We start from the raw sequence: 72089 nt of genomic DNA on the forward strand, positions 1-72089 counted from the left end.
CGTGTGTCTCCCGCCCGACCTGGCGGTGAGCAAAGCTGCCACATCAGCCAGCGTCTCAGCTCACCTGCGTCGCGCGTGTGGCGGGACACACGGACGCTCCCTGCCACCCAGAGCCGGGCGCGGTGCGGGCCCCTGCTAACCAACCAGGTGCTCAACGTGGACGTTGCTCTGTCAGCTGTCACTAAGGCCACCAACGCACCCGCAGCGACCCGGTGGCTACAAAGGTCGTCACTCCTTTCTGCCCCTTGTGCTGGGACTAGGCCGGACTCGGGCGGTCTGGGGCGGACGGTCTTCATGCTGTGGCCTGGGTCCAGGTCTGGCCAGTTTGTCTCGCTCTCCTGGGGCTAAGGGCAAAGCATGGCCTTTCCCGGGGCCGGCGGGAGGACGAAGGGCAGGTGTCAGCAACGGGCACGTGCTGAGCGCGGGTGGCATGCGTCTGCCGCAGGCCCTGGCCACGGAGCCCACGGCCGAATGGAAGGGAACCTCTCTGCCCACCGCCAGGATGGGGCAAGGCCGTGCCCCTGCGCGGGGCTGGGGGAGCCTCCGGATTCACTGGGAACGGAACTCGCAGCCTGAAGTATCTGCGGGGTGGGGAGACAGGCGAAGTCCCTAAGAAGGTGGGGTGACCGTCCTCTCCCGCCATGTGTTCCCCGTCACTCTCCATGGGACCACCTATGGTCCAAACAGCTCCCGCGTATTACAATCTCAGGGCTTCAAACCCCACCCGGCTTGTATTTTTAATTCCTGTGGAGGTCAGAGGCACATTTCTCGGCCCTCATATGCTCACTAGTTATGGGGGCGGGCTCTCCAGTTGCCGTGGTGAGGTACCCTCTGTTTCCAGAATGTTCCAAATGTTCCATCTCCATGGTGTTGCCCAGGGAGCTGTTTGAGGGACTTCTCCCCTCGGATGGGTTGACATTCCAAACAAATACTGATCGTAGCGATGTTGGGCACACAAGCTCCAGGGGTGTGTAAACTAAATGTTTCGTGGTTTTCGTCCCTCTGACGTGACCAGACCGACCTCTCCCTGCCTGCTCGCTGCTCCCTGCGCACACCCCACACTCCGCTCGAACCCCGTCTCTGCGACCAGGCTCGATCTAGAGTTGATCGCTCCTGTCCCCCTCATCTCCTCATGCCGTGTTCTTCCCCAGAAACCCCTCCTCATTTCCTGGTCGAATCCCTTCATCGCCTCGACGTCTGTCCACAGAGTCATCTGGTCGTCGGAGCCTCTGAGAAATCACGCCACCCCGCCAGGAAGATGCTGCCTGTCCTTGGTCTGAGCCCAGGACACCTTCTGTGTGTTTCTATGGCTCAGTGAATCCAGGTTTAACTACCAAGGAGTTGGACGGTATGGATCTGATTTCCTCATTTCTGAACGTCGGCTTCCCCACCTCAAAGCAGGGCCACGGACGCCAAGCACGGGTGTCGTGGAGAATTAGTGCAGTGATCACTGAAGATCCTCTCCCAGGGAGGGCGCCCAAGCTTCGTTAGCTCCTCCCCATCCCGCCACGTCCCCAGACTAACCTTCTCCAAAGGTGGCCAGTCTGTCTGATTTTAGGAGGCTCAACACATAGGAGCTCTCAATAAGTTTATATTAAGGAATTTAATTAAAATGTCCCCACAAAGATGTATTTGAGTCTATTAGTCTTTTAAGCATGCCTCAGGTAGGCAGGGCTTTGCCCCCTGCACCCCCGAGACTCTCCCAGGTGCCCACCCCCCACTTTATGGTCGCGTGTCCTCTGTGGTGGTGAACAAGACGAAAATAAAAAATCACAGAAAAATGCTGAACTTCCAGGGCAGTGATATAAAAGAAACATGACTAATCCATTCCTCTGTGTTTGCCTTTTCCTTTACCAATCCATTTACTTACTTTTAAAGGTTATCACCTGTTTCTCTCTGGCTAAAAATAAATTAATGAAAAATTTTGTCCAGAAGGATTTCTTTGAACACGCTAAAGTGGCCGTCAGTTATGCCTGGAATTTGGGGGGTTTGAAGCGGAATACCGGCCAGAGAAAGCAGGTGTGGGGTGAAGGGTGAGGAGGAGGGGTGTCACACTCCTGTCTCGGCAGCAAAGTCACGTTCTAATCACCACACTGACCGCTGCTCGGATTCCCATGCGAGTGACAATGAGGCCGGGCGGAGTCCGTTGTCCCTGTGTTCTTTGTTTCCTTATCATTCCCACAGACTCAGGTGTTTGGAAAGAAAGCAAACAACCGAGGTTTGAGGCATGCACACATGCATGCATGCATATATGTATACACATGTATGTTTTGTAGCGTTCTCGCAGCTCTGTCCACACAGGACATGCATTACGACAAAGGTGATGTCATGGGGCTCATGAGACCTCACGTGTTTGCTGACTCCTCCCCATCGGCTGTGATCCTCTCTCCAGCTCCCACGCACCCCTACCCGATGCACAGCACCCCTGCAGCGCCCGCAGCAGCATGGTCCCCACCCCCTGCAGGGAGACTCGTGTCCGCAGCTGTGAGCCAGCAGGGAGCTCAGGGCAGGAGGGTCCGGAAGTAGAAAGGAAGGAACGTGGCCCGTAGCCTTGGTTTTCTGGGTGATGCAAGCAGACGGTGGCAGTCGGAAGCTCTCTGGGATTTGCCGAATCGTCTCTGCACCCGAGGGATGCGTGAGGCACCAGGAGACGGGAGCCCGCTCTCCATCCGTCAGTAGGGGGCCCGCAGGGCAGAACCCGCAGGAAGAGACGGAGCAGGCAGGGCCTGAGGGGTGGGCAGCGGGAGTGTGGGACACGGGCGGGCCAGGACGGGCTCCTGTCCTGGCAACAGGCAGAGACAATGAGGCTGACCCGGTACCTCTCCCTGTCAGCACCGCCGGGACCGGACATTCTAGAATCAGTGATGGCAGACTCTTCCCTGCACCCACAGACAAACATTTCGGTTCAAGTTTCAGAAAACCGCTGTGATTCCTGGTGAGTTCTAAGTACACACACACATACACACACACATCTCATACACACACACACCACATACACACACATACACACACCTCATACACACACATCTCATATACATACATACCACACACACACACATCCCATACGCACACACCACATGCACACACACACACAAATACAAACACATCTCATACACACACACCACATACACGCACACACAACATACACACACATCTCATACACACACCACACACACATTACATGCACATACACACATCTCATGCACACACACACCACATACACACACATCTCATACACACACACACCACATACACACACACCTCATACACACACACCACACACACACATCTCATACACACACATACACACACATCTCATATACACACATACCATATATACCATATACACACACATCTCATACACATACATCCCATACGCCCACACCACATGCACACACACACATACACACACATACACACATCTCATACACACACACCACATGCACACACACATACACACACAAATACACACACATCTCATACACACACACCACATGCACACACACACAACACACACACATGTCCCATACACACACACATACACCACATACATACATGTCCCATACACACATACATATTTGCTTCAAATCAGCACACTTTTATTATTAATCTGAAGCCTTGCATCCCAAATGAAGGTCAAGTCCTAGGATTCTCAGTTACTGAGTCAAACCTGACACACACAGACTCAAGGGCATGGGTGTGTCTCCAGAGCAAATCTGTCCAGAAGTCGTCGGAGCTTGCCCTGGACAGTGTGCTGGCACCCCCGGGCAGCAGCTCTTTCCACATTAGAACAGGGGTTCAAGGCGAACAGGGCTAGCTCAGGGGTTGCAAAGACCATGAGAAGTAAGTTAGTGCCCCGTCCCTCTAAAACCACCCCCTCATTCCCGCCGGGACGGGTGTGGTCTACAACAGAACAGCACGCCCGCTAGTGCCCTGTCCCTCTAAAACCACCCCCTCATTCCCGCCGGGACGGGTGTGGTCTACAACAGAACAGCACGCCCGCTAGTGCCCCGTCCCTATAAAACCACCCCGTCATTCCCGCCGGGACGAGTGCGGTCTATAACAGAACAGCACGCCCGCTAGTGCCCCGTCCCTCTAAAACCACCCCCTCATTCCCGCCGGGACGGGTGCGTCTATAACAGAACAGCACGCCCGCTAGTGCCCCGTCCCTCTAAAACCACCCATCATTCCCACCGGGACGGGTGCGGTCTATAGCAGAACAGCACGCCCGCTAGTGCCCCGTCCCTCTAAAACCACCCATCATTCCCGCCGGGACGGGTGTGGTCTACAACAGAACAGCACGCCCGCTAGTGCCCCGTCCCTCTAAAACCACCCATCATTCCCGCCGGGACGGGTGCGGTCTATAGCAGAACAGCACGCCCGCTAGTGCCCCGTCCCTCTAAAACCACCCCGTCATTCCCGCCGGGACGGGTGCGGTCTATAGCAGAACAGCACGCCCGCTAGTGCCCCGTCCCTCTAAAACCACCCCGTCATTCCCGCCGGGACGGGTGCGGTCTATAGCAGAACAGCACGCCCGCTAGTGCCCCGTCCCTCTAAAACCACCCCATCATTCCCGCCGGGACGGGTGCGGTCTATAACAGAACAGCACACCTGCTAGTGCCCCGTCCCTCTAAAACCACCCCATCATTCCCGCCGGGACGGGTGCGGTCTATAACAGAACAGCACGCCCGCTAGTGCCCCGTCCCTCTAAAACCACCCCGTCATTCCCACCGGGACGGGTGCGGTCTATAACAGAACAGCACACCTGCTAGTGCCCCATCCCTCTAAAACCACCCCGTCATTCCCGCCGGGACGGGTGCGGTCTATAACAGAACAGCACACCTGCTAGTGCCCCGTCCCTCTAAAACCACCCCGTCATTCCCGCCGGGACGGGTGCGGTCTATAGCAGAACAGCACGCCCGCTAGTGCCCGTCCCTCTAAAACCACCCCATCATTCCCGCCGGGACGGGTGCGTCTATAACAGAACAGCACGCCCGCTAGTGCCCGTCCCTCTAAAACCACCCCATCATCCCGCCGGGACGGGTGCGTCTATAACAGAACAGCACGCCCGCTGGTGCCCATCCCTCTAAAACCACCCCGTCATTCCCGCCGGGACGGGTGCGTCTATAACAGAACAGCACGCCTGCGGGCATTCTCTCCCGACGGTGCTGCCGTCCTTGTCCCAGTCAGGACCAGCTCATTTATGCTGCAGCAACAAGTAGCCCCCACCCAGGCACTTAGCAAAGCAGAGTTCACTATTTACACCCACGGCTGACTGGAACTTCCTCATGATACAAAAAGATAAAAAAAAAAATGTGAGAAGCAAGAAAAAGTGAAGGGAAGGAGAAAAAAGCCCACTGGCCTGCAACGCTCTGTTGCTGAAGTGACTCTCACAGGCTCTGTTCATGTTATTGGGCAAGTCGGGCCACGTGACTGCCTAGTAGCACCGGGGATGGGGAAAGCACCCCAACTCCGCCGCTGTGAGCAGCCCTCATTCCCGGGACAACCCCCTTGCCTTCCAGCCGCGGGGCTCCCTGCCGCACACCAAAGGCAAGGACAGGCAGTAACACATCCTTCGAGTTTTCCAGCCACCAAACATCACAGAAAAAAAAAAAAATTTAGAGCAGCAACCTCCATGTATACAACAAACGTCTGAGTTCTTAGGTTAACAGTACGTCGCAATGTAGCAAACCCTTTCTGGTTTCCACAGCCCATTCCATATGCTGGGAATTATTATTTTAACAATTTAAAAGTATAGATGTTTTACCTGCTCCCCACGTGGTCAGACTCCTTCTCTTTGATGCCAATATCATACGGCCCGTAACGTGTCCACTGATAGTCAGAGCTGAACGCGCGAGGCCAGGGGGCCTAGCGAGGTGGACGTGGTAACAGCACTTCCCTTAATCAAGTTTTCTGTTTTTTGCTCTGTTGATGCATCATCCATCCATGGCTTCTTAAGCTTGAGAATCTGCTGACACCATGATACTGAGTCGAGAAAATGCTACTGATGGAACAAAGCTGGGGCTTGGGAAGGGGGGACCACGGTGAGCAGGAGCCGGGGCTCCCAGGGTCCAACCACCTGGATACGAGGGCGGCGTGGGGGCAGCAGGGCTGGAGGCGGGACCCTCGGCGGTCTGCAGCAGGGGTCTGCGGAGAAGCAGGGCCATGCCCACACCGTGGGTGTGCCCGCACCTGGGGGCGAGGGGGATGGGACAGAAGCAACAGCACCTCCCCTTCTGAGGCTGCAGCCTCCCCTGAAGACACACAGGCTGTTATCTGAGCGAGGAGGTGGGGACATTGGGAAGACAGAAGGAAGATGAGGACAAGGTACCTGACCTCTTATCACTTTCTGCGCCTGTTAATCTAGGATGTCCTCCCTCCCTCCCTCCTCCTCCCTTCTCCCTCCCTCCTCCTTCTCTCTCTATTTCAACTGATATTTCAAACACTGACTACATGCAGACTGTTTTGGGGCCTGAGCCCCAGCACCGAGCACAGTACGAAGCATTGCCCTCAGGGAGATGCTCCTATATGCGTATAGCATCCCCATACATGTGTGAGAGAGACAGAGAGAGAGAGAGAGAGAGCGCACACACATGTTCTAGTCTCAGTGACATCCCTGTGAGGGACAGGATCGCAGACAGGAGCTGACGGAGAGGGGGTGGCTTTGTCGCTATGCATGCCGTGAGATCGGGGAAGCGTGCTTTGGCGGGGGGAGAGGAACAGACACCTCAGTGAAGGACTAAACCACCATTTTCCTGGGGATGTTCTGGGGAAGGAGGTTCCAGGCAGAGAGAACACCGAGGCGTGCAGGGGGCATGACCTTCACGTGCTCACGGGGCAGTGACCTGTCCAGGCTGTCCTAGGGATCCGGGCAGGAGAGGAGGGGCCGCCGGGACCAGGCTGTGGAGCAGGGCTCTGGGGGTTTGGGGACATGCTCCAACGTGACGGGAAGGCTTTGGGGAACTGGGAACAGGAGCGTGATAGGACTTTCTGGGTGCTCGGTGGGCCGGGTCATGAAGATAGAACTGGACAGTTCTGGAAAACACTGCGCACCTGGTGGGTACTCAAGGGACATTGGATGAAAAAAATCATTAAATGGAGAACATATTTCTGTCTCTGATTTTCGCCCCTGATGGTGTGAAAAGACGAAGTGCATTTATGCAGGGGGAGCCGCCGTGGTCCCGGGTGGCTGGCTGACCCTGCCACACTCCTCCAATCAGGTCCTCTGTTGGGAGCTGCAGTCCGGAGGCCATGAGACTGGGGCGGGGCAATCGGAAGCCTTGGGGTGGAGGCACGTGGCCCAGACCAAGCCAAGGGGATGCCCTTTGCCCATCCCCAGAACCTGGCTCCAGGACAGTGTGCGCCGGCTCTAGTTCCCCTTCCCTGGAGCTTGGTAGGAAATGTCCATCCTCCAAAGATACTGTAGCGCATAGTACGGCCACGGCCATTTCTCTTCCTGTCCTTGCACCAAGTCTGCGCGCATCCCTCGTGTTTGCAGGATGTACTAGCTGACCGTTCCTGGACTTTCCAAGGAAGTGCCTGCGAGTTGTGAGTTTTAGTTCCTCCCACTATCCACCTCCTCCCACCCACATACACGCAGTGTCCTCCGTGACGGGCCGGCATGATGTAGAGGAGAGCACAGGAGTCTGTCCTTCGAGAAACCCGACGCCGCGGGGTGAGCGCACTGCAGAGCCCCCGGGGCCAGCTGAGTCCAGGCTTCTGAAACTGCCCCCGCGTGGGTTGTTCCCACTTCCTTCCCACGTTCCCACCACCCCCTCACTGTGCTCTCCAGACCTTAGAAACACAACACTACAAGGCACCCCATTATGGATGAATATCAGCTCAATAGCAGGTTTCCTTTGGTTTGTTGTTTCTATTCATTTTTAGTCTAAGTCTGTCCAGTGTGAGGTGGAGACCCAGTTACGCCAAGATCTTACTTGTTGCTTATAGCAAATCCAAACGCACCTGGGCGTCCATTATTGATGTGGGAACCCTACTGCGCACCCTTTCGTGCAAAAGTTACCTCCATCCGCGCCCTTACCTCAAGGTCCGCTCCCGGGAACACCTCGTCGAAAACAGCTGCAGCCCCCTTGTGCTGCTACAACTGGTGAGCCCGAGCGAGGCCCACCTCCCCCGACTCCGGAGCCGGGCAGCCAGGACACGTCTAACCTCGGCACGCCTGGGGTACCGGCCACCGCAGATTCTGCGCTGCGTGGTACCTGTTGGTCTGTCCAGATCCGGTGTCTACCTTCCTCCGCTTCTCGGAGGCTTCGCTGCGTGTTTATAACATCCGTTTTCTATGTATAATACGTATCTATCTTCTATCTTCAGATATACATTTAAGTAAATAAGCATCTATTTTATATGCTCCCTAGGAAAAGCCTAACCCGCGGAGAACGCCTAGCGGATAACTGAGGAAACAGGGAGCTGTTGGAACAATTCCGCAGCGTGACAACCGGTGGCTTCGGAAGGCTTCCCTTCATGGAAGGTTCCGCTTCCCATGTACCGCTCCGTGAGCAGCGTTCTGGCTGGATCACGTGCTCCCTGGGGGCAGAGCTTGCCCCTCCCCGTTAAATTATTAAGTCCGGAGCCCTGCAGAGTACAGGCACATGGTGGATTTGCAATAAATCAATTACGAGCTAATGGGCTCGCGAAAGCCTGTGGGGTGCAGAAGTACACTCGTTTGCTTTCCAAAGCCCAGAGATGGCACCCCTGAGAGGCGCTCGGAAGGATGAGGACTTGCCTGCTTCGGGAGAGAGGAAACTGCGAGTCAAGCGATACCAACATCTGATAGACCATCGCGTGGGAGTCACGAACTCAGGGTCGTGGCCACCGGAGAGCCCTCTGTAAGGACGAACGGGTCCTGCCGACACCCTGTGGATTGACGCTCCCACCACCGCGAGTCCCTGGCACCACCTCAAGCAGAGATGTATCGAACTTAACCGACCAGAATATTATCACCCAGAGAACTGCCCCGGAGCCGCAACCAAAGGGCTCAGCTGTCCATCAGCTTCACTCGTTCCCTGAACACTTCATCATTTCCCGTCACTGCTGTTTCGTCAGAACCAGACTGGGCTGGGCCACTGGGCAGGGACACACGGCTGTGACAGTGGCTCTGGTCACGGGGTGGGGAGCTCAGAGGCCTCAGGACGACCATGCTGTTTTTTGGTTGGTTGCTTGTTTGGAGTTTGTTCGCCTGTCTGTTTTTGGTACAAATTTCCGTTTGCGCTTGGGGAAAATCGGAGTAGTCACTGAGCGACTCCCGACGTCCTCCCTCTTACCGTCCCGCCGTGTTCTGGTTCCAGCAGCTTCTGTGGGGTTATGTCCAATGACTTACATGCAAGGAGAAGCCATGAAGGGGACAGCGAGTAGGACCCAGTAGCTGAGGACCCAAGGACGCCTCAGTACGCCCTTCAGCCAACCCTGCGGCACAGGGGAGCCAAGCACATTGGAAGCCTGCATGTGGAAGTCAGAGCGGCAATACATCCTCGGCGCAGGGTGAGCCCGAGCAGAACTTGAGTACGCTGCGCGCGCCCATGAGGAGCCCTCCTGCATTTGATGGGCCTTCTGTAAGTTCGATTCCACTTAACCCCATCATCTGAAGTCACCCTCACGATTGCTGTAAAGATGTATTTCTCTTTCTTGACTTATCCAACGCTACTGTGAGAGTCACACTGGGATTCTACGAAACCCGTAAGATTTTGCAATCTCTCTCTTCCTCTCTCTCCCTTTCTCTCTCCCTCTTCCGTTCTCTCTCTCTCTCTCTCTCTCTCTCTCTCTCTGCTGTGGCTTTTTTAAAAAATGTTTGTATAATGTAAAAGCCAATTAGCCAGATTAGACAATAGACATAACTATCCCCCCCACAAATTGTGATTAATGCCACCCCTTCTGTTGTTTCACTAGAACAAGATTAGTTACAAGGGAACTAGTTTGGTGCAGGAGAATAAATGTGTAAAATGACTGCTTTCTGCCAGTGCAACATGTCCCGGTAGACTCTCAGGACTGGCCAGTCCCAGACCGGCACCAGCAGAACAGCCCCCCCAAGCAGCCGGCACGCGCTGAGGGAAGACGCGTGTGCGCTGAGGGAAGACGCGTGTGCGCTGAGGGAAGACGCGTGTGCGCTGAGGGAAGACGCGTGTGCACTGAGGGAAGACGCGTGTGCGCTGCCATTCGATTCTCCCCGGGGCCATGGGAGAGTCCGGCACAAGATTTACCCGTACGCCGAGAAAGAGCTTCTGTGTCTCCAGGCTTCTGAATTTTTGTTTGTCACTTGGCGCGGAGGTTGTCTCACGTTCCCCCCCATCTAGGTCAGGGAAGAGCCCACGTGCTCCCAGTAGTAACACAAGAAAGGAGATTCCCTTGAGGTTACCAGAGGGTGAGTTAGCAGATACTGGGCAGCAAAAACAACGTTAGCTAGTAGAGTTAATGCCCACCCCCTGCATCCTCATACCTATTAAATCCTGTGACACGCAGAGCTCTCTGCTGAGTCAGGCCAGGGGGAGCAGGAGGTTCCTGGGGCCCCGCCAGCTCACACCTGAGCACTGACGCCCATGCAGCTGCCTGCCAGCAGGGGGCGCAGTGCGGCCCTCGCTGAAGCCCCATTCTCACTAGGAGGGCGGCTGAGCAGCACAGCCCGAAAAGAAGATGAAACCAAACTTCTGGGGTCTCCAGGGGGCAAGTATCCATGGCCCAGAAGACAGGTGGGGGCGCGCACATTTGGGGAATAGCAGAATTACAGGACTTTTCCGCTCGTATGAATTGCCCTGTTTCCCTGAAGGGTCCTCTTGCATTGTAGTTATTGCATATAACCACCCTGATAGTTACATAAAACGCTAGCAGTAGTGATTGCACCCCGGAGTCTCCCCTTTGGACAGGGATTGGGGGGCAGGCCATCCTGCCGCACCTGGCCTCCTCTGGGGCTGGGGCTGGAGGCCGGACCCTCCTGCTTCTCTCCAACGTGCCGTTTCACTCAGTCACACTTTTAACCCAGCGGCTCCCAGCTCCAAAGCCAGATTCAAGAGCATCCGAAAGCGGGGAGGTAGCGGGCGCATTTCTAAGGCAGCCTCTGCGCTGCCTCGCTCGCTCCCTCCGTCCCGCAGGGCCAAGAAGGTCGGCCAGATTCGAGGGAAAGGGAATGAGACTTGACCATTTGGGGGGGGTGCTCACAGAACTCGGAGGTCCGTGTTGAAACCAGCGCGCCGTGACTCTGAAGTGCTGAGACCCTGCGATGCACAGCTTCATGGCTCTTGCCTGACCTTTGCACACGCCCCAGAACCTATTCTTTCAGGGTACGATTTCCCGTTAGTGAGCCATGTTGCAAACCACCTGCAGGGGTGGCGCGTTGCTGTATTAAAACTGTGTATCCTCTAGCCGTTCTGTGTAGGAACCCCAATACTAGGATCACTGGGAGGTCACAGTGTGGAGGGGAAAAAGGCACCAGGAGAACACACCAGGCCACCATTCTTTAGCACACTTGTTCATCAAAAACGTGTAAATGTAGCGCAATATATGTAAATAACGCATATGTAAGTAATCTTGAGATGGGTATGTTATTGAAAAAAACAGTGTCCATTTTATTTATTATTTTAAAAAATATTATTGAAAAAAATAGTGTCCATTTTATTTATTGTTTTTTAAAATATTATTGAAAAAAATAGTGTCCATTTTATTTATTATTTTTTAAAATATGTTTTTATTGATTTTTTTGAGAGAGAGAAACATTGATATGAGAGAGAAACTTCAATCGGCCGCCTCCTGCAAGCCCCCCACTGGGGATCGAGCCCACAACCCTGGGCATGTGCCGTGACCAGAAATCAAACCAGGACCTCTCAGTCCAGGGGATGACACTCAGTCCACTGAGCCACACCGGCTGGGCCAGAATAGGGTCTATTTTAGAATACTCGCACGAAATAATCCTTAGATGGTTGCCAAGCACAAGAGGTGTATGTGGGCACACTCAGAACACTGGTGCTGGTGGGATGTTGCCATCCTCTCAAGATACCTCTGTGAGGCTCGCTGTGGCTCAGTGGATTGAGCACTGTCCCATGGACTGAGAGGTCCCGGTTCGATTCCCGGTCAGGGCGCATGCCTGGGTTGCGGGCTTGATCCCCAGTGGGGGGCATGCAGGAGGCAGCCCATTGACGTGTCTCTCTCACATTGATGTTTCTCTCTCTATAAAAAAAAAATCAATAAAATGTATTTATTTTTTAAAGATACCTCTCTGCGGCATGTAGCAGCTGATACTTGCTGCGAGCTTCCTGTGAGCCAGGCATGGCGCATAAGGAAGGACCCAACACATCGTTTTAATTGAAAAGAAACACATGACAAAGCAAATAACCCAAATATTACCGTCACCTCTTGACCTTCCTAGAGCCCACCAGATGGGGTCTGAAGCACAACACTGAGGAGGGGCGATTCTTTGGTGGGAGATAAACATCCAGTCACCAGGAAATGCAAAGGGGTCAAGCAGAGGGGAATGCCACCCCCCACCCCGCACGGACCCGCCTACCGTCCTAGGGACGCCCAGGTCACAGCGGGAAAACCGCGCAGAGAAGGTAAATGATCTCATGTCTCAGAACTAGCTGATGGGGTGGCAAGGTTTGCCCCACACAGTCTGAGTCAAGCTCTTCATGAGTGAGTGTCCCTGAGGGGGGGGGCGTTATCATTCTGGGGACCCCCAAGTCAATCTCTTGGGATGTCAGAAGACACTATCACAACCTTCATTCATATTTTTCTCCCTTTTAAAATTAAAATTTAATACGGTGATATATGAATATATATGCTAACACCTAAGATGTATCATTTTAATATAGCTACATAGGCCTAGGGCAGGGTGTGTTTTTTAAGCTTACATGTGTTTAAAATTGCAAAACAAAGCGATAACCTCATGAAGCCATACGTGTGGGCTGCCCACGGGTGTCCAAGTGCCAACCGATCGCTCTGGTCTTTAACTCAAGAACACAAGAATAAGCAACGTTTCTCCGAGTCAGAAAAAGTGTTCAATTACTCTGAGTGGCTTTCAAGTTGATAGTCAAGAGGCTGATTATTTCAAAAACTATTCATTTCTGTAGATGAAATTCTGACACTCACTGGCCCCATTAAAGTACCAGGGCACTTTGTCCTGTCCCCTCAGCCTCTGGCGGCTCCAGGAGCGTTGGAGTAAGTCAATGCTGAACTGGCAGCTAATTAATGGAGCCCGTGATGAGCCCTCGCTACTGGGAGGAGACGCGTGTCTCACCTGGTCCAGGTAAGAAGGCTTTCCGTCATCCGCACGCACGGTTCTCAGAGGGTGGCGGGCGTGGTTACTGATGGGGGGACAACAGAGGTGTCCTCGTCGGGAGCAGAGAAGGCAGCTCCCGGCAGGATTCACCCTCCACAGCTGCTTAGCGCCACAGCAGAGACACTTGACTTTTTTTCGAGAAACTGTTATTAAACACGGATAATGTCAGACTCGGAGAAAGTGAAGAAATAAGACAGATTTCCTGTCCTGAGGGCCTCAGAGTCTAGTTGATCAGACATATAAACAAATAGATTCGTAACGCCATGCCCTACATTCAAGGCGTCAATAAGCACGCGTGTAACTTCTCCCCAGCTCTTCAAACGTGACCCCGCGTCCCGTAACTCGCCCCGCTGGCCCCGAGGACCGCGGGAGGTCTGTGGGATCGCCTGCGGTAGTTCAGCATTTGCTCCCTGTTTTCCAATCGGACACTTGTCCCATTTCAAGGGAAACACCCGTGAAATGACAGACAAGTGCACCCTCCCCCTCTCCTCCCGAAGGGAACCACGCCTGGGACCCGACGGGTGTCTATTTTCATTTTAAAGAAAACTAGGTTTCTCTCTGCTTTTTGCTCTATGTTGCCTATTTCTCGGGTATTGGAGGGGGAAATAGATTGTGACATATTTTCTTTTTTGTTCTTTATTGATTTTTAGAAAAACATTAAAGGCTATAAAGGGTGAATCCTATTGGTTGAAGAATGGTACCAGGGGAGAGGACATCAGTTATTCCAAACCCCAGGAACTGGACAGCGACCGCCAAGATCGAACTTGATTGCAGAGAGTCGCGGGATTCAAAGGCAGGACAGGAGCCAACGCATGCTGCCCTCACGACTTAAGGAAACGTTGAGCATCCGTTTTCCAGGAGAGATGAATGGGTTCGGGGTCCCTGCTTCACAGTCCTTGGTGCGGCTTTGCACAGGTTACTGTGCAATGCATCACGGCCGCTGGCCAGAGCGACGGTTCCGAGTATTTCAGAAGCACGGGCATCACTCTAATGCATGTTCCGGCCTCTGGACTGTGCCACCTGATTGGAGGGGTCTCATTTACTCAAGCCCTGTTTGTGGTCCGGATGTCGCTGTCCGCCTTTGTTTCTGAGGTTGCAATCCAACCTCCGGTCCCTGGCAGCCACCTGCCTTGAATACCGCTTCATCGCCCGGCCCGGTCCGGAGAGCACGCGCTGTCACCTCTGCACAGAGCCGCCTTGCTGCCCACAGTCACCGTCCACCTGCCTCTCCCGTTGCTCTCCCACTTGGTCGCACCATGAACCCTCGACGGCTCCCTCCCCACCACGTTTGGCCCATTCATCTTGGGGCCAAGAGAAATAATGCGCTCCCCTTCTAAAGTAAGCTTCTGGGGACCACATGGGATTCGAGTCACCTGCTCGTGCCCTGGAGGTCCCTCTGGTTTGTGGACACATTCACAGGACAGCGCATGAAGCCTCTGTTTTCTCTGGACATTTCCCCGGACGGCCACAGACGAGTGTGGTGTTGGTGGAGGCGAGCAGTGAGCAGGTGAGTGGGAGGGTGAAACAGCAGGACCCGCAGGCTGCAAGCGGCCACATTCTGCCCTAGAGGAGGGGCCCGAGGAGGGAGAACAAGCCCTGTGCTTCAGCTTGCCTCGCGCGCCACTCTCCTGCTCAGCGTATCCGTACCCCTTCTCTAAGAGTGGAGACCAAAGCGCTCACACAGCGCCAGACCCTTCCGTAGTGTTGCTCTTTCTGCCTCTATGCCGTATGCTGAGTCACTCTCCCCTTGGTCTTTTAGCTCAGCCACCCTGGCGCTCTGTCATTTCCTCCCTGATGGCATGCATCCTGCTGCCCCAGGGCCTTTGCACATGCTGCTGCTGCTGTGCGTGCTCAGTGAGCGTCCCCTCTTTCTCCAGTATCCTAGACTTCAAGAATCACTCACACATTTGTCTTTAGGGAAAGTGCACTACTCCAAAAAGGCCCCGCCTCCCCTTCTGTTCTCTCTTAGCAGACAATAACTTTGTAACATTTATCATAAATTATAATTATATATTATTTGGACAACTCTTTGGTTACTGCTTTCCCTGGTGATTCTGCACTTCAGGGAAGCCAGAGGTTATGCCTTCTTTACACTCACCATTTTATCCCTGGTGCCTAATACAAACAGGCCATCTTTAAAATTATTATTTTTATATAAATAAATTATTGAACCCAGTCATCAAAGTGGACTATTAGGAGCTACTAAGGGCCCAGGAACTGACACTTAATGGAAAACCCTGGAAAGATGCAAACTCCCAATCGTAAGAATCTTTTTTTTACTTTTAAAGATTTATTTATGTTTAATTAATTATTATTTTTAATTAATTAATTTATTTTTGTTATAGACTGAAGTTTGTCAGTCTGAACCATACACATTTCATTTAAATCAAGGAAAACCCTTATCCCCTCACCTGTGAAGTCTCTCACATGGTGACTAGAGAGCACCATGCCCGTCATACAGTGGGCATTCAGTGGGCACCGGGTGAACACACAGGTAAGTGAATGCAGGCAAGTCTATAAAACTCTCCATGATACGGCCGCTGGTGAGGCGCAGGGAGACTTGGGGGCCTCATTACAACATCAGGGGAGAGAGCAGGAGAGAGCAATGGAGAATAAGAAAGATCACACTGACAGAGAAAACCGAATCATGTGTCTTACTTTGTTGTTAGAGGACACGAGCACTTAAGGGCAGATTTCAGAATCCAAAGATCTCCTCAAGGAGCTGAAGATAGATACTATTGGATGCTCCCCAACTTTGAAATCCCCATGGAAAGGAGAGAAAGTATCCAGACCTGTTCTTAAAAATCTCACTGGTCATCCCGGCGCGGTCTGGGGAATCTGGACTGTGGGCCATCACCATGGTTACTGCGAGGACAGACCCCGCGGGGAGGGACCTGTTTGGAAAGTGACTCCAGAACAGGACTCAACAGTGCAGCCGCGCAGAGGACATGGCCGCTTACGAAGCCGTCCGGTGTCCCTGTGCGGTGACTGGTTCACAGTCCACGAGACCTCCACACGCAAAGCAGGGCTATTCAATATCAGCACCCACGCCCAATTCTCCACTTACTAAATGCTTGACGTCCAGCCTGGCCGGTGTGGCTCAGTGATGGAGCACCGTCCCATGGATTGAGATGTCCCCCAGTTCTATTCCCAGACAGGGCACATGCCCAGGTTGCAGGCTCGATCCCTAGTAGGGGGCGTGCAGGAGGCAGCCAATCAATGTTTTTCTCTCTCTCTCCCTTCCTCTTTCTCTAAAAATAAAATCAATAAAAGCATATTTTTTAAAAAAGTGTTTAACATTTAGCAGATTATGTAATTATTCAGCATATTTATTTCCTGGACAGTGGCAAAAGGTGCAATATCTATTTCTCAGCATTATTTTAAATATTAACTAAGTTACCCCACAGAAATCTCTAAGCAGAAAATCAATGATCTATTATCATGTATTAGATGCTCCATGGAGGAAAAAGCAAAAAGGAAGAGGAAAAAGAAAAGGGAGAGAAATATAAAAAGGAGAAAAAGGACAAATATTCCCTTCTAGACTTTCCTCTGAATACTCCGTATAAAAATACATTTCCGATTAAGTAACAATGAGGACAGTATAAGCCAACCAGATGTCCATGAGCAATTTGAACTATACGTTTATTTATCTACTCAAGATACACGGCAGGCCCCAGGTCGACTGATTCCCTCTCTCTGAAACAGACGGTTTTGTTTAGTCCTGAAAAAGTGAACAATTTTTCTGACACCAACCGCTTATTTAATCGTTTTGGAATAATCTATATTTCATTAAGATGATGATTTATTACATCAAAGCTTCTGCCGTCTCGCAAACTATTGATTTAAGGCACTTTACTACTCGGACAGCGTCTAACTAATGGGTCCTGGCTGGCGACGCTGCGCTGTACACCCATCTCTCACGGGGAACACGGCCTCGTGTGCTTCCGAACGCGCCCATTGATCTGTTTCCTCGACAAGGTGCTCCCCCCTAAATCCTCTACTGAGCGACTCGCTGCGCTTATTTTTCTTAATGTAATCCACATAAAACTTTTAGATAAGTAGAGGATACCACAATCAATATTCATAGTGTGATTTATTGGAAGCGGAAATAGTTCACTAAATCCTCCCTGTAAATTCGGTGTGCAGAGTGGTAGCACAGTAATCCGTCTCCGGGACATTCTAAGCGGGGCCCTCACGGGCTCGCAAGGTGACGTGGCTCACCTGCCTGGGATGGAGGAAGTTAGAGACTTCATTAGCTCACGTACGTCAGGCTCAGCCCTGCTCTCTGCCCCCCCCCACCCCCCCCCACCCCCCGCCCTGGCTGGTGCATCTGACCTCAGAGGCTCCTTCTCAGACCTTCTGCCTCTCGTTCTGCTGGGATTACAGGTGTCTTTCTTATGGGTGCAAGAAATACAGTCTTGAAAATCAGGGAGGGTGCTAATTTGAACTGGGAAGTTTTTTTCTTGTCCCTAATCTTTTCCCTCCAGGACTTATTTTCCCACCATGGATTCCTCTCTGTTCTTTCTTCAGCTGTCTGTGTAAGAAGCTGGCTAGACTCCAGAATCCTTAGACCTGCAATGTTGTAGGTTGTAGGGACATAGCAGAAGCCACACTACCTACTTCATGCAGGATTAACTGTCGGGACAAATGTGAAATTTGAACAAGGTCTTACAAAATGGTCAGGGAAATCTTAGGTGGAAAAACATGTTCCAGCCCAGCCGGTGCGGCTCAGTGGATTGAGCGACGTCCGATGGACTGAGAGGTGGTTGGATTCCCAGTCAGGGCACATGCTGGGGTTGCAGGCTCCATCCCCAGTAGGGGGCATGCAGGAGGCAGCCGATCCATGTTTCTCTCTCACGTTGATGCTTTTATCTCTCTCTCTCCCTTCCTCTCTCTCTAAAAATTCAATAGAAAACATATTTTTTTAAAAAAAGAAGAAGAAAAGAAAAATGTGTTTCAAACTAATCCGTGCTTAAATATTTATAAACACAATATGGCCCAGTTATTTCCTCGGAAATGTAGTTAGTTTGATGTCGTTAGAGCATGCATGGGGCTGTTGGGGCCCAAGGAAGGCCACCCCAAAATATTCACAGTGGCATGTGGATGATTGTGCATTAGAGAGGCCTGGGACCCAGCAGGAGGGAGGGCCTCTCTGATGCTCTCTAATGCAGGAACTGATGTCCAGGTGAGAGGCGCCTCCTGCCCCATTAGGGCTGAAAAGCATCTCACTGAGGAAGAGTCCGCCGTGTCCCCAGAGACAGCCAGAGCTAAGAAGCCTGTGCAGACAAACCCTGGTCGATGTTACGAACTGCTTTCCTAAGCCTGTAATTGGCCCCAGTCCTTACTAACGATGTACCCTAATACCTCTGCCCCTTTGCCTTGTCAACTCCAGGCAATTTTTTGTTCTTCATGCAAAGGAGATACAAACAGCCAGCTCCGCTTCTCCTACAAAGATTTATTCTCTTACTTCTCACACGTACACATAATAAAACTCGGGGTTTTCTCCTGTTCCGCTCCCTGTGCCGACTCCACGAGCAGCCCCGCCGTAAGAATTCAAGAGCGGCAGAGTCCCTCCTGCCCCGCAGGGCACAGAAACATCAGTGAGAGCAGGGGAGTGCGGCAAAGCACCTGGAGAAACGCGCAGACCTATGTCGTCCATAACCGTTTGCTGGGTGAATGAATTACTCATTCAGCCGAATGATAAGTCCGTGGAGAACACTATTCTTCCGCAGACACAGTGTCTTCGGCTTTGTTTCTCCTGATCAATACCTCACGTTTCTGCTTACCATAACACCTTACAGAGGAGTCGGGACAATGGTCGTACCCCTTCAAAGTGCACTGATCTTCGATGTAGAAGCGAAGTCCCGCTCCATTTCTTTGAAGCTAGGTGATGGCTTTTACGTCCTTGAAGGTGATAGAACGAGGTCAGAAATGATGCCACACTTACTTCCGACTCTTTGCTCCTTGCATTTGATGAACTACACAGAGTCAACACGCCGGCTGCCCTTTCCACGGAATAATCCGAGAATCCAGCCGTTTCCACGGAAGCTCCGCCACAGGATGGTCGGGCCAGATGGACGGCTTTGTCCCAACACCCCACAGCTGGGGAAGAGTGGCCTTTTCTCCACCGCAAACCGACAATCTGAGAGTCCTGCCCTGAGGCCAGTTAGCAGAAAAAATATTACTAAGAAAACAAAATACCTAGCATTTCCAAGCTCTTATATAGTGATAATTTATGAGGGAGGAAGGTATAGGCAAGGAAATCCTATGATAGAGGACCTCTATTTAGATGACCTTTTAAGAATGGCATCTAACCTAGAGCATCCTTAGAGATACTGGAATGTGTCTGCCGGACTGAGGTCCCCAGCTGCAATGTTAAAGGGGAATTTATGGGATGATGAGGGACCACGTCAAACCCGTTGCATACTCCTGGTCATATTCATCGGAAATTCAACTGGGGGAGGCTGCTGGGAAAACCCTGCCTGGGTTCCCAGCTGGCTGGCTTGTCCGCCACACGCCAGACTGGTTGTCATCAGGAGGAGGGAGAGAGGAGGACAGTCACTAAAGCCGAGACACTGAGATGGTTCAAGCCTACACTCCGTTCCCGCATCATCAGTCTCATGAGATTCTAGCTACGACTTAAGTGGTGGATCTGACAACGATCATGGGTCTGGGAACATCATCATGTGTATGTATATTCTCGTAATGTTCTGCTCATGTTGTTGTCATACTCCCCCGTGTGCGGTCCGGTGCACCGTACAGCTGGTGCGTGTGATTGGGCACCCGAAACCCGTACAGTTTCGTTAACCAGTGCCACCCCAATCAATTCGTAAAAAATGAAAAAAAGAAATCCAGGTATAGCAGGACCATGACTCTGGGTATTCACTGAAACAAAATACACTCTCAAGAAATTGAACTAAGAATCACGTAAGAGAACAATTCTACCTCTTGGTTCAGAAGTGAAGAGAGATGAATATCACAAATCCATTACAGATACAATGTTGCGCTTGACTACTTTAGCCAGAATGGGGATATTTAAAACAGGCTGTCCTTTGTCATGGAACTATGGTTTCGATGTTACAAATAATTAATGTTTACGCAGCCTCTTCTGGATTGTTTACTCATAGATTTATTTGTGTTTGTTTTTTACCTGTATACCTGACATACAACTAATACTATCTAGGTGCCAGACATCATTCTAAATGCACCGCAGCTATTAAATTATTTACTCATTTGACAAAAACACTAACGGGAAAGGTCTACTATATGCCCATTTTACAGCTGAGAAAACTCAACCATAGATAGTGATCTGTCCACGGTGAAACAGATACTGAGTAGAAGAGTTAGATTACTGGTTTCTAAGTTCTGACCCAGACCCACAGTAATCACTCAGTAATTGGTAGAAAACATTATTATTATTATGAAAATAATTATCACTCGTTATAAACCAGTTATACTTTAAAAAATAGTCTTGACGCTCTCTTTGAAATCAGTACCATTTATGTGCATTTCTTTCTTGTGATGTAATCGGTAGCATGTTGTAGTATAGTCCTGAAACTGTCTTCTTAGAAAGGTAAACGTTTCTATAACCCCAGACAGGACCCCGAGAGAGAAGAGCCGACAGTTAAGCTCCAGAGACGGGTCTCAGGTTTCTGACCGTGTTTCAGTCACAGTAACGCTCTTCCTTATGTGCATTGTGAATTAGGATTTTAATTGCCATCGAATCAAAGTCTTCTAGTAATTTCCAAGCATTTCGAAAAGTGCTATTTCAATCTCTTCTTTTCTAAGATTAACGCTATCAGCCTTTTCAGGGGTTCCTCTTGATCGGTTCCAAAACCCACTCCCTCTATTAACCGTTCCCAGCCCCGAATCCAGCCTGCGGCTGTCCGATGGGAAGCGGGAATTGCTCCACCATCAGCCTGCACAGACTGTGTGTCCAGGTGGCAGGGATTAGGAGAGGTTTCCAAAATCTAAAAATTCACCTAAAAGTGTGTGTTTGTCTGCTCCGCTTTCTAGCATCCTGCCTGCAGATAAGACCTCTGGAGGCATTCCTAAATATTCCGATGGAGCTGAGAAGGACACCAGGGCCTGGGAGTTGTGCTTGGGCCGCCGCCATGCTACTGTCCAAATGAGCGTCAGAGGCACCTCCTCACAGCGAGGTCGTGAACAACGAGGAGCGGGACCGCCAAACATTCGTAAAGGACATGGGTCATTAAAATTCCCCGGAGCACAGAACTCAGAGGAAGGCTCTTCAGGGTTCAGGGGAGGGCCCCCAATATTTGGAACCTGCCAAGAATTGAAATGAAGTAAGTGCGAAATTTGAAATCCTGAGTTTTGAGAGGAGAAGGAACAAAACAAAACAAAAATACATTCTTACTGCTTTTTATATTTACCAACACGGTGGTAATCTCGAGTGTTACTTGGCCATGGCTATGGAGTACTACTGCCTGGTGTCCTTTCTTCCCAGGCCGCGACCCGAAGACTACCCTCAGCACCTGCTCGGTGTAGGGTCCCGTGCCAGGTACACTCAGGGCCCACGGGGTCTGTTGCTTCCCTTCCTGCAGCGAATGTAGAAAGCAAAGGCCTGCAAAGACAGGGGCTCGGTGGCCGGCCCGGCTCGTTCCCAGCTCCCCAGGGATCTGCTGTATTTTCTCTATAGGTTCCCAGGGCCCCGTGTGTCCAGGGAGACCCCACTCCGTGGGCCCAGTGTCCCTTCAGCTGGAATAATCCAATCAACCCAGGGCCTTCTCAGGTCTCTCCTGAGCATGTGTGTGGCTCTCCAGGTTCATGGAATATACTGGAGTTTTTTCAAAACCCTCCTAGGTGTCTCGTTCCCTAACCTTTCCTCCCAAGCTCTTTGGTCCTCTGTTGTTAAGGTGATGGCAGCAAAGACAACAGCCTGGGGAGGTTCCCACAAACAGCATCTCACTACCCAGGACCTTTAGCATCAGGCTGGCTTCCAAGTTAGTCCAGTAATGACCAGCCATTGAGCTCGCCTGACAAGGAGCCACAGCGAGGTCAGAAACAACCGTTCCTGAGGAATCTTCGTGAAGGAGGTCCGTTCTCCTCCCTACAGTCCAGAAAATGCTGGCTGTCGCTGACCTTGGCCTCGGGAGGTGGGGCTGGGGTGAAATGCCACAAAGCTCGCTCTTCTCACAAAGAAACAGCCTTTAAACAAAAAAATTAAACAGAGGCTCCTTCGGTGGGTGCAAGCCTTTGATTCACTTCCAGGGTAAGTTCCTGGAAAGGTGGTGCTGACCCCCCCCCCCATTTTATCAGTGCCTTTATGAGAGGAAAGAATGTGGAGTTTCTTGTACCACCATTCTCCTTGGCATCCAGCTCTCATTTCTCCGTCAAGAAAATAGTTCCACCGCTGAATTCACACCGCTCTGCTCCCCGTTCCTGAGCCCGCGGCTGACGCCGGGGAACCTCTGCAAGTCACCGGGCCGTTCCCCTGATTTTCATCTTTGTGTTAATTACAGATTTTTATTGTATTGTTTTAAAAGTCAGGCATAATGTCCTCCTTATAAAACAACGCAAACTCATTACAGGAACCCTGCAGGAACCACACATTTGGAAAGACATGGAAACAACTCCACTGAGCTATTATTCCAATTAAGCACTGTTCTTTCTGGACTTCTGTCTGCATGGGTATGCCGCTCTCCTACATGCAACTGCTCATGCGCCTTTAGGTTGATGATGCATTCGAGTTGATGCTCAAGTAAGATGCAAGGCTGTGGTCTGGGGTTTATGTTATTTCTGTTCGTGCAGAGATGTCTGGTTGTGCCAGCATTTCCATTGAAAAGACTCTTTTTCTCCCTCGAGTTGCCTTTGTTGAGTTTCAGGGACTATATCTGGTCTGTACTATCACTAAAATTCAGGGAGTCTCCTTCTGATGTCTATATTTTGTTTCATCAATCTATGTCTTTATTCTTTCATCAATAGTATACTGTACATGTAAAATAATTTTTGAAATAGGGTCATGTGAGTCCTAAAACTTTGCTACATTAATATTGCCCATTTTTGTGGAGAATGTTGTTTATGTTTATGAGAGATATGATTCTTTAGGACCTTTCCTTCTAATATCTTTATTTGGTGGTACTCTTTGGTGTTCTGATAACTATGGTCACATTCTGGAATAGATTGTGGTAAGTCAGCATTATTTCTTCCTTGAATATTTGATAGAATTCATCAGGGAAACTGTCTGAATGTTTTCTGTATTGGAAGATTTTTGAAATTCTTCGTTCGGTTTAATAGACGTAACTGCATTTAGATTATGTTTTTCTCTTTGTACAAGTTTTGGTAGTTTGTGTCGTTCACGACATTAGTCCATTTCATCTAGTTTATCAAATTTGTGGGCATAGGATTGTTTACACATTCCCTAATCATATTTTTACCATTATAACCTACTTTTCATGTTTTTATAATATTTTGCTAGCATAATGCATCCTAATGATTCACATAATACCATCATTTTGCACTGCTTTCTATTTGTCATCTCCAGGTAGCGCTGTGGTAAGTATTGAAGGGTGACAGAAACTGCCACCCCGAAAAAGGGTTATTTTGAGCTAAAGCATCTTGAAAAACAGAACGTGCAAGAAGGGCATTCTAATCTCCCCTTTCTTCCTGGACACAGGAGATAATACTCTCATTTAAACAACGCCCTCCCTATACCATAAGAAAAATAACATTCTTTTCATTAAGGAGGAGAAAACTGAGACCAAGAGAATTCTATTGGTCTCCCCCTGTGGTTTAGTTACTTCTCCACAATTACCTCTCTTTGTTCTAAGGAATATAAAAACCTGGAGGTTTCATCATTTCTTTGGGTCTTCATTTCCTTATGAGGGCTTCTGTGTCATGTAAAACTTACATAAATTTGTATACTTTTGTTCTGTTAATGTATCTTATGTCAGTTTAGTTCTCAGGCTCAGCCTAAAAAGCCTAAGAGGGGAGAGGTAAAAGTTTTGCTTCCCCTGCAGGAATGCTAATATATACATTGTTTCAGGTATGTCTGTATCACTTCCTTAGGGTACATTGAAAGAAACAAAGATGAACATTGTGAATGTTCCCATGATTATCTCATACATATTTTATTTTATATTTCAAGTTTTCTTGCCAAACTTATATCAAATGTTAGCATCCTATCAGCAAATTTTTCTGGGGTCATTCATTCTTTCATTTATTCAGCATATTTATTTGACATTTCATTACACTTCCATTAAGAGCACCATCACATTAAACTAGATTACTTTTAGGTTTTGATATGCACATTGCTATAATTTCAACTTCTTTGACTATGAGTAACTTTGGACTGTCTTTCCAAATAGCATTCCAGTCGGGTGCAAATCTGATAAATTATCTATCCACTTGCTAGAATTAACTTTGTGTCTATTTTTTTACTCATTTATGTTACATATGTATATAATATATTTTAGTCCCTCCTTTCCATATATGACAGTCCATCATTTATACCTTATTTGCAGATTTTCTAAAAGTGTCCAAAGTACAACCCAGGAGAAATGCAAGTAAAAAAATTACCATTAAATGAAATCGGGAACGTCAAAGTGCTCTGTACAATATAAAGCTAAGTCAGTGTATTGTTAATAATATTTATCTTCTGATAAGCCTCATAAAATTAATAGGAATTTAGTAGTATTCTGCTATAATAAAAAAAAAGTAGAAGCCCAGCTTAGAGAGATTAAGTCACAGATCTGAAATCTTGGAAGAATAATAATTAAACTAGAGATTCTAATCACAAAAGGACATCCATTAACTAATCTTCTATTGGATAAAAGGCATGTGCAGTGGAATATAAATGTAAGTCCCACAAAGACACAAGGAATCCATATTGAATGTGGATCCCTAATTATAAGAAAGGGCAAATTATTTTGAGATTTAAAAAATCTTCACTCTGCCTGGCCATTGTGGCTCAGTGGTTCAGCACGTCCCATGCACCAAGAGGTCGCCTGTTCAATTCCCGGTCAGGGCACATGCCCAGGTTGTGGGCCCAACCCCCAGTGGGGGACATGCAGGAGGTGGCCAATTGATGTTCTCTCTCATCAATGTTTCTATTTCTCCCTCTCCCTTTCTCTTTCTCTTTCTCTCTAATATCAATAAAGAAAAAAAAATTTTTTAAATAAAAAATAATCACTCTTAGGCAGTTGGGCAGCAGGTGGTACCTCAAATTGATGATACCAATTTACTGAGCAGTAAGTCCCGATCAGTTGCTTAAGTTTCATTCTTCAATTTTGAAAATCATTCTCAAAAGTATGCTATTCTCTCTCATCCAATCGATGTTCCCTAGTGAACTCCGCTGAGTTCAGATGTGAGCTCCACAGAGAGCGGGAACTTACTGACCATGTTAATACCTCTCCCCACAAAGAACACTAACCAGACCCGTAGAAGTAATGTACATATCTGCGAGCTAATTAATAATGTGCTCTGAGTAAGAAATTTGACATTGCTTCATCTTAGAAACTTTAAAGTCAGAAGGCTGAAGTTTTAATTATAAGTTTGGCATTTGTGAGCTCATTTATTTTACCACTAGGTCACGTCAGTTAATTTCACGGAAGCAATGACGCAAGAACTGCGGGGCATCCACTGTGCATAAGATACTGCCGAGGGCTGTGGTAGGTGGAATATTGGGGATATTACCATGTAGATAAACATTTTTTTAAATGTGTTTTTATTGAATTTTTTTTAGAGAAAGAAGAAGGGAGAGGGAGAGATAGAAACATCGATGTGACAGAAACATCCATCAGCTGCCTCCTGCACGCCCCCTACTGGGGATGGAGCCTGCAACCCCGGCATGTGCCCTGACTGGGAATCCAACCACCTCTCAGTCCATGGGACAGCGCTCAATCCACTGAGCCACACCAGCCGGGCTAGATAAACATTTGTAATTGGAATGTAGTGAATATTAGGGTAAACGTAAGTTTCATCTTCACAATTCACAAGAATCCAAGAGAGATTCTTGAAAAAGTGATTGATTCCTTGTAAAAAAAAAAAAAAAAAAAAAATCAAGTGGGTGCCTGATGTGCTAGGAGGGTGCAGAACAGGTACGCTGTGGACTACACGGGACACGTGTGCATCAAGGGAAGGTCCTCGACTGGTCTACCATCCATATTACATACTCATAGAGATGTACAGAGAGAAGAGACAAAATGAATACTTTATTTGTATTTCATTAACTTTAATGCTTAGATGCAAAAAGCATACAATCTTGAAGTAAAACAAGAAAGGCCATCATATTATTGAACCAATCTGATTTTTAAATAACAGTTATTCCACCTTCCCATTTTAACGTAGCTTGAAGACTCTGTAAGACGTTGATCTTCCTCTTTTACATAAAAACACCACTTAAAAGTGAGAATGCGTTTCATCTTCAAAGCCCTTCATAACCGACTCCGGCGATCGCGAGAGCACCATTTCAATCCGTGAAAGTGCTCACCGGAGAACACCCGTTACCCCTGACTGATGTCCATTTTATTGGCTCCCGTTGCAAGCGCACACTCATAATGAGCTTTTGAACCAGCCTGCCTAACCCCTGGAACCTGTAAGTACAGTCTCAATTTATCTGTTGCTGTGAATAGCCACTCTCTTTTCGAAGTCTTGATTTAATGAGCTGCAGAAGCCTCCGCCACGAGATGGTGTTTTGCAGGCACCGGTGCAGCAGCCCCCCAGGCTCACGGGGAACGGTGCACGCAGGAGTATAGATTTCCCAATGAGGGGCCGAACCATTTTCAGGCAGAGACCGAGTATATCAGCCGAAGAGAAATATTCCTGAAACGTACCATTTAGACATCTTTCCTGATCACGCTCTTATTTCATTCTGTTTCCTTCTTCCCACCAAAAAATAACAACAAAGTAAAGCCTCGAGAGCAACAATTCTTAGCAGAGGTCCTCCCCCGCCTGCAGCCTCTTCCTCAGGTCCTCTTCCAGGCGGCCACTAGGACTCAGGTCCTTATGTGCAAACTCTGGGTCTTCCTCTCCCGAGGATGTGAGCTGAGGCGGGTCCACGCAGCTCTTCGTACCGCGGTCCCCTTGTTCAAAAGCGTGACCACCGCACTGCTCCGTGCTCTGCTGTACTGCTTGAGAGAATCTGCCCGGTACCTGGGACTTGGTGGGCCCTCAACCAATGTGAGGTATTAATAGTTGTTAGAATTAGTACATTTAGCTTTCATCAGCATCCTAGGAAAAAACAAACAAACAAACGCCTGGAACTTAATAGCAACTCAGTAAACACAGAAGAAAGCGCTTGAGGAACGAGGGACCGTGCAGCCCGTGCTTAGAGCCCTTCGAGAAGCAAGAAGCGTCCGTCCGTACTCTCGGCTGGCAAAGCGCGGTCGGAGCCCGGTCTGATCCTCGCTTCTACTCCCTCCTGCCGCCTTTTCCCGCCCGCCCCGCGCTCCCCCCTTGAAGCCTTTGCCCCTGGTCAGACCTGGGTCTTGTCTGGAACGCGCTGCCCTCCCTCGCCTGGCCAGCTAGCTCGCCCATGTCCCGCCTGTCCCGACTTCTCCTGGCAGGGTCTTCTCCCGCCTCGCTGCCTGAGCTTGCTGTCTGTGTTTCTGTGACAGCGTACCTCACGTCATCGGTGACTCAGCACCGCCGAGAAGCCCTAATGTGATTGCCAGTCACCCAACTTCACAATGACTGTTTCTCTGCGATCTCCTTACACCTTGGCCACCAGTGCCCCAAGGGGGCAGGTTACCTAAGGGGCATCTACTAAGGGATGCAAGGCCAGGGCGGGAGAGGAGCATGTGTCTAATAGGGACACGAGTGGCATCCGCTAGATTAAAACTAATGATCAGCCCGGCCGGTGTGGCTCAGTGGTTGAGTGTCAACCCGCACACCAAGAGGTTGCCGATTCGATTCCCTGTCAGGGCACGTGCCCAGGTTGTGGGCTCAATCCCCAGTGAGGGGCATGAGGCCAATCTATCTTCTCCCTCATTGATGTTTCTCTCTCTCTCTCCCTCTCCCTCTCTCTAAAACTCAATGAAAAAAATTAAAAAACAAAATAAACTAATGATCACGTGAAATAGGTCGGATTGCTGAGAAAGGGGTCTGGAAAGGACTCAGATAGTCGTACTTTTCTCAAGAGAAGGTAGTTAGGTTTGCAGCAACTTCCTGCCCCTGGTAGGGACTGGTCAGCACAGTTTGGATATCATGATCGGCTCTAACACGAGACTTCTGTGCACACATGTGTGTGAGCTTGTACATTTATACACATGGCTGTGGTCCCTGCTGCTTCTGGCTGCTCGTCAATTTCCTCCCATTCGTTCCTGCCCCGTGGGATCAGCGCGATACAATGGCCAGGGGAGTGACCGGAAGCTCAGGCGGCTGAGCTGAAGGTTGGGTTCCGTGGACCAGAGTAGTGACCTGAGCACACAGCCCGCACCCAGCTAAGCAACTACTGACAAAGCAGAATCAGATACAACCAAACCCACACTGCGCGGGGGTCAGGAACCGGGCCTCAGCGTTTGGTGCAGGAATGCCGCTGCTCACCGCCCCCACCCGCGCCCCCCCCCCTGCTCACCGGCTCCCCCTACCTGTGCCCTGCTGCTCACTGGCTTCCCCCCCCACACTGCTCACCGCCCCCCGCTCACGGCACACCAGCCTCACACCCGCCCCCCCCCCGCACACAGGCTGCCCCCCACCCCCCATACACCAGCGGCTTCCCGGCCTCCTCCCCTGCACACTGGCTCCCCCCCACACCCCCCCTCCGCACACCGGCTTCATCTCCCCCACACACACCGCCCCCTCCCGCACACCGGGCACCCCCCCGAACACTGAGCACCCCCCTCCACACACCGGCTCGACCCCCCACCCACCCCCACCCCAGCCCCCGGCACACTGGCTCCCCCCCCCCCGCCCCGTTCGGCTCTGTACTGAAGGCTGCGCCCGGGTGGGGGGCCGGCTGGCCGGGCACGAGATGGGCATGCCTGGTGCAGGATGCGCCAGATCTGAGCAGACGCGTGGGGTGCGTTTTCGTTATGTTTTATGTTTTACCTCCGGGCTGTCACTTAAAACACCTCGTGCTCTGAGGTCACCTTCTGGGAAAGCATGCTCAGGTCTTGTTGGCCATGGTCCTCTTTGCCACCCAAGTATTAGAGCGAAATAACTCCGTTCCGACCTCAGATCTGTCTGGAAGTGTGTGAGCCCCTCCGACAGTCCCGATCGGACAGCGTTTTACTGCCTCTCTGTTCTGTAAGTGGGGACAGCAGCAGAATGAGAATGACAATCAGCTTCCTGCCCAGAAGACTGGGGGGTCTCGATGTGCCTAAAATCCGTGGAGCCTGGATGCTAACCTGTCATTTCCACTCCAAACCCCACGCACTCCCACGACGCAAGTCTACCTGCGTTTCAGAGAAAGTCACTGCAGGGGTTGAAAAGTGCCCCCCCCCCAATGCATGTCTGCCTGGAACCTCAGAATGCACGTTACACACGCACCTCCACACAGTTCTGAGACCACGTGCCGCACCGATTGGCCATGCCCTTGAGAGACCCCCGGGTCGCAGCTGGTAGGTTCCTCACAATCTGGGACCAACACATCCAGAAGAATCTTAAAAGTGGTGACTTTTAAACACTTATGTTGATCTTAGCATTTTCTAGGGCTTAATGGTCAAGAGGCATCCACCAGGGGGCAAGGCAGTAAGGTTCGGACACCCCAGCCTTCCCAGCCACGGGACTCGCTCGGAGCCTGTCCTCTCACAAGGACTCCAAACCGGGACAGAGAAATGCTGGCGGTGCTGCTAAGAAGCACTTGGTGGACGCTGAACAGCCCAGGGCACTCCGCTCGCGGGGACGGGGCCCTTGGACATAGAGGTGATGGAGACTCACTGTCACTCTGACCACACAGTCAGCAAATGCGTGGCGGCCTCAGACCCCACGCTGACATCATCTCCCACTTTCTTTTCTTTTTCACTTCATTTTATTTATTTTTTTATCCTCACCCAAGGACATTTTTTTCTATTTTTTGTTCAGATAGAGTGGGAGGGAGAGAGAGGAAGAGAGAGAAAGACAGAGAAACATCGATGTGAAAGGGACACATCGAGTGGCTGCCACCTGCACGACCAACCAGGGCCGGGGACAAACTGCAACTGAGGTACATGCCCTTAGTGGGAACCAAACCCGGGTCTCTCTGGACCACAGGCCGACGCTCTAGCCGCTGATCCAAACTGGCCAGGGCTTATTTTACATTTTATTGAATGTATTGGGGTGACATTAGTTAAGAAAATTACATAGGGTTCAGGTGTACAATTCTATGACATCATCTGTACACTGTATTGTGTGTTCACCACCCCAAGTCAAGTCTCCTTCCATCACCATGTGCCCCCCTTTTACCCTCTTCTACCTCCTTCCATCCCCTTCCCTCTGGTAATCCCCATACTCTTCGTATATCTGCATCTTGGAGTCTTGTGAGCCTGACCCAGGGAAACCATATCTTAACATCAAGCCCCCAAGTTGGCATTTCCAGGAGCAGTTTTTGCAACAATGACCAGCATGCGCACAAGTCAACCTGCTCCTGGATCCCACGGACGCACAGCAGCTGCTCAGTGGCAAGTGTCAGGGTCCTGAGAGCCACCGTGCAACCAGCCTTCTAAGGAGCCGAACCTGGACACCTGTAGCAAGCATCTCTGGCACGCAGGAGTTACGATGATAATAATAACAAAGAAAATCTGCATCACCTCCCATGGTCATAAAGAGCTCCTTTTGAACAATAGCCACTTGGGGAAACGGGTCTTGAATGTACAGAGGCGAGCATTGTCTTTCGGTGAGCTGCCGACATTTGGAAGGTGCTACCTCGGGCTCTGTCCATGTGCAGACAGGTCAGCTCTGGGCATCCCCTGTGAACATGCTGCCCTCTAAGCACGCCCGTTGGCCACCCTTCTGGACAATGTCCAGTCTGGAGATGGCAGCAGCCCTCATCTAAAAGGTGCTCTTCCTGCCAGGATGGAGAAGTGACCTCGTTTGTCACAGCTGACCTCCCAGAGGGCGTGCCCTGGGAAGGTGGGGGCCCATCTGCTCTGAATCACCACCAACTCCCCAGTGACCCTGTCCGGCCACCTGCCCTCTGGTTCCCAGTGCTCATGTGGAAAATAGAGAGGATCAGGATCCAGACAACACTGGTGTCCTTGTGGCAATAAAATCCAGCATCTCACTCAGGCCACGGACTTCTCTGTTCCCCAGGTTTGGGGACTTGCAGAAGGTGACACCCTGGGTAACTCCCCACTCAAAAGCACCCTGAATTCGTGCATGCTTTCTTGCCAACAAGAGCAGGTTTGTGGAAAGGCACTGATACTCGGGCGGACGGAACTGTCCGGAGCGTGTCTGCGCCGATGTGCTGCCTTGGGGACCTCAATGACGCCCTTCTGCACGCCGCCCGGTCCGTTCCCACCTCACTTCGTTTCTTTTTGCCCGGGAGCAACTCTCCACTTCGCTGTTGCGCATGTGCGGGTATGTCTGACTACGTCTCATTCTTAGAGCAAGGGCAAGGGGAGGGGAGGGGAGGGCACCGCCTTCTCCAACGCACTCATCTGGGTCGCCCGTGCCGCCGCTTCCGACGTTACCTCCAGATTCACTGGGGTGTGCGTGCTTGACGCAGACTGAAAATGGGAAATAGGTTTCCACTACATTAAGGAAATGGCCGTTTTCAAAATGCATCCCTTCATGAGGAGTCATCAGAATTAGATAAGGACGGAGAGCAAATGCCTGCACCATTTAGACGGTGGCGATATTAAGGGTGATTAATTAACATCTTAAAATATCACCGGCGACGCTTGCCCCATCTGTTCGCCTGACGTGACCTCTTTTGTATCCATCATGCTTCTCCCGTTGAAATGAGTTTTAAATGGGCCTGGCACGTGCTGATGCCCAGCCCGTGGGGTGTGATGGATGGGACGAGCTCCTCCCTGGTTGACTCCCGACACGTGGAAAAGACACATCTCAGTACTCGAGTCAGATGGGTCTGAAAGAAAATCCGGAAGACTCACTTCTCTCTGGCTCATTATTTTCTGGGCCATTGTAGCAATTATTCTAGTGGTTTTGGTAAGGACTAAATGAGAAAACAAACACATTAAGAGATTTAAAACACCATCCGGGTCTAGCGACACAACATGAGCTCCGTCAATATGTTTCCATCCTCCCTGTTTACACAGATCCGTCTCCTTTTAGAAGCAACCACAGCAAGGATGTGGGGACGGGGGAGGATCATTTCTCTCCCCAAACAGCCGCAAGTCTGGCTTCCACAGGAGGAACGGAACGTTGTGACGATCAGTGGACGCAATGGGTGCAGCCACGCGAAACCCAGTCTCTTTGCAGAATGACTGATGGTCAAGTTCCAATAACTGCTCAGTGCAAGAGAGTAAGACGTGTCCATTGGCTGCCAGGTGCCCTCGGTGTTTAAACCTCACGACAGCCGAAGACACACCGTGACAGACCGGGAGAGACAGATTGCCTTGCTGGTACCAGCCCTCTCCTGGCGCATCGGCCCAGTGGAGGAGGGTCAGAGGACACAGGTGCATCGGGAGCTCTGCGTTTGTTGGAATGAAAGGGTTTCAGGTCATCAGAGCGAGTGGTTGTGGGCCATTAGCATCCATGCAGGACTGGGTCCCTGTTCGGAACCGGAACCACCTCTCTTCTCCAAGAAGGGAGGAGCCACGCTCAGGGGTCACAGCCCCTTCTCTGCGTCACCCCCTCCAGTCTTCCCCACTTCTGATGCAGGAAACAGAAGTAACTCAATGACGATAAAGACATAGGGAAGAACAAATAAGACTCAGAGCCTTCGAAACACAGTCATCAAACAAGGACAACGTGATCAGCAAATGAAACCCAACTGTAATCCACCACATGCGTTAAAAATAACAGCAGCGTTCTCAATGGACCCAAGATGGGACCAGCGACGCCTCAGAGCAAAATTAGAGAGGCCCGATGCTGTGTGGTCAGGCGACAGCGGGCACTTTGCCCTGGTGCGGGGGAAGCATCCAGGGCGACCACAGTTCTGGAGTAGAATACGAAGTCAGAGTCTCCAGGAAGTTCTAGTTATGCCGTCATTTTAGTTTAAACATATCAACTATTAGTCCCCTTTAAAACTAATTTTGGAAGGTTGCTAGAAAATTGGCCTTAAGCACTTTATAAAATAGTACTTGCTGGACCTGTGTGGTGCTCGCCTGGAAGGGATGTATCTGGGGACTCTTTAGCTGTGCATGGGAGGACCCCAGAGTCCCCCCGTGGATTTTCACAACATCACTGATGCTCCTACTGTTCAGATCATGGTTCTGGAGCACACACACAGTGCATCTCTATCGGGTTCTTCTTCATCGGACCTGACCTCTCTGGGACTCTCAGACCGGGTTTCGGATTAAGTCCTGCCCCCCTACAGACATCCTCAGGGCTTCCTCACAGCGATGTCCGAAGGTCGCTGCACCCCACTCTAAGCCGTGCCTGTTATCGGATGCGCCCACTCTCCTAGGGCAGACTGCCGGGGAGGTCACTGAGTGGCTGTTTGACTCAACAGTGAGATGGTGATTTTCTCCTCCTTTTTCTGTGCCAGTAGAAAAGAAAAAGAATTTATTGAATCCATTTTTTATACCAGAAAACTGGAAGGTTGGAAGTCCAAAGTCCAGAATGAGAAGCCTGCAAATCGACACCTGACCTTCCGTTCTCAGTACCCGCCTTCATGAACCCCCCTTTCCACCAGGACGGGGCTAAATATCAGTGGAGCATTTGGGGAGGATTTGAACCTTACCTAATAGCTAAGACCTTCAGATGTATTGCAGTGGGGGTGCTGACAGTCTCACATACTTGGAGAAACCTGCATCTCTGGGGATTGTGTTCCGCCAGGGGTATGAGCACGCATTTTGCATGGGCCGATCCCAGCTTAAAACCCTTCAGAATTTCTCTTCACCTCGGAAGGAGACCCAACCGTCCCTTCACGGAACACAGAACTTTCCCGATGGGGTCTCCAGCCCCTACCACTTCCATCCACACTTTACACCGTCATGATGAAACATAGGGTTCTGTGCATCCCTCACCTCTGGGCCTGGACTCGAGTCTGGCTTCTTGTCTGGCACGACTTCCCCGTCACTATTGACCACGTCTCCTCCATATATCCTGCAAGACTGAACTCAGGAAAAGCTACCTCCGAAACCTTTCTCCATCCGCCTCTCCATCAGATGAGCACACTTTCACTAGGTACATCAGACATGGTGCCTAATGTATGCTGCTCCTGAAGTTTTTTTTTAAATCAGAGTTTATATTCCATATCGTGTTGTATTGGTTTCAGGTATACAGCACACTGGTTAGACATTTATATAACTTATGAAGTGATCCCCCTGGTCATTCAAGTACCCTCCTGCCATCCATAGTTCTTACAATAGTATTGACTATATTCCCTATGCAATACTTTACATCCTGTGACTGTTTTGCAACTACCAATTTGTACTTCTTAATCCCTTCATCTTTTTCGCATAACCTCCCAGACCTCCTCCCCTCTGACAATCATCCGTCTGTTCTCCGTATTGATGAGTCTATTTTGTTTGTTCACTTATTTTGCTCTTTAGATTCCACATATAAGTGGAATCATATGGTACTTGTCTCTCTCTCTGTCTGACTTATTTCACTCAGCATAATACACTCTAGGCCCATCCATGCTGTCGTCCATGGTAAAATGTTATTCTTTGTTATGTCTGAGTAGCCGTTCATTGTGTATACACAACCACAGTTCCCTTACCCACTGCCTGTTGATGGGCGCTTGTGTTGCTTCCGTAACTTTGCTTTGCTCCTGCCTCTTCACTGTGCCGTCATCGCCCCACAACTGTACTCACAACACCCTACAACCCCTGCTGATTTGCATGTCAATTCTCTCAGAGGGCTGAAATCTGTTGCTGCTTCCGCAAGACCTGACACTGAACCCGGACCACGCTGCCGGCTCAATCAACGTTCTGTTGAAAGCAGTTTTCATGATCGTCACCCACAAAAACTAGTCAACACATGCAGAAAATTCACAAATAAGCACACCTGGCATGAGGTCAGCAGGCAGTAGGGAACACTGCTGTTTTAATAACGGCTTCTGTCGGCATTAACAAAATACCGGGTTGCCACCTTCGCGTTGCGTGGTGCACTGTTACCCATAGAAAAGAACCCTAACCGAACAACATCTCTCCTGACTTGAAAGTAATTAGAACTGCAATTCATCAAGACTATGCAAAAGAAAAACACTGTATATTTGAATCTAATATTCAGACTCTACTAAGTACTTACGTGAGGGGAAAGTCTCAATAAGAAGAGGATTCAGATATAAAAAGAGATCACAGACTTCAAACATACAGGAGATAACACTGAACCTCTAGCCAGGAGATCTGATCGTATCTGTTTGAAAAATTTCAGCAAAGTATTTCATCTCCCCAGTCTCTGTTCACTCCATCAATCTCGCATTAGGTATGTGTGTATCGAGTACACCTCTGCATAAGCCAGGCTTGGGGCGGCATAATCCCAGTAGTGGGATTTAGATAAATGCCTTCTATAAAATTAACACCTTCCAATGTATAAGAATATTATTTTTGTGATTTATCTTATGTCATAGTCATAGCACATCTATACGTTTATTGTTAATGTTATTATGGGCACTTTATCAAGAAGGAAACAGATTCAAAAGGCTGACGGACATTCCCATTCTCATGCCATCGATTTCGTGAGGACCTGAACTAGTCTCATGAAATACTGCTCTTGGTGTTTTGGGTGGCTTTGTGGTTACTTTCCAAAATCTCTTGTTCATCCCTCATGTGATGCAACTATAAACTTATCATTTTCATCTTCTTCCATTCCTCCCTGCCTCCTTCCCCCCTCCTTCCTTCTTTCTTTTTTTCCCCTCTTGGAATATTTAATGTGCACCTACATTGTTGCAGAACCTCTGTTAGATATCCAAAATCATTCAATGGCTCAGTGGTTGTTGAGAGTTAATAGGAACCCTGCCGGCCATCAATCATATGCGTGCAAAATAGAATATAAATTCAGAGAAAGTGAGAAAGCTATTTATTTCCCAGAATATTAAAATATAGAGAATATAAAGCAGCAGTTTGGGGGGCAAAAAAAAAAATGATGATTTAAAAATGCTTTCATTCAAAAATGTTAGTGCCCAGAGAAGATGCTCCTGGGAAAATAGCTTGCACTGCGTTGCATCTCATTTTGAAAATAATAAGCAATGATATGAAAGTTCTGCTGTTTTTACTTTGTTGTATGAGAAAAAAAATAATGAGCTAGTATGAAAAGGCAATATCAGTTCTCTGTTTTTTTTTTTACAAAAATTTATTAGTTTTATTTTCCTACTCACAAATAATATTACATGTGATTTTTAGAAACATAGGAAAAATTGGAAAAGTACAAAGAAGGAAACAACTTTCTCCTTCTGGAGAACACAAATAACTCCTGGTAATGCGCTGGCCTCCATCCGCCCTTTGTCATCACCTATGTCCCCGTCACCATGCAGCCTGTCCCTGTGGGTCTGCTCACCGCGTCCAAATGCCCCTTTTAAAGGACACCAGGTCATTGCAGTAGATCCACCCAATGTAGTATGACCTTCTTAACTTGATTAAGTAGCAAAGGCCTTGTTCCAAATAAGGTCACACTCATAGGTACCAGGGGTTAGGACTTTAACCCACTTTTTTGGGGCGGTGTTTGTTGAACTCAACCCAAAACATCATCCTTTCAAATGGTTTCATGTGGCATAGGTGACCCCTTCTGTAGTGAAAGACTACTTTATTTACATATTTTTATTTATTAAATTTAGAGAGAGAGGAAGAGAGAGAGAGAAGGAGAGAAACATCGATCTGTTGTTCCATGTATTCATACATTCACTGGTTGCTTCTTTAATGTGCCCTGACCAGGGATCAAACTCACAATCTTGGCATAGGTGGGCGATGCTCTAACCTGAGCTCCCCAGCCAGGGTTTGAAAGACTACTCATAAAAGATTGTTTTTCCTCCTCTTGCATGAAGAATACCTCTCAGTCTCCCTGCCCCTTGCTGACTCTTTGCACAGCTGGTCTTTATTAAAAATTCATCTTCTTAAAATAGCTTAAGAATTTTATTTGTGGAAGGTGCCTGTTCTGGTCCCATAGTTAGCAATGCAGTCTGTTGCCTGCCCTGATGAACTGCAAGCTCTTCCTCCAGCGCCCCAAAGACCGAGGATGCTCTGGTCTGAAGAGGGAAATGCAGGCAGCCATGCTAGGGTCCTGTACAGCAGGCCACCCCCTGGCTCCCCTCCCGGATCATGGGGGTCAGTATCTGCTCCGCCTTAGGGCTCATCAGGGCATTCTTTAATCACCCCGACATAGCTTTTTATTATGCAAATGAGCCTCTCAGACTTGTGTTTGTTTCTGTTTGGGCTCAATTAAAGACTCTTTCTTTCGGCAGCTGCTGCATCCTTGCAGCAGTCATATGCTGCTGATTAATCACACATCACGGACAGGCAGCGTGTGGGGCACAGCAATTTCATAGTCATCACGACCCGTTATTTAAGATCGTTTTGACACATGGCCTCATTTTATTATTATGCTTTGGGGATGGGAAGGGAAGACAGAGAAAGCCATGGAAGGGAGAGAGAGAAGGAAAGGGGAGGGGTGGGAGGAAGACAGAAAATGATCCCAAGTCAGAACAGGAAGAAATGAGAAGCAAAGCTACAGGAATCTGGAGCGCCACCTGGTGGAGGCGGAGCGGAGTTCTGCAGGGAATGCATAAAATACCTGCTGGAGGTGCCAAGGGAGAGCTAGGCACTGGGGAACCTGGCGGACCTTGGGGCAGAGAAGGAAGTGCGTCCTTCTAGCTGGGGACACAGAGTTTACGGAAGGTTCCCAGCAAAGGGGACATCTGAAATGCATTTTTTGCAGGGCGAGAAAGAATGCACCCCTTTCCTGGCTAAGAATGCCCGCACTATCCACTTTTACTGTGCCGGGCACTTGGCTCAGGGCATCCAGGTTGGCATTCTTCTCCCTGGAGAACACACAGAGAGTTTACGTCATCTGTCCAAAGTGCCAGGGCTACTACTTCCCGGAGCAGCAGGGGCGATCCCTGTCTGGGTGACTTCCCCTCCCGGTGGCTTCGTCCTCACGCTTCTGCCAGCGGAGGACACTGGCCTCCTCTTTCAAGCCAAATATCAGTGTTCCCCCCGGGGGCTCTCTTCCGATCTCTCACGAGTTAGTTTAGGATGGTGCGTGGTGGCCAGAGCAGAGGTGGGCCTGGAGGAAGGGGAGAGGAGGGGGCGCAGAGGGGAGGAGGTCAGAGCAGGGAATGGGGGAGGGGCGTCTAAAATCAATCCCACTGCATCTGGAAGTTTTATGCCGTTTTCTACAAATATTGGGCTCTCCGTGCCGTGCAAATCCTAGCTGTGCTTCACTGAGGACTATTATTCTTTGAATTATTCAATGTTCTGGATCAGTGTTTGCTTGTCTTGGTTGAATAATATTATTACTTGCTATTTATTTGTCTTTTGCTTTTCTGTTCTAGCAATCCTATGGGTGTTTTATGTTGCACAAATATATGAGGGTGTCCAGTCTCAAAATCTGCGTTAATGAAAGTCCATCTTGAAGATCTAGGGTGAAACTGTAAGAGCAGGAATGAATGTTTACTGTAAACTTAGTGTACAAAAGCCTCTTAGTTCCACATTTGAAAAAAATGTTTTCTACGAAATCAAGTGCTAGACTTTGGGCATGCTCTTCAAATGGGAAATTTCTCGCTAATTTAAATAAAATTTAGATTGTGTTTTCCTAGAACTTCCTCACATTTCGAAGGATGTGAAGGTCATTTTCCAGAACCATCATCCATTAAAGTAGCTAAGTGCAAGGTGTTTGGATTTTCTTGTCCAATTTGACTATAATTTTCTTCATCTTATGATGGGAAAGCCAGACTTATGATATGAATAATTCTCTTTTACAGTTTCATGGTTTCAATCTGTAATTAAATCTTCATTAAGAATCTGTAATATCCTGATGGTGGATTTTATGTGGCTTGTGCTTAATGGGTGTCTACTCATTTCCACTGTTCTCAATTTCTTAACAGTGTAATTGGAATTCTCCGAGGATCTTATTTTTCTTTTAATCATTAATTTTTCTTTTCTCAAATCACTTCGGTGTATCTATTTTTATCAGGATCACAACTGTCCTCATTATTAATTATCTATGGATCAAAAAGTGGAATGTAATTATAAAAAGGGTATAGATTTGAACATATTTGCATTAAAAATGAAATAGGATTCAAAATGTAAATTTACATATATCTGTTCAAAATGTACTTTACTCTTAAATTATTCAAGCTTGTCTAATAACATTAAAATGCAAAGTATAGTCCTGGCTGGTGTGGCTCAGGGGCTGGGCACCATCTCATGCACCGGGAGGTCGCAGGTTTGATTCCCAGCCAGGGCACATGCCCAGGTTGCAGGTTTGATCCCTGGTAGGGGGCCTGGAGGAGACAGCTGATAGATGTCTCTCTCTCACTCTCCAAAAGTCAATAATTTTTTAAAAATGATAAGTGCAAATTAACCAGATTAAAATAAAACTTTATACTTTCAATATATTTTAAAGCAATGTCAAACTTACAGAAGATTTACAAGTGAAGTACAAATATTCTTTTCCTAAACCTGATTCTTCATTGTTCCAAATTCTTTAGCGTGCATTCCCTACCATTGATCAGAAAGAGAAAGGTAACACTGACCCACGACACGTCTGTTAGACACCTGTCATCCTCAGACCCCAGCTTTTGGCAATCCTTCCAGAGATGTCCTTTAAACCAGAAGTTCCCTGTCGAGAATCACACACAGCAGGTCGTGGTCATGCCTCTGGCTTCTCTCAACCTGGAGCAGTTTCTCCGTCTTCCGTTGGCTTTCTTCACTTGAAGATCATGGCTCAGTCTTTTGGGAGAATGTCCCTCCACCGGTGTTTGGGATTTTCGCCCAGGGAGACTCAGGCTATGCACATTTGGTGGGATATCACCGAGGTGAAGGTGAGTTCTACTTCGTGTCATCCAATTGTGTGGCCCATGGTTTTGAGTTGCCCAGGGACAGAAGACTTTCACACTGATTTCGTGCTTCACATGATGTTGTACACTTGGCTAAGGCTGTGCACAGTAGGCACCTGTGGTGGAGGCAGGAGGGCGGGGCAAAGTGCTGGATCTGGGTCAGGAGAAGAGGGGTCACACATGGACGTGTTGAAGCTGAATGTTAGTCCATGGAGGACGAGGAGGGTACCTGCAGACGGGGCTTCCGGGCCACGCTTTCTTCCGGTAGTCACTTCTTTGAATAAGGTTTTGAAGATCGATTTGAAATGCAAATAGTTATTAGGGAAGCCACCTAATAACTATTTATTGGTTATTAACTAAGATTATTAGTTAATAACACCTGATGGTCTGTCCTAGGTGTCAAGACAGCAAGCAGATGTAAAGGCAGAGGGTCAAGGTGGAGAACTTTGATTGATTGATTGATTGATTGATTGATTGATTTTAGGGAAAGAGAAAGAGAGAGGAAGGGAGAAAGAGAGAGAGAGAGAGAGAAACATCAATTTGTTGTTCCACTTATTTATGCACATTTTGGTTGCTTCTTGTATGTGCCCTGACCGGCGATCAAACCCGCAACCTTGCTGTATTAGGACGACACTCTAACAACTGAGCTACCCAGGCAGGGCAGGGCGGAGACATTTTAAAGAAGGGAAAAAAGCTTTGAAACATTTCTGCACAAAGATATGAGATCCAGGCTTAGGGAGACTGTAGACCAGACATCAATGGTATTTTGAGTCAGTCCATGGGGAGAGAGTTGGCCATTGGCCATATTTAGTCAAAGCAAATCTAGGATGGAAAACTGCTACTCACATCTTGTCCATTTCCTTCCTTCTTTATGTTTTCTCGTTCTTTCCAGGTTGATTTATAAATGAAGATAGATTAAAAGGAGAACGCTGGACCCACCAGCTCAACTCTTTCTCGCTCATGATGTGTCTCCCTCCTCCCCCTCAAATCCCTATAAATCAGAATCTTTTCATTCAATCTATGAAGATCCTGAATCACAAAATATAAAATACATAGCAATCATTCTCTTCAAACAATACTCCTAATCAAGAGCAACCCCTGTGCCCTAGAGAGATCCATTTCTTGTCCACCAACAGCTCACCAAACTCAGGTTGGTGACCATGCTGTCCCCAGTTGTTGTGACAGACCATGCCACTCTGGTCCCCTCCTGTGAGCATGATAATAACTGCAAGATGTCGTGTAGAGCCCGGTACCCACACATCCCGATCGAACGGATAATCCAGTCGTACACCTCCCTGATCTTCACGGCCAGCTCTGAGCCCGGGATTACTGTCACCCACAGATTTGGAAACAGACACTGACGAGGAAAAGTGACACAGACACCGTATTGGACGCCGCATCTTCCCACTCCAGGCCCCACTTTCTCTCCACCAGCTCTCCTCTGTCTCCAGTGTAGCAAAAACGTCATGTTTTCAGCTTAGTGAAATGAAGCAAAACAAAAAGAACAGAAGGCTCTGTTTCTGAAATTCTGTTCACACGGACACTTTGGCTTGGCCACGCGGGGGTGCGCCAGCCCCGTCCTCCCAGGGAGGGATCTGTCTGTCCTCCTCGGGGCTGCCAGCGGATGGGCCCCGGAGGCTGCAGCGTGGGATCTATTCGATTTTCTTCACGTTGATGAAATTCGGGATGGCAGCTTCAGTTAGAAACTAAATTAACCAAAACCCTCCATCCTGTTCAGGAATAATTTGGAGTCCGGAGAGACCATTTACTTTTCTGCCTAGTCAGACGTTTGGCATGGAGAAGTGATTGGGGAGGAATCTGCAGTTTCATCGTTTTTGGGGTCCCGCTGAACTAAGTAACCAAGGCGAGTTCCACTTCTGTGGGGAGAAGTCACTCCTGCAGCATTTGTCGGTCACGTGATTTACTGACACTTTCAACAAGTGATCAGTGTGACGGAATGTGAAGTTTAGACATGCAGCCAATGACCACCCCGATACTCAACATGGCTTTTTTCAAGAAAGGGGCAAGAATGGGACCGGTGGCCCCCAGGAGCCTGTTTTTAAGGCAGGTCCCGCCCAGTGTCCTGTGAAGCAGAAGATGCCGGGAGCACAGTCCCCGTGAGGCCCGCAGTCCCAGCTGCCTCTGGCAGGGACGCATGTGCAGCACGACCAAGTGGAGGGACCTCCAGAAACTCCTGCGCCCTCACTTATCCAGGACCAGGACAGACAATTCACGAGACAAGGTTCATGAGGCCACGCCCCTCGACCAGGCACCTCCGTCTCCTCCTCGTGCCCCACTGGGACTTTCTCCTGAAAGGTACCCCCAATGCTTGTCACAAAGAGGACACACGTGGGGCCCAGGACAAAGGACAATCGTCAGCTTGACTGGAGATGAGCTGCAGCTGCGTTTATTCAGTGTGACAGACGTGAGCAGAGCAAGGACATTAGGCCAGGTTCAGAAGGTCACCAGGAGAAAGCGTCGGGTGCCTAGCAACAGACAAATGTCAGGTGGTACCTCGCCCCCAGCGTGACCTTTCCTTCCCTAGCATAGCACTGGCCATGCAGTTAGGACCCTCCCCTGACCTTTCCTCCCCTGGCATGTAGTCACATGGTAGACCCCTTAGAGGAGGAGCAGGGGCCGGAGCACAGCCTCCGAGGACTCCACACAAGGCCTGGCACACGCCCCTTAAGCATTAACCCCGAGACATAGCCCTACTCCTCAGTTGTGTTTTAGCTCCAGGCCCAGAAAAGCAGGAAGGCCAGGTGAGGTGACGTCATGGCTGACATCAGGAACAGCTGCCGTGACTAATGACCCCCTGCCCTGGGACCCACCTCTCAGTAGAGACCACAACCCCAAAAGGACACACCTGGAAAGCTGATGAGCAGTTCACTGAGATCCTCCCCACAGACCTCCAAATAAAAACGTATCAAGACAAAGGACTCAGAGCAAGCTCTCTCTAGAACATGCCGAACATCCCCTCCCCCCTCCCTGCCCCAGGTGCGTTCTTTCTGCCTTTCTTTTCCTAAGCCCCAAGGGCACTTCTTTTGTCTCTGTAACTTGGTTCCTGAGCCCACGCAGCCCAACTGGCTCACTTCTCCCACAGCTCACTCATTCTACCTCTGTGACTTCCTAAATAAATGTTTGCTTGTATTTGGGTCTTGCGGCTGAATTCTTTCTTAGCCAGAACGCAAGTACTGAGGTTGCTGAACCAAGTTCCAATCACTGGTAACATGCTGGTACCATGTCGCTGCTAACAAGACTATGTAGCCCTCTGAGATTAGAGGAGTTAACTTGAGAAATGGTTTGCGGGGAGTATAATGCTTTCAGGAGAAGTAAAAACAACCACTCTCTATCATACACATTCTCATGTCTCAGAATGCTAAGATTTATGACAGGAACACCAAGAAATCCAAGGAAGTTTTACTTTCCCATAACAGGCAACTCACTACCTTACAAGGCAGTTAATTGAGTTTTTTAAATGCTCTTATGGAGGATTCCGCAATGGCAGCAGAGTGAATGGGAGCTACACAGACCATCCCCCAGGACCAAACTGGAATTACAACTAAATAAAGACAAATCATCAGGAAAAAGCAACAGAAAAGCAGCTTGCGAGGACCATATAACCAGGGATACTGACTTAATCCTGGTGAGGGGCGCTGGGAGTCCATGGACAGCAGCGATTGTAGCTGTGAGCAGCGCCCTCGGTTAAACTCCCAAGCAGCTCCACAGTGCAGAGCTGGGACAGAGGCTAAAATAGCCACAGCCACTCACCTTGGGCTCCGGTAGAGGGAGGGCAACTAGACTGGAACTGTGTGAGGACACTCGAGATTTGGAGGGTGCTCAGAGCTTTTGCTGAGTTGCAGCTACGCAGGACAGTGGCCATCTTGCTCCTTCCCAGGGCTCTGGGGAGAGGGGGTGGCCCCTCCCTCGAGATTCAACCCCACCTGGTGGCCATTGAAATGCAAATTGAGGCTCACTAACAACCAGCATCTGCCCCACCCTCGGGAAATCTCCTTATGCTGAACACTTGAGGGAGTTTTCCATTCAACTGAGAACCCAAGGCTCTTCAAATAACCACTACTGATAGCCTCCAGGCGAAAAGCTAGAGGATAATGAACCATTCCTGGAATACCAACTCTAACCAGGAAAGTAAGACTTAACAATGGTGTTTAACATGGGTCCTCCCTCACTCATCCAAACCCAGGAGAGGGAGGCACAAACAGCAGAACACCAACACCCACAGGGAAAATTGGGCAGGCTCCAAAGCCCATTGTGATAGCCAAAATGGTGAAACAAAGAAACAAATGCCAAATGATAAGCAAGTTGACAGAGCTAGAATTCAGAGCCATGATCTTGAGGAAGCTCAAAAGCATGAGTAAGGACATCAACACCATGAGTAAAGACATAGAAATGTTGAAAATCAACCAATTGGAAATTAAAAACCACCAAGAAGAAATGAAGAATGACATATCAGAAATAAAGAACACATTGGAAGGTCTAAACAGCAGAGTAGAGGAAGCTGAGGACCAGATCAGTGAATTAGAAGACAGGGTAGAAAAAATCAACCAATCAGAAAACCAAAAGGAAAAAACAATTTAAAAAGAGGAAGACAGCGTAAGAGAACTATGGGACAACTGGAAACGTAATAATATTCACATCGTTGGAGTCCCCAAAGAAGAAGAAAAGGAGCAAGGTTTAGAGAATATATTTGAAGAAATAGTGACAGAAAACTTTCCTAATTTGGTGAAGGAAGAAGGCATTCAAGTTCAAGAAGAACAGAGAGCCCTGGCTGGTTTGGCTCAGCAGTTGGAGTGTCAATCTGTGGACCAGAGAATCCCGGGTTTGGTTCTGGCTAGGGGCATAACAACAACAACAACAAAATCATGAAAAAGTAACAGTGATAGTAATTTTTTTTTTTTAATAGAAAAAGCACAGAGAGCCCCAAGTTTGAAGAACCCAAACAGGCTGGGGTAGCAATACTCATGTCTGATTAAATAGATTTCAAAATGAAGGTCAACAAGACACATAGTAATTAAAATGCCACAAATTAAAGACAAAGAGAGAATCCTAAAAGCAGCAAGAGATAAGCAACAGGTTACCTACAAAGGAACCCCCATAAGGCTATCAGCTGACTTCTCAACAGAAACACTACACGCCAGAAGGGAATGGCATGAAGTGATCAAGGTCATGAAAAACAAGGATCTGAATCCAAGACTACTCTACCCAGCAAGGCTATCATTCAAAATAGAAGGTTAAATAAAGAGCTTCCCAGACCAAAAAAAAAAGGCTAAGGGAATACATTAGCACCAAATCAGCACTGCAAGAAATGTTAAAAGGACTGCTGTAATTAATAGACGAAATAGTAAGAAAAATATAACCACACTAAACAAAAATGCCAATAAATAAGTATATATCAATAATCACCTTAAATGTAAATGGATTGAATGCTCCCATAAAAAGACACAGAGTAGCTGATTGGATAGGAAAGCATGACTCATCTACATGTTGTTTACAAGAGGCCCACTTCACAACAAAAGACTCACATAGGTTGAAAGTGAAGGGATGAAAAAAATCTTCCATGACTCATCTACATGTTGTTTACAAGAGGCCCACCTCACAACAAAAGACTCACATAGGTTGAAAGTGAAGGGATGAAAAAAATCTTCCAAGTAAACGGAAAGGAAAAAAAAGCTGGGGTAGCAATACTCATATCTGATTAAATAGATTTCAAAATGAAGGCCATAACTAGAGACAAAGAAGGCCACTACATAATATTGAAAGGATCTATCCAACAGGAAGATATAAACATATATGCACCCTATATAGGAGCACCAATATATATTAAGAATCTTCTGGAGGACTTAAAAGGAGAAATCGACAGCAATACAATCATAGCAGGGGACTTCAACACTGCACTGACATCACTAGATAGATCTTCTAGACAAAAAATTAGCAAGGAAGCAGAGACTCTAAATGAAGCACTCCAAAACTAGAGAATTCACATTCTTCTCAAGTGCATATGGGACATTCTCAAAGATAGACCACATGTTAGGACACAAACTAAATCTCTACAAGTTCAAGAAGATTGAAATCATATCAAGCATCTTCTCAGATCACAATGGCATGAAACTAGAAGTCAATTGCAACAAGAACAGGCAAAACATTTGAACACATGGAGACTAAATAGCATATTATTAAACAATGAATGGGTCACCGAGGAGATCAAGGAAGAAATTTAAAAATTCCTGGAAACCAATGAAAATGAACACACAACAACACAAAATCTATGGGATGCAGTGATAGCAGTTCTGAGAGGGAAGTTCATAGCACTACAGGCCTACCTCAAGAAACAAGAAAAATTTCTAATAGACTATCTAACCTCACAACTTAAAGAACTAGAGAACAAACAAAAACAAAACCCCCGAGCAAGTAGAAGGGAAGAAATAGTAAAGCTCAGAGCAGAAATAAATGACATAGAGACCAAAAAAAAAAAAAAAACATTCAAAGGATCAATGAAACAAAGAGCTGGTTTTTCAAAACGATAAACAAGAATGATGGACCCTTAGCTAGACTCACCAAGAAACAAAGACAGAGAACCCAAATACACAAAATTAGAAATGAAAGAGGAGAAATAATAACTGACACCACAGAAATACAAAGGATTGTTAACAAATATGAACAATTATACAGCAACAAATTCAACAATCTAAGCTAAATGGACAAATTTCTAGAAACACATAGTCTCCCAAAACTGGACCAGGAAGAGATAGAAAACTTGAACAGACCAATAACAACTAAGGAAATTGAAGAGGTAATCAAGACTCTCCCAGCAAACAAAAGCCCAGGCCCGGCTGGCTTCATGGGGGAGTTTTACTGAACATTCAGAACAGAACTAATACTCATTCTCCTCAAACTATTTCAAAAAATTCAAGAAGGAAGACTTCCAAACTTGTTTTATGAGGCCAGCATCATTCTAATTTCAAATCAGAAAAAGACACTACAAAGAAAGAAAACTACAGGCCAATATCCCTGATGAACAAAGATGCCAAAATCCTGAACAAAATACTAGCAAATTGAATCCAGCAATTCATCAAAAAAATTATTCACCATGACCAAGTGGGATTCAACCCAGGGATGCAAGGCTGGTACAATATTTGCAAATCAATAAACGTGATACACCACATAAATAATATGAAGAATAAAAACCACATGATCATATCAATAGATGCTGAAAAAGCATTCGACAAAATCCAGCATCCATTTCTGATAAAAATGCTCAGCAATGTGGGAATAGAGGGGTTATATCTCGACATAATAAAGGCCATATATGAAAGACCTACAGCCAACATTATAGTGAATGGGTAAAAACTAAAAGCATTTTCCTTAAGAACAGGAACAAGACAGGGATGCCCACTTTTGCCACTCTTATTTAACATAGCACTGGAAGTCTTAGCCACAGCAATCAGACAGGAGAAAAAAATAAAAGGGATCCAAATGGGAAAGGAGGACATGAAACTGTCATTATTCGCAGATGACATGATATTATACATAGAAAACCCTAAAGACTCCATCAAAAATCTACTAGACTTAATAAATGAATTTGGCAAAGTAGCAGGATACAAAATTAATGTCAAGAAATCAATGGCATTCTTATACACCAATGATGAACTCAGAAAGAGAAACTGAAAAAACAATCCCATTTACAATTGCGGCAAAAAAATTACATACCTAGGAATAAACTTAACCAAAGAAGTAAAGGACCTATTTGCAGAAAACTACAGGTCATTGAAAAAAGAAATAGAGGAAGATATAAAAAAGTGGAAGCACATACCTTGTCAATAGATTGGAAGAATTAACATCATTAAAATGTCCATATTACCCAAAGCAATGTATAGATTCAATGCAATCTCCATCGAAATACCAATGACATATTTCACAGAACTAGAACAAATACTTCAAAAGTCCATATGGAACCAAAAAGACCCCAAATAGCCACAGCAATCTTGAAAAAGAAGGACAAAGTAGGTGGGATCACAATATCAGATATCAGGTTATACTACAAAGATACTGTAATCAAAACAGCCTGGTACTGGCACAAGAACAGGCATATAGACCAGTGGAACAGAACAGGGAATCCTAAAATGGATCCAAGACATTATGCTCAATTAATATTTGACAAAGGAGACAAGAGCATACAATGGAGTAAAGACAGCTTCTTTAACAAACGGTGTTGGGAAAATTGGACAGCTACATGCAAAAAAATTAAACTACACCATCAACTTACACCATACACAAGAATAAACTCAAAATGGATAAAAGACTGAAATGTAACCTGTGAATCCATAAAAATTCTAGGAGAAAATGTAGGCAACAAAATTTCAAACATCATACACAGCAGAATTTTCACTGATACATCACCTAAGGCAACAGAAACAAAGGAAAAAATGAACACATGGGACTACATCAAACTAAAAGCTCTGCACAGCAAAAGAAACAACCATCAAAATGGAAAGGGAATCCACTGTGTGGGAGAGCATCACTACCAATGATACATCAGATAAGGGGTTAATTTCCAAAATATATAGAGTGCTCATACAACTCAACAAAAGGAAGACAAAGAACCCAATTAAAAAAATGGGCAGAGTAGCTGAATAGACACCTCTCCAAACAGGACATACAAATGGCCAAGAGACATATGAAGAAATTCCCAACATCACTAGTCATCAGAGAGATGCAAATTAAGGCAACTATGAGATATCACCTCACACCTGTCAGAATGGCCGCCATCAACAAATCATCAAACAAGTGTTGGCGAGGGTGTGGAGAAAAGGGGACTCTAGTACACTGCTGGTGGGAATGCAGACTGGTGCAGCCACTATGGAAAACACTATGGTGTTACCTCAAAAAATTAAAAATGCAATTGCCATTTGACCCAGTGACCCCACTTCTAGGAATATACCCTATGAAGCCTGAAACACCAATCAGAAAGAATATATGTACCCCCATGTTCGTAGCAGCACTATTTACAATAGCTAAGATCTGGAAACAGCCCAAGTGCCCATCAGTAGACGAATGGATAAAAAAGCAGTGGTACATATACACAATGGAGTACTATGCAGCGGTAAGAAAGAAAGATCTCTTATCCTTTGAGACGACATGGAAGGACCTGGAAAGTATTATCCTAACTAAGCAAAACAAGCCAATCAGAGAAAGACAAATAAGACGTGAGCTCACTTATTTGTGGAATATAATGAACATAACAGTCTGAGGAATAAGGTAGACCCAGAGACGTGGAAGTAGGGTACAGACTGACAACCCTCAGAAGAGGGGGTGGTGGGGTAAGGGAAGAGATCAGCCACAGAACTTATATGCATGTACGCATAACCAATGGACATGGACAACAAAGCCGGGGATGGGGTGGGGGGGATGGAGACGAGGGTGTCAATGGGGTAAAAAGGAGAAACATTTGTAACAAAAATAAAATAAATAAATAATAAAAATAAAGTGCTCTTATGGAACCCTGAAACGAAAGACAATTATATTAACTATCAAGTGTAATTGAAAAAGAAAATTTAAAAATATATTTAAATGAATAAATAAATGCTTCTGTGGAAAGTAATGGGAATAGCAGCCATCCTAAGCAGCATTTACCAATCGTTTGCTAATGGCCCAGGAATTATGCTACTTCCTTCACATTTGATCCTCAAACAATCCTATAGGACAGAGACCACGTGACCCCATTTCAGAGAGCTGTAAGCTGAGACGCAGACAGGCTGGGGACTTTCCCTGAGAATCCACAGCTAATACATCCTTGCACCCACTTCTCTCTGACTCCCAGGGGCCCATCGCACACCCTCTTGCGGCTGGTTCCCGCTCACTCCTCCGTGCTGTGCTAATACCTTTATTACGGCAACTTTCTCTCATCCAAAGTACAGTTCTTCCCGCCTTGATGACATTTATCCTGACAGGTTGTCCAGCTTCTCGATCAACCTTATCACTGTCCTCTGGATGCACTTTGGCTTGTCCAAGTGAAGGGCTCTGAATTGAAGCAGGTGCCTTTGTGTTGAGACAAGGAGCTTCTTAAAAGTGATTGAGACTTTGAATGGGGGACAATAGGCCGGCTGGCATTGTCTAAGGTCACTCTTACAATACAATGGAGAAAGACTTGGAGGGGGTCCAGCCAGTGCCAGAAAGGACTGGTGTGATGGTCATTAAATCAGTGAGGTTTAGAGATGAGGGGTCTTGAATGAAGGTCTTAGCCCAGGAGACTTCTCCTCTATTAAATGGGCCCTAATCTACTGACTTTCATTATCTTAGACTACTTTTTACCTTTTGAATAACTAAGGTCTAATTAATTCTTGGTATTCTTACTATAAAGGTCTGGATCTTTTATTTAATATGAACAAAGGGGTTTACAACCCAAAATGATAAAGGGAGCCATGGAGTGAAATTTCCCAAGACTAGGGGTGATGGCTTTTGGGAGCTGATGGGTCTAATATTTCTTGGGAACATTATCTCCGCCCTGCTGCTATTCAGCCCCGATGATTACCATGTTGTTTCTGGAAGGGAGGAAAGCTGAAGACTATAAAACTGCTATTCTGGGGGAAAAGGCGTTCTTCTGGTCTATGTAAATCTTGGTCACAGATGTTCTGCTTTGAGATAAGTTTTGGGCCATGCTCGGCCTATCACAATAGGCATCCCCAGGGGCCTAATATGCAGACTGGGGGAGGGGCAGGGAGCATTCTGCTACCCATGCTTTTCTCTAATAAAAATTCACACACAGCTCTGGCCGGTTTGGCTGAGCAGTTAGAGTATCAGCCCGCGGACCAGAGAGGTCCGGGTTTGGTTCCCGCTAAGGGCACATACCTTGGTTGCGGTTTGTCCCGGGCCCCGGTTGGGGTCGTGTGGGTGGCAAGCACACGATGTGTAAAGTGGAACCTGTTCAATGCAAAGCCCACATGATGAATGACAAGAGTTGCCTAGGGTGCCCCTCGGCAAGTAGCAGTCACGGGATTTGATGATCAGCCTTTTCCCCAATTCTCTCTCTCTCTCTCCCTCTCACCCAACACCTGGCCTCCTCCCTGCTCTGACTTCAATGAAGTACCTCTGTAGGGTCTCAGCTCTTACAGTTATCCATAGGGGGTACAGTCTAAGACCCCCCAGATAGCCTGGAAGCCAGATAGCACCAAACCCTACAGCAGTGTACACTGCGCTGGTCCCTGGACACTCAGGCCTATGACCAAGTTTAATTTCTAGACTAGGGACAGTAAGAGGGTCACAGGAATGATGAGCAGTAAACGGAACACTTTTAACAATACACTGTGATGCAAGTTCTGTGGATGTGGTCTGTCTTCTCAAAGTTCCCTTTTGGACTGTGCTCACCCTTCTTGTGGTGACATGAGATGATCCAGCACCCATGTGATGCGGTGAAGGACGGCGGGTGAGGTGGCAGTGACACAGCCCTGGGCTCCTACAGGGGTGGCTGGGACACAAACTCCGGGATCTGACCGCGGACATTGATCCGATAAGCGACACGACTACTGCGTGACTGACAGGCAGGTGTGGGAAGAGCGTAGGGACACTGGACGAAGGGACGATTCACGTCCCCCATGGGACAGGGCGGAAAGGCTTGGGATTTCATGATGCCACTTTAATGGCGAGCAATTAAACCCTTACAAATCGTTTATTGACGGAATTTTCCATGACGTAGTTTCAGACCCTGTTTACTCTCATCCTTTGAGACGACATGGCGGGACCTGGAAAGTATTATCCTAAGTGAAACAAGCCAAGCAGAAAGAGACATGATCTCACTTAGTTGTGGAATATAATGAACATAACAGTCTGAGGAATAGGGTAGACCCAGAGACGTGGAAGTAGGGTACAGACTGACAACCCTTAGAAGAGGGGGTGGTGGGGGGAGGGAAGAGATAAACCACAGAACTTACATGCATGTACGCATAACCGATGGACATGGACAACAAAGCCGGGGACGGGGTGGGGGGGATGGGGAGGGGGTGTCAATGAGGTAAAAAAGGAGAAACATCTGTAACAAAAATAAAAATAAAAAAAATTAAATTAAATTAAATTAAAAACAAAAACAAAAACCCAGAAAATATGCAGAAGAAAGAACTGAATCACAGACCAACAGAAGGTGGTTATTGATTTATTCTGAAAGGAAAACGCCTAAGGATTTTCTATCATAACTACCTACAAATTCAGGATTATGCCTTTCAGCACTTGACAGGCCTTGAGTGGGACCCTCAACAGTCCAGGAAAAACTGAGGGATAAGCACCCTTTCTGAGGAAAGAAGACAATGGGATTCGGCCATTCTGAGGAGTTTAGAACAAGAAAAGTTTGCAATGAAACAGTTTCTTGTTTAGTTCTCTGCTTTATAAAATATACATTATGCCACTGTCAGAAAGAAAAAATACACTATTTGAAGAAAAATGATTTTGAGACCCAGTTGGGATGTGACCAACCACGTGATGTCGGACGATTTCTCTAAATATGTCAGTTCCTTTTCTGAAAAATACAGATAATACTTAATAGGGGAGCTGTAATCATGAAAAATGATAATAGCCATATATATAAATTATATCAGAACCTCGGGATGTCATATACTTATGAGGGAGAGTGACTTTGAAAGAGCAACTCTGCGTGTCTCTGGAATGCTAATGCGCTGATGTCACTTCACCATCCCAAACCTCCGTCACCTCCAAAGCAACTCTGAGCACAGTAAACTGGAACTCCGTCATTCTTCACAAGATGCCTGGCTTTGTAAAGAAGCCGGGTGCTAACTTGCGACGCTCACATGGGTCTGGTATCGGTCTAAAGGAATCTACCTTTTCTCTCTCTTTGAGAAAGTCACTGTAACACACGTGTGCAAAGGATTGTGGGTAATGTGACGTCTACAGGAGTCCAATGCTGCCGCTCGCTGACGTCCCCTCTGCCTGCTTCCCCCAGTCCCAAAAGGGGCTCTTTGAATTCAGGGTAAGAAATTCAGAGAGAAATACATTCTAGGCCCTTTATTTTATTTTCTTGAACCTTGACACCTTAGTTGTAGTGAGAGTCACTCATTTATCCTCCTTCCTCTTTGAATATACGTCTGTACATTTTTTTTTTTTTTTGAATCCTCACCTGAGGATAGTTTTCCATTTATTTCCAGGCAGAGTGGGAGAGAGGGAGGGAGAGAAAAACATCGACGTGAGAGAGACTCATTACATTGACTGGCTGTCTCCCGCACGACCCTGACCAGGGCCAAGGACTGAACCGCAACCAAGGTACGTGCCCTTGACTGGAATCAAACCCCTGACTCTTTGGTCTTCCGGCTGATGCTCTAACCACTTTTATGAAGAAATTCGTTTGGCTGGCGGAGGAAAGTGGAGACGCTAAAATGAGGTGTTGGGATGAGTACGTTGCAGCTGTTACGTTGTCTGTTCCCTTTGCATCATCCCAGCACTAATAGACTCCTGACATGGGAAACGGGTCTGGTTTACTTGTCACACTCATTACCTTTCTGAATGCTCACCTGTCCATCATGGTTACTTGAGAGGAACCTTGAAAAAGCTTTCTAATCGGCCTCTGCAGCAATGTTTGTATATCTATCGATTTAATTCATTTTTCCCATGTCCTTTGTCACTGCGGGACTTGTACTTTTGGCTTAAAGTGGAAAATCAGCATACAGAACTCTGCTACTTTTTCTCAGTACCGGCTCTGTCCCCCGTGGTCCTAGCGTTGTTTTTTTATTTTTCAGTCTGTTTTATCTACTTCTTGGAGCCGCATACTTCTGGGTTTCCTCACTGGCATGCCTATCTAAAAATGTAGTGTGTATTCATAATGTTTTAAAATGTATTCTGCTATATTCTAACCATAAATGTAATCAAAAAGTTTTGGAGATTCAGAAAATAGGGGCATAGAAATGGAAGGAAGAAAGGGAGGGAGGGAGGGAGGGAGGGAGGCAGGGAGGAGGGAAGGAAGGGAGGGAGGGAGGGAGGAAGGAAGGAAGGGAGGAGGGAGGAGGGAGGGAGGGAGGCAGGGAGGAGGGAAGGAAGGGAGGGAGGGAGGAGGAGGAAGGAGGGGCAGGGAGGAGGAAGGAAGGAGGAGGGAGGAGGAGGAAGGAAGGAGGGAGGGAAGGAGGGAGGGAGGCAGGGAGGAGGGAGGGAGGGAGGGAGGGAGGGAGGAAAGGGAGGAAGGAGGAGGGAAGGAAGGGAGGGAGGAGGGAGCAGGGAGGAGGGAAGGAAGGAGGGAGGGAGGGAGGGAGGGAGGGAGGGAGGGAGGTGAGGGAGGGTAAGGGAGGGGAGGGGAGGGGCGGGAGGAGGGAGGAGGGAGGGAGGCAGGGAGGAGGAGGGAGGGAGGGAGGGAGGGAGGGAAGGGAGGGAGGGAAGGGAGGGAGGAGGGAGAGGGAGGGAGGGAGGGAGGGAGGGAGGAGGGAAGGAGGGAGGGAGGGAGGGAGGAAGGAAGGAGGGAGGGAGGGGAGGGAGGGAGGGAGGGAGGGAGGGAGGAGGGAAGGGAGGGAGGGAGGGAGGGAAGGGAGGGGGAGGGAGGAGGGAGGAGGGAGGGGAGGGAGGGAGGGAGGGGGGAGGGAGGGAGGGAGGCAGGGAGGGAGGGAGGAAGGGAGGGAGGGAGGGAGGGAGGGAGGGAGGAGGGAGGGAGGGGGGAGGGAGGGAGGGAGGGAGGGAGGCAGGGAGGAGGGAAGGCAAGGGGGGAGGGAGGGAGGGAGGGAGGGAGGGAGGGAGGGAGGGAGGGAGGGAGGAGGGAGGGAGGGGAGGGAGGAGGGAGGGAGGGAGGAGGGAGGAGGAGGAAGGGAGGGAGGGAGGAGGGAAGGGAGGGAGGGAGGGGAGGGAGGAGGGAGGGAGGAGAGGCGGGAGGGGGGAGGGAGGGAGGGGGGAGGGAGGGAGGGAGGGAGGGAGGAGGGAGGGAAGGAGGGAGGAGGGGGAGGGAGGGAGGGAGGGAGGGGAGGGAGGGAGGGAGGAAGGAAGGAGGGGGGAGGGAGGGAGGGAGGGAGGGAGGGGAGGGAGGGAGGGAGGGAGGAGGGAGGGAGGGGAGGGAGGGAGGGAGGGAGGGAGGGAGGGAGGGGAGGGGAGGAGGGAGGGAGGGAGGGAGGGAGGGAGGGAGGAGGGAGGAGAGGGAGGAGGGAAGGGAGGGAGGGAGGGGAGGAGGAGGAGGGGAGGGAGGGAGGGAGGGAGGGAGGGCAGGGAGGAGGGAAGGAGGGAGGGAGGGAGGGAGGGAGGAAGGGAGGCGGGAGGAGGGAGGAGGGAGGGAGGAGGAGGGAGGCAGGGAGGAGGGAAGGAAGGGAGGGAGGGAGGGAGGAGGGAGGGAGGGAGGGAAGGAGGAGAAGGGAGGGAGGGAGGGAGGAAGGAAGGAAGGGAGGGAGGGAGGGAGGGAGGGCAGGGAGGAGGGAAGGAGGGAGGGAGGGAGGGAGGCAGGGAGGAGGGAAGGGAGGGAGGGAGGCAGGGAGGGAGGAAGGAAGGGAGGGAGGGAGGGAGGGAGGAAGGAAGGGAGGGAGGGAAGGAGGGAGGAAGGGAGGGAGGGAGGGAGGAAGGAAGGAAGGGGGGGGAGGGGGGGAGGCAGGGAGGAGGGAAGGAAGGGAGGGAGGGAGGGAAGGAGGGAGGGAGGGAGGGAGGGAGGGAGGAAGGAAGGAAGGGAGGGAGGGAGGGAGGGAGGCAGGGAGGAGGGAAGGAAGGGAGGGAGGGAGGGAGGGAGGGAAGGAGGGAGGAAGGGAGGGAGGGAGGAAGGAAGGAAGGAAGGAGGGAGGGGAGGGAGGGAGGCAGGGAGGAGGGAAGGAAGGGAGGGAGGGAGGGAGGGAGGGAGGGAGGGAGGGAAGGGAGGGAGGGAGGGAGGGAAGAAGGAAGGAAGGAGGAAGGAAGGAAGGAAGGAAGGAAGGAAGGAAGGAAGGAAGGAAGGAAGGAAGGAAGGGAGAAAGAAATAGTTTTTCTCAGAGAGAGGAAATGCCTGTTAACATCTTAGTGGGTTTGCTCAGACTTGTTCTGGAGCCAACTGTATAGAAATGGAAGCTCATTGGCCATATCTCTAAATATCTAAATGTCATAAATCAAACTAACAAACTGACAATGAAATATATTACCCCTCTGATCTTGACAGATCTTTCTAAATAATGGCCTGGAAGTTCAGATTCGAACAGCAAAATCTCAGGGTCCTCGGCGTTTCTCACCTGAACATGGCAGCATAGACCTTCCCTTCTCGGACCCCAGCTCTGGCCCGTTCCACAGGGACACACACAAGCTGTCCCAGTTTCACATAACCAAGCCGGCAAATCTGCCTCCTCGTCAGACTCCAGAGCGTTTGGCTCTGGGTCAGCTCTTTGTGGTGCGATTTATATTTGTAAGGATGGATCTGAGAAGGGGCTGGGACATCTGTAACTTAGACATCGTCAGGAGAAGGGGGTGGAGTCTCCAGGAGGCACGTCTCCTGTGCTTTATAGACACCTTTGTGGACAGAGATGATGTCTGAGGAGAGCCCAGGGCAGGGCCCCTGCCAGAGGACTGATGCCTATGGGCACTGCAGGTCGGGGCATTCCCCTCTGGGTTTGTTAAGCACACCTGGTTGTACAGTTGTAATCATATTCTATATATGGCTGTGCATTTTGATTCATTGAAAATAATTTGACATATCAGCGTTACATACTCTATTGAACGTGTGTATGGTTGCAAAGATGATCCCAGTGTAGAATACTTTGTTTACCCAAATTCTTTTTGTAGATTTAAATTTCTGTCTGGTGTAAATAATGCCAACTCAAATAGATGGCATGCAAGAACCCCCTCCCCCATTTAAAACATCATTCAAGACACATTTCTAGTACTTGACTGGGCAGAAAGTGTAGAAAGTAAGAAAGTTGATATCAGGAAGAGTTGAGATAATTCTTTCAAGCACGGCTACAAGAGAGCAAGAGAGAAAGAAGCGGACGATACTGGGGAAGGAACGGGGCATGAGCTGGGTAGTAGACTCTGCGTGTGTGTGTGTGTGCGCATGCGTGCATGTGTGCGCGCGTGATCATTCGATGCACATGCAGAGACACCACTAAAACGGAAACCCCTGTCTATGTGGGAGAGGGGGCGGCAACATAAGGTCCTTGAATAGACAGAGGGTGAGACCTGAAACCGGAGGGAGGCGGTGCGCTACCCGTTTCCATAGGTCAGTGCGAGTCCCAAGCACAAAGTAGTCCTGAATAAAAATCGGAGTGATCGCTGAACTGGAGTTTTCGTTTGTTTGTTTGTTTTCTAGGAATTGGGGCTGAGGTCACCAGCTGAGCAGGGGCCCTAGAGAGAGCAGCAGTGTGGTAAGGACGTCAGAATCATCCATTGTGGAGAAAGGGAGATGTTAGTTGAGGAATCGCTTAGGGTCGTATGAACAGGGTTCCATCACCTTTGCAACCAAGATTCAGAGTAGCCCAGTGAGCAGAAATGTGTGGTTTTCCCCAGTATAACTCAGCCTGGAAGTAGCCGCGGGCCCGGCAGAGAAAGGGCAGAGTGCAGGTGCCCCCAGGTGACAGCGCCCACAAGCTGTGAAGCAAGGGCAGCTCGTCCGAAGGCAGGGGAAGAGGGGCCATGCATGCTAAGCTGGACGTGAAGGAAGAGGCTGCAGGTTTGATTCCCGGTCAGGGCACATGCCCCCAAATCTCCAGGAGGGGGCAGGCAGGAGGCAGCCAATTAATGTTCTCTCTCATCGACCTTTCTCTCTCTCTCTCTAAAATCAATAAAGAAGATTATAAATAATAATAATAATAAATAAAGGACTAAGGGATTTCAACAACTTTTATATTGTGGTCTGAAACAATCCTAGCGACATCTGTTTCTTTACTTCACTGAAGGTCTGTCTCCCTACAGCATGTTGGTTTTTCAATCTCCCATGACATCCTCTATCCTTCTTCAAACTCAACTGTGTTCTTAATCATTTTGTAAAATCCCCTTCTGCCCTTATCTTGGAGGAAACTGTGTTCTCTCTTGAGGACCACGGGTCAGTTGCCACTGGTGGAGTGGATGCTAGTCCTTCTTCTGTCCCTGTGACTCGCACGTTCAGGAAGACGACAGGTGAGATCTGGTTCTCCAACACCGGCAGAGACGATGGCCCAGGTGCTTGCCTTACTTCTAATTCCCCATAGACAAAGGCACTCTTCGGAGAAGAAGAACAACATTGCCGCAATTATAAAGCTATTCGATAAGTTAGCCGACTTGTCTCTGTTAACTTCCTACCCCATGGGAATGGAGTCATCTTGGTCATTATTACACCGGGACTGTGAATTTAGTTGATGTCCTCATCCTCCACCATGGTGGTCACACACACTCACTGCTTGGCCCTTGATGGCAGTTTGCAAGCAAGCTTTGAACCCTGCGGTGCGGGACGGCTTCGATCGCACTACATCAAAAGGGTGTTTTCATGCATTATTGATTTCCTATTGTCAGTTACTACTTCATTATGTTTAGGGAGTTTATTATTTATCATCACCGCTAAGCCGCTCAACAAGGTTGCCACAAATCAACCTACTGCTTCTCCAACTAGCTACCACGCTTCTTTATGGCCAGTCTGGGAGTCTACACGATCACCCTCCATTCCTAGATTAATTTCAAAGTGCACTCCAGACAAGCTGCTGTAATGTCAGAGCTACGAAGTACTTCCCTTTGACTAGAAAACCTCCGGACTTTACAATGATGCATTATGAAATGACGGGGCACCGAGATTCTGTTCTTCAAGTGATGAGCCCAGAAAGATCTCCGTTGTTTCAGGCTACATATTCTTGAAGAGGGCACAGCGTTTGTCTGGTTGAGAGTAAAGTCTTGGGAATGTTCTCAAGCATTCACTAAGGGGTCTGGAAAGTGAAAGGACCTGGAGAATGCATGACTTAGGGGAGCACAATGACTGTTTGGAGATTTTGGAAGGATGAACATGCAAAAAAAAAAAAGGCTTAGACTTAGTCTTTTGTATTCCAGAGAAGAGCAGCAAAATTATTAGATGAAAGTGATCAGAACATGGCTTCCGTATCACAGCCAGGAGGGGCGCTTCTAGTTCATAGAAATAACACAAAATGGGTGGACCTTCGTATCAGTTATTGAGTTCCTCAAATGTGTATTAGATTTAGAATAATGAACATTCCCCTTCAAATCCCTGTGCACTTATCAAAGTAAGATGTTTAATTTTTGTAGTTGTGTTTCTTGTTATGATTGAATGGAATGGGTGGGAGAATGCATAGAAGATGATGAGCAGCCAGGGGACTTGTGGTTAAGAATGTGACTTTTTATTCTGCGTAGAAGATACGTCCCAAGCAAAGAGAACAATAGAGCTGTATCATTCAGAACTCCCCTAGAGAAGCAGAACCAATTTGTATATATTCATATTTATATAATATGCTTATGTATGCCTGTGTATGCACGTGTGTGTGTGTGTGTACACACATGGAGAGAGAAAGAGTCAATGAGATAATAGATTGAAAGATAGATGGAGATGGAGATGATGGAGATGAAGGTGATAGAAATTGAGATGGACATGATGAAGATAGAGACAGAGATAAAGATGAAGGAGATGGAGATGTTAGAGATGAAGGTGATGGAGATGGAGAGAGAGATGATGATGATAGAGATGGAGATGATAAAATAGAGATGGAGATGATGAAATAGATATGGAGATGATGAGATAGATACAGACATGGAGATGAGGGAGATAAAGATGGAGATGGAGATGGTGAGATAGAGGTGGAGATGGAGATGAAGGAGATGGAGATAAAGATTTGCTCTCAGGGTTTCAGTTTTGCAGCTGTGGAGTTGGTCGACAGCTCTGTGTTTCTGCATGTGACATCAGAGCTTGAGGTCAAGGAGTCAGGAGGAAAGAGATGTGAAGGAGCGGGAAGGGCAGGCTGGAATCTCTAAGCAGGAGCTGGACACCCATGAGGACGGACTGACACTCACTTTGGTTCTTTTCCCTCTGACCTGGGCACTGTGTGGTCTGGAGACTGGTGTCCCTCATCACAGACCTAAGCACACATACCCCTGACCCAAGAGTGGGAGGAGCCGAAGGGGGAGACAGAAGTCCGAGCAGCGGCTGCTTCTTGCCAACGAAGTCAACAGCTCAGCAGCAGAACACTTCAGCTTGAAAGAGGGTTGTTTCTTCCTTTCTATCCTCCAAATCCCCCAAGAATTTCGTTTGTGGTTCATCCTAAGAGAAAACATCAAGGATCAGAAAGGACTCTGAAAAGTGTAGTCCAATCTTTTCAAGACGACACCTCAGAAAGTCACCAAAAAAGCAAATTACAGCCCAGATCACAAGAATGGTGACGTGAGGATTATTTACCATGGTAACAGTTACCCCCTCATTAATAGAATTTGGATGGGACTCAACATTACCTGTGTCAAGGGCGACGAGACCCCAGCCTCAAACATGCAAACAAACACACACCAGTGTTTAACCAGGCCGGTTTATGTGTCCCCCCTCTCCTTGGACTGAAAGTGGAGGCCCTTGATATGCGATGTATTCTGCAGACTATGCGAACAGGTTAGCTGATGAACAGACCTCATTCAGATACTTAACCACACAGGAAATATTCTTCCACTGGCCAGATAGACCTGCTATTCAAAAACTGTCTTCCTGGCATGTGGAGCCTCTGGCTTCGTCCTCATGACTGGAGAATCTACCTAAGTTCCCCACTTTCCATTGGTCTCCCATTTCCACATTCTCATCTGCTTTACCACCTCCACCTCTAAGTCACCTTCACCTCTGCACCTCATGCTTTACCACCTCCACCTCTAGGTCACCTTCACCTCTGCATCTCATGCTTTACCACCTCCACCTCTAGGTCACCTTCACCTCTGCACCTCATGCTTTAACCACCTCCACCTCTAGGTCACCTTCACCTCTGCATCTCATGCTTTACCACCTCCACCTCTAAGTCACCTTCACCTCTGCATCTCATGCTTTACCACCTCCACCTCTAGGTCACCTTCACCTCTGCATCTCATGCTTTACCAACTCCACCTCTAAGTCACCTTCACCTCTGCATCTCATGCTTTACCACCTCCACCTCTAAGTCACCTTCACCTCTGCATCTCATGCTTTACCACCTCCACCTCTAGGTCACCTTCACCTCTGCATCTCATGCTTTACCCCTCCACCTCTAGGTCACCTTCACCTCTGCATCTCATGCTTTACCAACTCCACCTCTAAGTCACCTTCACCTCTGCATCTCATGCTTTACCACCTCCACCTCTAAGTCACCTTCACCTCTGCATCTCATGCTTTACCACCTCCACCTCTAAGTCACCTTCACCTCTGCATCTCATGCTTTACCACCTCCACCTCTAAGTCACCTTCACCTCTGCATCTCATGCTTTACCCCTCCACCTCTAGGTCACCTTCACCTCTGCATCTCATGCTTTCCAACTCCACCTCTAAGTCACCTTCACCTCTGCATCTCATGCTTTACCACCTCCACCTCTAAGTCACCTTCACCTCTGCATCTCATGCTTTACCACCTCCACCTCTAAGTCACCTTCACCTCTGCATCTCATGCTTTACCAACTCCACCTCTAGGTCACCTTCACCTCTGCATCTCATGATCTCTTAGGACCGGTGCGTTGTGAGGTCTAAGGAGAGACGCTCCCCTCACGAGGTTGCATCTCCAATTCCATGCGCTCTGCTGGACTCCTGACCGCTGAGGGCGGAGGGACGAGAGACCAGCCGTGCCTTCAGAGATTCCAGTGTTCTCCTTGGTGTGGTGAAGCGCCCGCCGCTTATTTCTCTTCTGTGCTCTTCCCCACAGCATTTCACAATTCTTTCTTTTATCTGTTTTTTAAACACTTTATTTATTTATTTTTAGAGAGAGGGAAACACTGATCAGCTGCCTCCTGCACACCCCCTATTGGGGATCAAGCCCCTAACCCAGGCCTGTGCGCCGACTGGGAATCGAACCGGAGACCTTTCGGTATACCATGTGTTAAGCCGTGAGGGTACTGAGACGCGATGTCCTCGAGGAATGCACTGTGGACAGGGATGGATGGATAAATTATTGCACTGACTATTATTGTAGAGCTACATACAGGACTGTTGAAACAGAACCCGGGGATGAGACATAACGGGGGGGGGGGGCAGTTGCACAGGTTAAATTACTAAATCAGAGAAAGCTTTGCAGCAAAGTGTAATTAAGCTGAGACCGAAATGGAAGACATGATATGCTCATTGGCAAAGGGAAAAGACACGTTTAATTTGGTACAAATATGAGAAAGGAAGGGACATTCAAAAATACCAAGATGCACAGGGTGACTAGTTAAAAAGCAGTAATAACACTATTAACGAAGCACTTTTCTAAGTCTTGACATATATTAACTAACACTAGCCAGAACCTTTTGAATATATTCCATTACTCATATTCTTCATTCTTACATCGCAGATGAGAAAACTGGGGAACCCCAAATTTAAGCAGAAGCTTACAGGGCAGATTCAGGGCAGGAGACCACACCCCTTGACGCTAGAACGTGGGTTCTTAGCCATCATAGTCAACTTCTGTGTCCCTGGGTTAGGGGAGGCAGTCACATGTCCCTCAGAGGAGCTGGGACATCTCAGGCCTTGAATCACAATCTTGGCAGCAGCGACAGAGTAATTTTAAACTGTGGAAGAAATTGATCAGATTTTCATTTCTACCGTCTTCCCCTCAGGGCAGAGTATCATCCTGAGTGGAGAGGAATTAAAGGCAAGGACCTCAGCGATAAGGCTTTATCAGTTCAAGCCCACAGTGATGTTTGAGACCCAGAGAGAGCGGTGGGCAGCTCGGGTGACATTAGAAGACAGGATCAAGAGCTAAGGAGGAGGAAGCATGAACAGGGTCCGTGCAGGTTGAGGAAGAAGCAATAGGTAGATGATGCTGGCTTTGGACCCCACAGACCGACTCGGTGAGGTGAGGAAGACACAAAATGTACATCTGGGCGGGCAGCCATCCATTTGTTGTGGACACTGGATTCATGTTGCCCAGGAGAAGTTCCATGGAGACACCTTGGATGTAGTAAAAAAAAGCCACATTGAAAGATCAGAAAGGTGCCCGGCTGGGGTGGCTCAGTGGTTGAGAATCGACCCTGCACCAAGAGGTCACCAGCTTGATTCCTGGTCAGGACACATGCCCAGGTTGTGGGCCACATCCCCGGGGTGGGGCATGCAGGAGGCGGCCAATCGATGTTCTCTCTCATCGATGTTTCTTTCTCTCTCTCCCTCTCACTTCCTCTCTCTCTAAAATCAATAAAGAATAAAAGTTAAAAAAAAAGAAAGAAAGATCAGGAAGGTGCTGTCATTGAAGGCTATGATCCCAGACCAATCAATGACTGCGGACAGTGAAGCATGGTCTCCTGCCCCCTGTGGTTGACGGCATTTTCCTCCGTGGCCCTGGCTTCTATGCTACAGCTGGGAAATTCTGCCCCTTCTGCTAAAGCTATTTCCTGCCCTGCTGAGTCCCACCCCCTGCAGAGCCCTCTCCCCAGGACGGCAAACACGGCTCTGTCACACTCGCGGAGGAATGCATCCCAGACAGACTTCCAGCCTGTCATTTGTTCTCTTGAGAAATTCAGTGAGAATGGAGGAGCACTTGGCTAATAACATGTTATTAAAAAAGAGCCTGCAGAATTATTCATCCCTCTCCTCCTGCATAATTCAGTCCGATGCCCAACTCCCCATCCACTGCATCCACTGTGCTCTGAGGACCGTGTTGGAATCATTGTTTACACAGTTATGAAAACTTTCTTTTTATTGACTGCATCTATTTTGTCATGTACTTGCAGTTTGTTTTTCTGTGTTTGTTTGTTTGTTTGAGGGTTTTGTTTTTCAACTGTGGTGACATGCTTTGAATGAGGAAATTCATTCTTCTTGCTAGATTTTGGTGTAATTCTCTGGGTTCTGTGCCAACTCTGAGTTGCCCAAGGAATATGGATGGTGCTACTTTCTAGCCACTCTAACCACATTTATGCAAAACTAAAATACAGTAACAAAACATTATTGTGGGTTGTGCGTCAAAATCCTGGGCATTGTAAAGAAAATATGTACATTTGTGGTCTTGTGACCATTCTTTCAAAAACTTTCTCAGGTGATCTGATTAGAAAAGTCTGGGAAACCATGAGTTTAAGATGACGTTTCTTCACTCTTAATGAGAAAATCACATTTCAAAACTGCAACCAAACGAGGTTCACTTGCTCTCCCCTCCCTGCCGCGAGGGGGTGCCAGCCCTTCCCAGCTGCTCTTACCTTCTAGTCCGAGGCCAGAGGCCTCAGTGGGGGGAGGGGCGCTGGGAAAGCGCACGACTGTCACCAAACTGTGACATTTCTATTTCAGGGGACTGATTTACCTAAGCTTTGGAATAGCAGCAACGTGTTGAATTTTGGAGCCCAAGACAATGGTCCAAGGGACAGTTCTGCAAGTCACTGGCTCTGTTCTTTTATTTCCGTTGGAGACTTTCTTTTTTCCATTTTTTTTGCTGTTGTTGTTGTTATTCAGATAGAGTGGGAGGGAGAGAGAGAAAGAGAAAGAGAGAGAGAAACATCGACGTGAAAGGGACACATCGAGTGGCTGCCACCCGCACAGCCCAACCAGGGCCAGGGCCAAACTGCAACCGAGCTACGTGCCCTTAGCGGGAACCGAACCCGGGTCTCTCCAGACCACAGGCCGACGCTCTAACCGCTGAGCCAGACTGGCCAGGGCCGGTTGGAGAATTTCTTTGGGCTCAGCTGCCCTGTCTGTAGTTCATCAGGGGTACTACTGACTTCAGCGTTGCCACTGTCGGAAATGAGAGCGCGGACACAGAGTTCTCCAGGACACCAGACACATATAAGGCGCCACTTATAAAGACCACAAGCCTCCGTTTAACAAGGTATACATAAAGGCAAGGTCCAGAAAGAAAGCGGCACCGTGACCTGAGGACCCAGAGATGAGAGCCGAGTAAGAAAATGCGTTCTGCCCTTACCCATTTCTCGCCCTTCGATTCTGTCTTTCTTTCCGTCTTCCTTTGTCCATGTGTCTAGACGTCCCTCCCCTGCGAGGCGAGACGCAGTGCGCGGCGCTGGGGAAATCGACCCGACCGCAATAGGCGGTTCTTTCTTTTTCTTTTGCATTTACGTGAGTTGTACTCAGGTGCTGTGAAATCCGTCAGCCGGTAGGTTCTGCTGACCCAGGCTTTCCGCACAGGCAAGGTGGCCGGCCGCAGTCGCGAGTCCCCACAGCCGCCCAGAAGGGCCTCTTGCCGGCGCTGATGGATGGAGCCGGGCGGGGGGAGGGGATTTCTCGTGCTCTCGTGTGCTTCGTCTTACAATCCTTTTATTTCTGACACTTGCTGGTGGTGCAGAAATATATAGTGTCACTTCAACATCAATATTTGAAATTTTGAAAATCAACAGTGTGCCAGCAGCAAGAACAGAGGAAAAGGGGGTCTTTGTGGTGCTCCCACGTCTCGCTAATAAGGGAGAGAACGAAGCAACTGCGTCCAGTCTGTTCCCCTCCGGTGGCCAGCAAACTGCAGGGGAACACATTAGCACCGCACACACGGAGTTGCGGGAAATTAATCTTCTATCGCCAGGCCCATTTACAATGCGCACAGAATCCCTAGACTCAGATATGCTATTGACAAATCTAGCTTGAGTTTTATAAAAACAGATCTGTACTGGAGCCCTATGGAAAGATGGACGAGCGGACAGGCATGCCCACTTTGCAGCCTCTGGCTTGGGAAGTCAGAGGGAGCTCGGCCTCCAACGCATTTCCCACACACACTCTGAGCAAGATTACTTTTCTAAAACACATCTCTTATCAGCCCGTTGCAATCCCAACCTCCTAGTTGGCCCCTCTGTCATCCCCCGGGGAGTTAAGTAATCTGCAGTGGCTCAGCCTTAGCTACCGAAGTGCATCACTGACGACAGCTCTCGCGTCACACCCTGGACCCCAGGGCTGGTCCCTCCTGTCCGGCATGCCAACCATGCCAACCAGGCTCCTGCTTATAACGTCCCTAGAGGTGAAGTTGGGTTGTACCGCAGTTTTGCAAGATGTCTTGATTGGGTGAAATGCACATGGGATCTCCCTGCATTATTTTTTTTTAATAATTGCATGTGAATTTAGAATTATCCTAAATTTAAAAAAAGAAATAATTCAAACATGGTGCTCACATAAATGTGTTCTAATTTTAAGAACTTTCCCCCTAGATTGGGCAGTGGGGAATCCCTGTGGGGGAATCTGGGTAGCATATTTTTTGATTGGATGGTTTGGGAAATGCGTCAAAGAAAGGGATGACACAATTCTAGCTTTCCCTCTTGCTATCTATGTGGAAACAAGGTCAGTTCTGGGAACCTCAATTTCTTTAACTGCAGAAAATGAATTAAAAGACATAGCATTCAGGGTTTTTGTGGGCTTAAAGGGGACAGAGAGAGGGCACAGGTAAAGTCACCTGCCACTTGAAGGGCCCATGGGTTTTCTGAAATAAGTATGCTGTTTGTTCAGTTAAAGTGTACTCGCATGAACTATGTCGTTTACAAATTTCAATGTTGATCAAATGACTGATGTGTGTTTTTGTGTCTTGGGCACTTCTGTGCACAGTCACTCGACCTTCAAGCTGTTATCATCATGATCGCTGTGTTTTCTATGAGGAACTTCCCGTTACGTGGAGTCGCTGACACCGTCCAACACCACACGGCTAACAACGGTCAGCGCCCAGGCTTATACATCCACTCAGACCTGGGGTTTCCTAGATGCTACATCACATCAAGCCTTACCACCTTGGGGTGGTAAGTGACCTCTGGGTCCCACGTGAAGGCTGGTGGGTATGTTGCAAGGAGCTGACCTTGCACGAGGACTCGCAGAGTGTGGGCTAGAGGGATACAGACACTGTGCGGGATGCGAGGGGACATGCAGGGACATGCAGAGCTGGAGATGGGGCGGAGGCTCTGCACACAGCATTGCCTTTGACAGAGAGCATGGCTGTCACGTTCATTTCACAAGCTGTGTTCTGCACGTCCGTACCCCAGGCCCTGCTCCAGCATGATGTCTGTAGTGATACACAGGCAGTCACCTGGCTGTCACCACGGAACGTGCAGTCCAGGTGAGATGAAGAGTATAAATAGAGGGGGTCAGGTGCAAGCCCCTGAGTATGCAATTGAATCAAACACCGCACATTCATCGTGTGTCAGGCATAGATTCCGAGCCCGTTGCCAGACTGCCGTGGCCTCCAGCTCCCCTGCCACAGGAGAGCTGAGGTGATCGAGGTAGCATTGCACACGCAGGTGAGCAGGTGTCCTCAACAGTGAGACCTGGAGGAGCTGGGGACACGGTGTCATTGCCTTTCCTGCACACACGCCCTCCTCATCATCACACTTCTCACCTTGCCCTTCCTGAGCATTGGAGTTGACTTGGGAACCCGTGTGGACATGAGGATACGGGGAAGGTGGAGCAGGGGCCAGAAACGAAGCTAGAACATCTTGGTAGCCTAGCAGTTTTATAGCGTTTGGAAATAGATGAATCTGACAGAAAGGAGTAGTTGGCATTTATATCAAGTGTAGGTGTGTTTTCTGGCTGAGTCCAGGTGGAGAATTGTGTAAAAGGTAAAATGTCATTGAGCAGCCAGATGCTGTATCTGAACCGAGATTCTGTGGTCAGTAAGTAACCCAGACCCATGAAGTATCTGGTGGTGCTGAGAAATACTACCCTTTCTTAGAACAGAGCAGGAAATAGTCGATTGGTTTACTCTTTAAGAAAAGAAAAATTCTGTTGCATTTTTTTTCTTAAAAATGTCAAATAGCCACGTATCAACTCAGTTGGAAATACTGAGTATATTATTTGTATCAATCAAATGTCAAAACCACAGACCTTTGCCTTTAGGGATCACTGACCTGATAAGGGAGCAGAGAGCGTTGGTTTTTGGGGGGCATTCCGAGTCTTTGCAGGGCCCGTGTGTCTAAGGGGAATTTCGTTTAACACGAGTGAGCGCATTTGAGAGGCGTGGTCCTCAGAATCTTAACTGGGAGGGATGCCAATGAAATACGTGTTTTCTTGTTCTCGTAGAGGAATCAAGTCTGTTTCCCTTTCCGCAACCCCCACTTCCATTTTCCTGATTCTCCCTGTTATCGCCCAGTTTAAAAACTCTGCCTGGGTCCGTCTCCCACGTTGGCGTTCCGATCGGAATGGAGGTGGTATTGTAGGTTAGAAGGGCAAATGAGCTCAGTGCTAGTGTAACAGCTGAGCAATAGTGTTATACTTTAGAGAGGAGGAGGAGCAGCTATAACCTTGTAGAAAGAGCACACACCAAACCCAGGCTTCTCAGTTCCAGTCCTTGTCTACCCACACGCTTCCGTTATTGGGACAAATTACTTCCCACTCTCTGTCCTTCCCATCAGTGCCTTCTACCAGCCAAGACAGCTGTAGATTTCACGTAATGTAAGAATATATAGATAGTATAGCAGGTGTCTGTTCCAACCCGCACTCTTGAACACTTTTTTTAAAATTGATTTTCAGAGAGAGGCATTGATTTGCCTCTCTCTAAAACACCATGTATTTATGCATTCATTGGTTGCTTCTTATATGTGCCCTGACGGAATTTAACCCACAACCTTGGTGTGTCAGGGCAATGATCTAACCAACTGAGCACCCGGCCGGGGCCCTTGACCACTGCTGAGTTCACCTGCAGCTCTGGTAGATCATTGCTAGCCAGATGGCTGTGTGTCCCTCACCGATCCTCTGTCTGAGGGTGTTCTGTGGCCACACCAGGTCTCTCTGCCCTGCGAACACCACCTGAAGGTACCCAGGAGCTCACACCATGGGATCCACGTTGAGCAGCTAGGTCGTGGGGTCAGTGAACAACCTCAGCTTCTCCAGACATTGGTAGGAGATGCTATGTCTCTCGGAGAGACCTCTTGGTTTGTGTTCCAGTTGTTCTGAGTGGTGACCCTACTCACCGACACACACTTTACTGGTTTTTCTCTTCCCCATTGCACTTTCTTACTCCCTCTTGTACTTCCTGGAATCACCTCCCAAATAAGGGACCTGCTTCAGAGTCCTGTCTCGGGGTCTGCTTTAGAACAGACAGACACGATAGACAGACAGACAGACAAGATAGACAGACAGACAGACACACAGACAGACAAGATAGAGAGACAGACAGACAAGATAGAATGAGAGATAGATAGATAGATAGATAGATAGATAGATAGATAATTGGCTGTAAATCTGGATAAGTGGCAGGTTTCCATAACAGTCCCCATAAATAAAATGCACTAGACAAAACATAAAAACACTATTTTCAAGTTTGCCAGGAAATGTAACTTTTCATGATGCCTTTGGGCTCAAACTGCCAATTGTGAAGAGATAATTACCCCTGCTCAGGAAGCTGAGTTCCATGAGGACAGGTCTCGTCACTGTAGTTCACAGACCTAGCACAGAGCCTGCCTCGGGGTACACACATAATTAAAATACAGTGAACGCATGAGTGGAAGAATGGACAGGATAATAAGACTGATTTTTACTCAATACAAATGTGTTACTAATGTTCTGTTTCTTGGATGGGGCGTGTGTAACATCACCCATTAGGATTGATAACTTATTTGTATCAATGGCATGTATATGTGTATACAAACACCTATCTTTCCTCCCAAACCAGGCTACTCACAGAACTAAATAGGATAAAAGGACATTAAAAGGCAGGAGACAGCAAGAGGAAGATATTCTGAACTCTCGGGACTTGAGGGAATAAGAAATTCCTGGATCAACATTGCAATCAATGGAACCGACTTGATGCCACACACAAGGGAGCCAGAAACCACTCTCATCTGTGGGACAGCAAAGCTGCTGATCACTGGAGAGCTGCCTGGACGGAATTCCACCAGGAAAAAGACTGTCTGATGAACAGAAGTGTTTGTAGAAATACAATTCTAAGGGGACTGGAATGCGGTATAAATCGCTTAGACACACAGTATCCAGTGACAGTAGAAATGTAGTCATTTACAGATGCTCATTGCACAGCTCTCACGCGAGCTAATTATGGGGTTCTGGGGCTTACATGCATACAGAGACAGCTAAAATGAGATTATAAGACAGATGGGTATGTATTAGTCTTAAGAAAACTGTAACTTCGGCAACTTCTATTGGAACATTGAAACAAAATAAAAATAAACCTCATCGCTGTTGACTTACAGGCGTTCTGTTTCCTCCTTAACTATATGTTTGCTAAAGGAGAGGGGACTTGAATTTCCTGAAAGGTATGTATTGCTTTTGTTTCATATATGTAGTAAACATCTATTAGCATAGGTCTACCTAGGATACTAAGGGGAGTAGATGCAGGCTTTTAATAGAAAAACAATCATTCTGAGGAAACTGGAAACTGGACCAAAACTAAAGACAAATTGACTCCCAGTGATCACATGTAATATACTGGTAATAAGAGCCCCTGACACTGTTTCCAAGATAATGGCTTAAAGTAACAGATTAGCCAGAATTCCCATGAGAAGAGATGGCTGCTCAGCAACCTCGTTCATCTTCTAAGATATGAACTCTATTTATGAGCTGCATTATAATTGGACGTGTTGAGAGCGGTGAGTTGAGGCAGAAGTCCCTGGGAGCCAGGCTGAGGAGCAGACAAGCAGAGGGGGCATAATGGGAAGAATTGTGGTGGGAAGAGAGAGAGGAGTATTTCCCTTAGGTTTTATATAAGCTACAATTCCCAGTTGCACCGTTGAATCTCTGAAATTCTTGGCTTTTAAAGGACTTTCTTAGGAGAAAAAGGCCCTATTAGGTGAGAATACTACTTCCATGTGTATATTACAAGGAATATTTCTCGTTTGACAAATAATTTTAACACAGGGTTGTGTAGCTATGAGCAGGGAAAATGAGGCAGATAAAATAATGTCACTCAAATGTTTAAAAGTACTGAACTTGCAAAAATAATTTGACATATTTTCCCTGGCTCCAGACAGTAGATCAGGCAATGAATGAAAGATTATAGAAAAATAGGTATAAAAAGATTTAAGAAAAACATCTCCCTTTGACTATTTTTGGTATAAAGATAGTATTAGCCTTAAAATAGAAATTGGAGAACGTTTCATTTTTTATTTTCTCAAATTATTTCCTATCATTTAATATTTACGAGAACTTGCCTATAAAAGAATTTGCTGTGATAATTTTTGTTTGCATATTTTATTTAAGTGAACAATTTGCCTAATGATATCAGTTATTTTAATTACAGTAATATAACTTATATGTTGTACTTTTTAAAAAATTTTTGGTACACTATTTGATTAGGTATAATTTCTAATTGTTAAGTTCATTGAAACTGCCAAATTTCTTGGCAGAAAGTTGCTCATAACATTCTTTATCTTTTAAATTTTTGCTGATCTTCACTAAGGCCAGATTTTATATTTCCCATTATGTTTATTTGTGTTCTGTTCATTTCCTCGTAATCAGTCTTAAAAGAGATCTACTTCTTTAATCTTTTTTAAAATAAAAGCTTTGATTTTGTTCTTTTTTCTTTTTACAATTCCAGCTCATGTGTCATGAATTTTCATTCTTTGCTTTATTATTTCTTTTTCCTCTTTTGTGTTTTATTTTGAATTACTACTTAAATTTAAAAAATTTTTTGCCCTAGCCAGAGTGGCTCAGTTGGTTAGAGTATTATCAGGGTGGGTTTGATTCCCTGTCAGGTCATATGCCCACATTGCGGGTTCAATCTCCAGAGTGTATGAGAGACAACCAATCAATATTTCTCTCTCACATAGATATTTCTCTCTCTCTTTCTCCCTTCCTCTCCAAAAATTAACAAAAATCATATCAAAAACAAAATTTTAAAATTTGAATGGTAACTC

This window comes from Molossus molossus, unplaced genomic scaffold (genome assembly GCF_014108415.1).
Source record: "Molossus molossus isolate mMolMol1 unplaced genomic scaffold, mMolMol1.p scaffold_m16_p_16, whole genome shotgun sequence".
In the NCBI taxonomy this organism is placed as follows: domain Eukaryota; kingdom Metazoa; phylum Chordata; class Mammalia; order Chiroptera; family Molossidae; genus Molossus; species Molossus molossus.